The sequence below is a fragment of the Camellia sinensis genome, chromosome 11, assembly GCF_055761805.1.
Source record: "Camellia sinensis isolate YWXY chromosome 11, ASM5576180v1, whole genome shotgun sequence".
Lineage (NCBI taxonomy): Eukaryota > Viridiplantae > Streptophyta > Magnoliopsida > Ericales > Theaceae > Camellia > Camellia sinensis.
In genome coordinates, this window is record NC_138971.1 from 155,959,977 (window position 1) to 156,032,065 (window position 72,089).

A 72,089-nucleotide genomic window follows, 5' to 3' on the forward strand; every position below is an offset into this window, starting at 1 on the left:
AGTTAAAATATTAAAAAAATCAATAAAAACAAAAAAATACAAAAAATGAAAAAAAAAAGAATTTTCTGAAAAGCGAATTATGAAAACTGGAAACAAAGTGATTAATTTTATAGAATGTCACATCAACAACAAAGATAGATAAAAATGATCATAATGATTAAATACATTTTGCCTAACTAGCCACATATAACTAGTGAATGTGAGTTGAACTAAAATGTCTAATCACATGCCTAGTGCATTGGAGTTGAAAAAAGTGAGTCATATTATGCATTTTGACTAACAAGTATTGTATGTTTAGTGGATTGGAGATACTCTTAATATGATAGAGAAAGGAGCAGTGCAATGGTGTGTAAACTCATTGTATTTTTTTTATACATGTACATTAATATATACTCGAGAAAGACTATCGTGCAAACGCTTCAAAAGGTGTGTACTATATATACTTTATAATTAAAAAATTAAATGACATAATTTCATACTTTTTAAGTTATAACTAAAAAAATTGTCATAACTAAACACAATATGAGACATAATTACAGAACTCATGAGTTATAACTAAAATAATATCATGCCTAAAGAAGAAAATGGTATAATAAGAGATATATATGGTATCATGACTAAAGAATAAAATGGTATAACTAGAGATACATATGGTACACCATTTTCAATAGTGTGTATATTAGAATTCTTCTATACACTTATCTCTTTTGAAATTAAAAAAAATAAAAAATACAGCTAGTCTTACTTTTTAACATGATCACTTTTTACCTATTAGGAAATCAACTATTATTAACCAGAATCGGTGAGACAACCATCATATAATCACCACTCTATTACTGTCGTTGTCACATTATCATCAAACCACCACCATTACCATTACTAGAATCACTACCCTACTATCACTACTCCTACCACCACTACCACTGCTTCTGTCTGCACAACCATTACTTTATCATCACTTCCACCAACTTCACAGAAATCACACTATCACTATCACGAAAACCACTACTCTGCTACCACCCAACCACCACAAGCATCATAAGACTACCTAACTACTAGGAGTGTGCGTAGTGTTTGCCGATGCAGTTTAGGGGTAAAATAAAAACCGCATGGCAGGTGACAGATTGACAAATTTGTCATCAGAAATTGCCATTTTTCTATACAAAATTGACGGTTTGGTTTGCAAATAATGGCGATTTCGATTTGATAGCTTAGACAGATGGCGATTTATAAATAAAAAAAAAAACATAATTCAAATTTAAAATTTTGTTCACATATTGCATATCCAGAAGTCATAATAGCCAAAAAAAGAGAAATAGTTCTATAATCTAAAATGACTTCAAAGAATCTCAAATTAACTCATATAATCTAATCAATTGAATCACATATAATCCGATCAAATGTCAGCCAAAATCCTTGTAAAATATGAATAATTGTATAGTTGTTCGCCTACAATCATAAATAATAACATAAAAAAAAAACTGTAGGCATATGCTAATCCACTAGATAACAGATTGAACTGCTAAAGCATCGCAATTGGTTACATGAATAGGAAAATCAGGAATGAGATGAGAATAGGGAAATAAACATAATAAAACATGAAACTCAACAGAGAGGGAGAGGGAGAGGGAAAGAGAGAACGAATAAGCAGCGGAGAGAGAACACCAATGAGCGGTGGCAGAGGGAGTCCAGGCGAGTAGCGATCGATGCAAGGGAAGGAAAGGCGCGACGATCAACGAGAATGAAGAGAGGAGAGGAGAAATGCAGTAGGTGGAAGTGAGATGACAGAGGCTCTGCGGTGTTTGGTTGTGAATATGATGAATGAATTAGGTTTAGTTGAGGAATTAATGGGTATGGATGAGTGTAGGCAGGTCGGGTCGATTAGGACAACGAATTGACCATTTAGAACTGCCAACTGCCACAATAAAAACCATCACCCACCTAACTTACCTGCCAGAACTAAAAAAAAATGTGATTCAGTTCGGTTCGGTATGGTTCGAACGGTTTTGACGATTTTGGAGTTATTTTGCATAACCTTACTTACCACTACCACAATGACCTACCACCCCACCATCCTACTTCTACTTCTTTTATCACCACTGATGCCATCACCATCATTGCCACTACCACTACCATTACTTACACCATCACGATATACATCAATTTTTAACTTGTTTGTTACTACCTTATTAAAAAGATAAATAGAAAATAAATTTTATTTTATTCCATTAATTTAATAGACATAATTAAACATAAGAATAAGAATTATCATTTTATTTCTATGTTAATTTCTATTGGCAATCAAACAATAAAATAATAATGAATATTCTATTATATTCAATCTTGCTTCATTTCAGTTATTCATATAACATTTTCTTTTGCGCTGTGTTTGATTCAAGAATTTGGGAAGAGATTTGAAAAGGAAAAAAAAAAAGGGCAGGTGAAATATAAAGAAAATATACTTATATTTTATTTAATTTTACACATCTTTTTCATTTCTATTTCCAAATAAGGCTGCTGTTAGCACATACCTAATTTTTTGGAACCCCCAATTCTCACTTTTTTTAAAATTTTTTTTTGTTTATTACGATATACGTTGAAATAAAATTACATTAAAAGATAACCTTTAATGGAACATCCACCCACCAAATGAAGACAATTAGAATGTCACTTTATAATATTGTATACCCATCTCTACCATCACCTAAACGTATTATTCAACCTAAACCCTAAATGTATTATTATTCATCACCATCCTAAATCCTAAACTTATTCCTCTTCATCACCATTTTTTTGTAACAAAGCAATAATCACCATTTTTATGTCCAAATCAATTAATGTTTTAAATAACCCTTTTACACACTCTGAGTTTCTCTAATCAACTTTTCATCTACATCTGTGGTTGTTTTCACCATTCGTTGATACTTATAGAGTAATGGAGGATGATGACAACAACTCTGATGAGATTGATATTGCATTGGTAAGTTTATCTATCTTACATTGACGATTTTTGGTCATTTTCGATGGTTATTATTTTGTTTGAGTTTGTTCGATATTGGTGTACCAACTGTTAATGTGAAGCCCCAAAAATCGGGAACATCAGAGAATATATTAACAATTAAATACAGGATTTTTCTAAGGTTACAAGAGTAGGAAACGCCACTAATAAATCCTTTGGCTAATAACCAAGCAAGATCCCAAGAAGATCAGAGGAGTCAATATAGCCTCCCTTCAGAGTCCAACCACCTTAGATAACAAAGCTACCTTTTTGACAAATCTTAATAAAATATTAACACAAGGTCTACATGAGTTGAAGAGACAATAAGGAATAGGTAATGTACGAGAAAGGAGTAAATCTTCTCGTATAATCCTGTTGATCAAGTCTGTGCTCCTCCAAACGTACTCGCTTTACTCTCTGAAAACACAAACGTGAGCTAGCCGGCGGGTGTGTGCCAGAAACCTCTCCGATGCCTAAGTCAGCAAAATAGACAAGTAGACAAAAGCTCTGTATATTCAGGAATCAAAGTTGTGTTACCTCTTCATAGGTGATATTTGTGAGCTTTTATAGGTTCCGTGTGGCATAGTCCTAATAGGACTTCTACTCCTCCATGCAAAGTCCTCCTAGGATTCATACTCCTGAAAGATAATGCTTATCCTTCAACACCCTCCTCACTGCTTAAACCAAGTGAGATGATTTTACCATGGTCAAACTTCTATGAGACCGAAATACCATTGCCTTACTAGATATGCAGGTATGACAGATCTAACTTTCAGTCCGGCTCTTCTTTTCCTTGCTTCTATCTCGGCTTCGCATGCCCAGACCGAGCTATCCATAGAAATGTCGAACCGAACTAACACAGAAGTATCTTGAAGAAGGCTTATCATACTTCGGTTTAGAAGACACGACCAGGCTAACCGTAATATGCTGCGACCGGACTAACTCTGAGGGTGGTGACGCAGCGACCGAACTGCCGCGCTCTCCCGGACCGAGATAACAATGCACTTCTGGGACCAGTCTTAACTTTAAGTCCTGCTTGGACTGGACTGGATTTGAGGCTTTTTTACTCAGCCCCTCGTACTGTGGCCCATAACGGCCCATTGTCCAGCTCGGCCCAATATTCATATAAATTACCCTCTCAATTGCCCCTTAATTCCATCTGCGCAGCATGATAGGGATTACTTGTTTTACCAGCCGAGCGAAGGTTTTTAAGCCATTCAACCGAACTAAAAAACCCTTTAGCTTTTCCAGCCGAACTAAAACCTTTTAGCCTACCCAACCGAGCTAATTCCACACTGGGCTCTCCTTGTCCGGTCAAAACGTTTCTTTAATCACAGCAACTGAATCGCTTCTCATTTCCATGACACGTGGCATACGCTGATTGGCCCAAGGCAGCTGTCACGCCGTCTTCATACTTCGTGAATTTTGAACAGTTCCCGCCTCTGATTTTTGCAACAAAACAAAACAAACCTATTCATTTTGAATCTCACCACACTATTCATCTTATCTCCTCTTGTTCTCTCTCTTGCTTGCGTCTCCATTGTTTTGCATTTTGTGAAGCTTGCGTTTGTGGCTGTTTTCTACTTCCCTTTCCTTCCTCTTATTTTGGTGAGTAACACAAATTTGTTCTATTTTTCTGGCTTTCGTACTTTTTTAGCCCATAACATTTATTTTATGTGTTTTTGCAAAACATTTTTTACTTCCATTATCTGCCTTGTCTTGCATCTTCTGAAAAAATTTAGTAATAGAGCCCCTCTAATTCAAGAAATAACATGAAAAACACTAGTTTTGATCCAAAATCACAATATAACCGAACTAGGAAGTTGTTTGTAGTGGATGTCAGTCTAGCCGGACCAACCAACCGAGCTAACTCTTTATTGCTATATTTGTAGTTCTAACAAGTCAAGCCTTGAAAACCTTAACTATGCCCGAGCTGAATCTAGGGGCTAAACTAGCCTTCCAAGTTCAGACCGAACTAAGAAAGCTGCCCCTTGAGATTCAACTGGGCTATCAAATGCCTTCTGAAACCGAGCTAACAGACCCCTTGCTGAAACCGAGCTAACACCCGTAGTTCTTCACATAACCGAGATAGGACTTCATTTACTTTACCTTGATTTCTTTTTAGCACGGTCCATCGATCTGTGCATAACCCCTTTCTTTTTTCATTTTGCAGACTTAGGTTGCCAGGCACTCCTTCGCACACTCAACCGAGCTACTCAGCGTCATTTTTTAACCGAGTTATCACAGTTAAATTATACATAACTTAAGAGAAAATGGGTAAATATAGGTTTTTAGTAGAAACACCTGGTGGCTTGGCCGAATTCCGAAGGGAGTATAACATCCCTGATGACGTCCATCTCACCTTAGCCGAACAAGATATCATACCTTGGGGGAACCCTGGTTTTGTTCCCTTCACCCTTCTTTCCATTGTAGAGACTGGCCTAAGATTCCCTGTATAACCCTTGCTCTGTGAATTCCTTAGGCAAACTAGGATATGCCCAACTCAGCTTTCCACAAACTCATACCGCATAATAAATGGTATAGCCGAGCTAAACCATCGTGCTGGTATTAACCTCGGTTTAGCCGAACTATTTCACCAATATTTTATAGGCTCAAAAGAAAACGGGTGGGTTTATTATTTAAGAATACACCGCCGGCGTGAGAAAACAATAAAGAACACACCGGACAAAGACTTAAACGATGACGATTTTTACTGGGTATCTGGCAATTTCGAAGACCACCAAGCTAAGATCCCAGGCCGTAGTGTAAACTGGAATAAAGGAACACCCGGTATAATTACTTTGGTTCCTTTACATACTCCTATTTTATTTCGGTTTCCTATTCCTGAATCGAACTAACAGTTGTCTTCTTTATGCAGATTCAGCACATCTTCAATCACTATACAGTTATCCCAATCTGAACACTCTCCGCGCCGCATTACGATATCCAGAAAGAAGTTGGGCCAAGCTGCTGAATTTTTAGCTGACATACAGATACAGCAACCGACGTAAAGCCAGAATAACAGACTTCTTACTGGAAGCCTCTCCCGAACCGGACCCCAACTTGCCACAAATTAACCTGGTTCGTACTACCGAAGAAGAAGAAATGGCGAAGAGGAACAGAGTAAGGGCCCTCTTAACTGAAACCCATCGAGCCGAAGTACCGCCACAAGTCCAGACTCAGGAAACAGTGGTGGCCCTTCCATCTCAACAACCCTCTTCATTACGCCCAAGCAAGTGTCCCCGGACTACCTAAATCTTGCAACGCCTTGCTGATGAAGATGAAACCATCCTTCCACCGAGCCCTCTACCTAGCCCTCAGCCGGAGCGTTCTGACCAGGCTAGTTCCTCCAAGTGGGCTCCAAAAATGACTTTTCAAAACCGCGCTATCCGTGATACTGACTCAGTGGTGGCTGACAAAGACCATATCCTAGCCTTCAATCTGGCTAAGAGTGTATGTCTTCCCCCTGATATGGAGTATCACAACCAGTTGACCGAGCTCAAGGCTATCCGGTCAGCAACGAAATCAATGATCCTGGTAAGTAGCCCCTCTGGTCTCCCTAATTTTTCCAACTTTTTTGCTCGGTCTGGTCAATAGTTTTTTTTCATTCTTTTTCAGGCCATGCAAAAGAGTCAAATTGCACACAAGTGTGTGTTGGAGCTTCATAAAATAGCAAGGCAAGCCATGGCTGAAGTTGAAGCAAAAACCACCGAGCTAAAAGACTCCCAACAGAGGACAGCCGAGCTAGAGGCCGAGGTAACCCGTCTAATCGGACTAGTTACCTCGGCTAATGTTGACAAACAAAAGGCCCTGACCGTGATGAAGGACAAGTACCTGCGTGAGCTGGCCAAGCTCGAAGGAAAGAAAAATACAGAGATCACCGAGCTAAAAAAGAAGGCGGATGATGCGAATGCTGCAGGTTTCAAGGAGGGAGAGGCCCTTTACATGCAATAATGTGAGGCAACTAAGGATTTGTTCTTCAAATGCGGTTGGAGGGAGGCCGTGGTGAAGCTCAGTCATGGACCTGAAGCCGAGGTATTCAATCCTCCTTCATACTTTATACCGAGCTCACTAGCGGAGTACGCTGCTACCCTTCAGCAACAATTCCTTGAGGGTTCAGATGATGATGAAACCGAGCCTAACGACACCCCGATCGTCAATGATCTTGCCGATCAGGTAGCTCGGGCAAAGCCCACAGTGGAAGACCTGACTACTGAGCAACCAACTGATACCGTGCTTCCAACAGAGACCATACTTCCGATCGAAGCTGAGCTCCCGTCTGAAACCGGTCTTCGGGTTGATGTTGATGCTGATCTTGACGCCGAAATAGATGATCTTTTTAACTGATTTTGTATTTTCTTTTCTTTTCTGCTTTTGGACAATTGTAACCCGGCTGAAGTAACATTCTTCTGAACTGGTTTTGAATGAACTCTTTTCTCTGTACTTTTGAATTTTGAATGAAGAGCCTTTCAACTTTCAGTTCGGTCTGCTGCCATGCTTGCATTTATTTTGTATTCAGACTAATATTTTCTTGCCGAGATACTTTATATTGGTCTTTAACATTTGTAAACATTTGCAACTACACCTGCCAATCACTCTTTAGCCGATGTCCTTACTTCGGCTAAAGAGTACCAAGAGTTGGTTTAGTCCAGCCAACCACTCTTTAGCCGATGTCCTTACTTCGGCTGAAGAGTATCAAGAGTTGGTTTAGTCTAGCCAACCACTCTTTAGCTGATGTCCTTACTTCGGCTAAAGAGTACTAAGAGTTGGTTTAGTCTAGCCAACCACTCTTTAACCGATGTCATTACTTCGGCTGAAGAGTATCAAGAGTTGGTTTAGTCCAGCCAACCGCTCTTTAGCCGATGTCCTTACTTCAGCTGAAGAGTATCAAACGTTGGTTTAGTCCAGCCAACCACTCTTTAGCCGATGTCCTTACTTCGGCTGAAGAGTATCAAGAGTTGGTTTAGTCCAGCCAACCACTCTTTAGCCGATGTCCTTATTTCGGCTAAAGAGTACAAGAGTTGGTTTAGTCCAGCAAACCATTCTTTAGCCGATGTCCTTACTTCGGCTAAAGAGTACTAAGATTTGGTTTAATCTAGCCAACCTCTAAATTGGTTATTCCTGCCAAGTTAGAATAAAATGTTTGGTTATTCCGACCAAACGTCCTGCAGCCTGGATCCTTATCCTGGGCTTAGGAGGGGTGTTGGTTTTTCCAGCCAACCTCTAGATTGGTTTTTCCAGCCAACCTAGAGTAAAGTGTTTGGTTATTCTGACCAAACGTCCTGCAGCCTGGATCCTTATCCTGGCCTTAGGAGGGGTGTTGGTTTTTTCAGCCAACCTCTAGATTGGTTTTTCCTGCCAATCCTAGAGTAAAGTGTTTGGTTATTCCGACCAAACGTCCTGCAGCCTGGATCCTTATCCTGAGCTTAGGAGGGGTGTTGGTTATTCCGGCCAACCTTGCTTTTGATGTCCCTAACTCACTAATACAATTTCTTACAAAAAATAACTATGCTGAAAAGAATCGACTTTGTTTTATTGAGAAAAAGGAAAATTACACATACTCGTAAAAAAAAAGCTAAAAATAAAATAGTTTGAGATTGGCAGTATTCCATGGCCTAGGAATGGCGTTGCCGTCCTCATCTTCCAGGTAGTATGCCCCTTTGCCAGCTAATCCGACCACTTTATAAGGTCCTTCCCAATTAGGCCCTAACTTGCCATCTCCTGGTACCAAGGTGTTTCCCATCACTTTGCGCAGTACCCAATCTCCGATCTTGAATTGCCTTGGATGCACTGTTTTGTTGTATTTCCTGGATAACTCTTGTTGGTATGAGGCAATGTGAACCAGTGCGCTTTCTCTTCTTTCTTTGGCGAGGTCGAGCTCCAATGCTATGGCTTCTCCATTCAAGTCCGGATCAAAATTTTCGCTTCTAATTGTGGGGAGGCTAACTTCCAGTGAGATTACTGCTTCCATGCCGTAGGCTAAGGAGAATGGTGTTTCTCCTGTTGATCGTCGAGGTGTGGTGCGGTAAGCCCATAAAACATGAGGAACTTCCTCCGCCCACTTGCCTTTTGCCTTCTCTAACCTTTTCTTCAGTCCATCCAAGACAACCTTGTTTGATGCTTCTGCTTGGTCATTTGCTTGAGGATATGCTGGTGTAGAATTGTAGAACTCTATCTTGTATTCTTCACAAAAGCCTCTAAAGATTCTACCGTCGAACTGAGTGCCATTGTCTGATATTAGGGCTTTAGGTATGCCGAACCGAGTGACGATATTCTGCCAGACGAACTTCTTCACATCTTTTTCCTTGATTGATGCTAATGCTTCTGCTTCCACCTACTTTGTGAAGTAGTCTGTTGCTGCGACAAAGAACTTCTTGTTACCGGGTGCCATTGGAAGTGGTCCTACTATGTCCATGCCCCACACTGCGAAAGGCCATGGGCTAGTCAATGGTAGGAGTTCTCTGGTCGGCTGATGTATTTGGTGTGCGAACTTCTGGCATTTCTTGCACTTCTTCACATATTTCTCTGAGTCTGCTTGCATGTATGGCCACCAGTATCCTTGTGAAATGGCTCTGTAGGCTAATGATCTTCCACCTTGGTGGCTTCCGCACACTCCTTCGTGTATTTTGAACAAGAAGGCTTCCACTTTGCTGGGGTAGACACACTTTAAATAAGATCCAAAGAATGACTTTTTGTACAATGCCATAGATGGAGAGAGCCAAAATCGCTACGACTTTGCTCTAATTTTGTTGGCTTCTTTCTTTTCTTCTGGTAAGACGCATTCTTTTAAAAATAGTATGATGGGATCCATCCACGATGGGCCTAATTCGGCGCAACACACCTCTTCTACTTCGGGGTTCTCAATGCTTGGTCTTGGTAGGTAGTCAATTAGTAGTAGATGAGGGATGTATGTATTTGCCATTAACGCAAAGCCTGCTAGTTCGTCTGCTCTGCTATTTTCCTCCCTACCAATCTGTTCTATCCTTACTACTTTAAATTTTTTGATCTCTGTTCTGACCAATTCTTAGCACTTGGCCATCCTGTCATCCTTTGCTTCATAGTCGCCAGAAATTTGGTTTACCACCAGCTGTGAGTCGCTGTAGACTATTAATTCGGTGGTCTTCATGTAGAATGCTGATTTGAGTCCTGCAAGAAGTGCTTCATAATCCGCTTCGTTGTTTGATGCTGGGAAGCTAGGGTTGTTTGCTTGCTTTACAACTAGGCCGTCTGGTGAGATGAAGACTATGCCAAGTCCTGCACCATGTCGGTTGGACGCTCCGTCCATGAAGAGCTTCCACATCTCTCCAACGAACAACTTCCAGCAAGTGGAGGGGTCAGATGATGTCGTGGGGTCAAGAATGTTGCTGGTGTTTTCTTCAAGGTCCACGCTTGCTGTCTGCCCTTCGCTATCTGACTGTACCAAGTCTTTATTTGTTGGTGAGTTTTGGCTGGTTGTAGCATGGTTCGCTTTTTCCTTGCTGTCTTTACTCTGGTCTGCCATCTGGTCTGACTGAGTATCCTGCCCCAGGGGTTGCGCTATTCCGGCGTCAACTTCTGTCCCTAGTTCGGTCGTGTTAGTCAGGTCGACTGGGCAGATATGATGACTTTCTGGGGTAAATTCTGCGACAAAGTCTGCCAAAGCTTGGGCCTTTATCGCGGTTCTAGGTTGGAACTTGATGTCAAATTGTCCTAACTCTACTGCCCACTTCAAGATTCTCCCAGAAAAGTTTATTCTTTCAAACAGAGCTTTTAATGGGAAAGCTGTAAGGACAACTATGGTGTGGGCGTGAAAGTAGTGCGACAACTTCCTTGATGCCATCATTAAGGCTAAGGCCAGCTTTTCTAGTGACAAATACCTTGTTTCGGCACCCAGCAATGTCTTGTTGACATAATAGATGGGCAGATGTTGGATTCCTTCCGCACGGACCAACACTGCGCTAATTGCGTGCTGAGAGACTGCCAGGTACAGGAAGAGTTTTTCTCCAGGTATTGGGGTGACCAGCAGTGGTGGAGAAGACATGTATTCTTTCAAGCTTTCCAGAGCGCGGTCGCATCCTTCGTCCCACTCGAACTTGGCTTTTAATGCTTAAAAAAATGGTCGTGGTCTGTTTGACGACCGGCTAATGAATCTATTGAGTGCAGCTGCCATGCTGGTGAGATGTTGTACTTCTTTTACTGAGTTAGGTCTCTCCAGATCCTGAATAGCTTTGATCTGGGAGGGGTCTGCCTCAATACCCCGGTTAGTCACTAGGAAGTTTAGGAATTTGCCAGATCCTACATCGAACGCACACTTGGATGCATTAAGGCGTATCTTGTGCTTCTTCAGAATCTGGAACATCTCACCTAGGTCCCTTAGATGGTCATTCTCATCCTTACTCTTGACCACCATGTCATCGATGTAAGCCTCCATTGTTCTGCCTAACAACGGCTCAAACATCTTGGTGACCATTCTCTGGAATGTTGCCCCTGCGTTCTTTAGGCCAAAGGGCATGACCTTGTAGCAATACAGTCCTCTTGGAGTTATAAAGGACGTGACCTCCTAGTCTGGTTCGTACATGGCGATCTGATGGTAACCTCTGTACGTATCAAGAAAGCTAAGTCGGTTGTGCCTTGCCGTTAGGTCTACCAATTGATCCATCTGTGGTAGGGGGAAGCTGTCTTTTGGGCATGCTTTGTTGACTGTCTTGTAGTCAGCGCAGACACGCCATTTGCCATTCTTTTTTGGTACCACGGCTGTGTTGGAAATCCATCTGGGGTAATGTACCTCTCTGATTGCTCTTTCCTCCAGCAGGTTTCCCACTTCTTCTACCACTATTTCGGCGTGGTGGAGTGTCGATCTGCGAGTGCGCTAAATGATTGGTCTGGCGGATGGGTGGACATTGAGTTGGTGATAGATGAAGTTTGGATCAATGTCTGGCATGTCGTAGGGTGTCCAAGCGAACACTTCGATGTTAGAGGTCAAGAATTCCAAGACCTCTAATCTCTTAGTGCTGGACAACGACGAACCGAGCAAAAAGAACTTATCCGAGTTCTTTTCATCTATTCTTATCTCTACCAAGTCTTTCACTATTTTTTGATCAGCTGCTTTGCCGACATCTGCGAATAGTTCATTGCTCTCAGGTTCTTCCACCGAATGTACATATCCCTTGGCAGCGCGGCTGCCATTAACCATGACAAAGCATTGCTTGGACATAATCTGGTCTCCAAAGACCTCTTCAATTACCCCGGCATCGTTAGGGAACCGCATTACTTGATGGTAGGATGATGCTACTGATTTCATGGCATGGAGCCATGTTCTTCCCAAGATTATGTTGTAAGTGGAAGGGACCTTCAACACCCAAAATTCCACTTGTTTTGTCACGCTCCCTGCCCTGACTGGCAGGATAATTTTGCCGATTGGCCATTCTGGCATTGAGTTGAATCCGATCAGGGGGGATACAGTTGGTGCCAGGTCTTTGTCCTCCAATTTCAGTTGTTTGAAGGTGTCGTAGTACATTATCTCACACGAGCTACCTTGGTCTATCAGAATTCGTTTGACGTCGTAGTCCTTGATGCGGAGGGTGACGACCAGTGCATCGTTGTGAGGGCAATATATTCTTTCCAAGTCTTTGTCTGAAAAAGACATGACGTTCTTGGCCTCTGTTTTCCCCTATTTGATGGTAGGTTGGGCACTTAGTACCTCCCTTAAGTGCTCAGCCTTATTGATCGACCCTCTGAGCTCGCATACACGCTCAGGCTCGAATACTCCATGTATCACATTGATTACTCCTTGAGGTGGGGCGTCAATTGACATTCCATTCGGGTTATTGTGGTCCTGGAGGGCTGGTTGCTTCCCTCCATCAATGTATTTATCCAGGTGACCAGCTGCCACCAACTCTTCCAGGTGCTGTCTCAATGGCATACAATTTTCAGTACGATGCCCCTTTTCTTTGTGGAAGGTGCGTCGTGATCTTTCGTCGTAGTCTTTCTGTGCTTCTCCTAGCTTAGCTGGCCATCTGACGAAAGGTTCATCGTGTATTTCGCTCAGAATTCGGTAGATTGATTTCTTGAATACAGTGGTTATGGCAGTGCGGACTCTCAGCCATCTTTTATCCTGGTCCTCACCGTTGTCTCGCCTGCCTCGTCCGTTTTTGTTCGGACGTTCTATTGTGTTGATCTTTGCTGCGGTCTTTTTATCTGGTACTGCGGTCGTCACAGATTTTGTTTTGGCACGGGCGCCATCCTCTTCCACCCTGATGTGTTGATGCACTCTTTCCATCAAGGCCTCCATGGTGAGGGGCGGTGCCATGGTGATTGAGTCCCTTAGTCTGTTTCCAACTGGAAGGCCTCTTTTGTATTGTGCAATGGCGAGATTGGTGGGGCAGTCCCCAATCTGGTTGAATGTCTCCCAGTAGCAACTATTGTAGGATCTTAGTGTCTCCTTTTCGCCCATGTCGATGGAGAGTAACTGGTCTATTTCCACCGGGGTTTTGGTGTTCGTTCTGAACATTGTGACGAACGCCTCCGCCAATTGTGCCCAATAGGCTATGCTACCTTCTGGAAGTTTTTCTAACGAAGTCAAGCCTAGGTCACCAAGGCTTGATGGGAAGAGGATGCACATCAAAGCCTCGTTTCGCCGATATACCGCCATAACCTGGCGGAGATGGCTTAGGTGTATGTAGGGGTCCGTCTTCTCCTTGTATGTGGTGAATTTGGGCTGAAGGAAGCCTGAAGGTAGGGGCGCGTTTTCAATTGCCCGAACGAACGGCGAGGTTTGCAGCCTTGCTAACGCTTTGTTCGTTGGTTCGTAGGCAGGGCGTGGTAACGGCATTCCGACCTCGACGCTTCCATGCGTCCGAGGAGCCAACCCCTGAAGGGAAGATACCCTGTGAGGATTGCGCGCTCTAGTATTCTCCTTCCATCGTGCCTTTTCTTCCAGCATGATCCGCAAATCGGATGATCTTGGCAACTCCGTCTGCTTGGATGATGTTTGGTGCGAGTGCGAGGGTCGATAGGTACTTCCCTCAGTGTAAGACCTCAATGATCTCGTTCTCTCAGACCTGGAGCAACGAGTTCTGGAGGTTCTGGACTGAGTATCGCCTGTCCTGAGGCTTCTACTCTCTGCTTGTGATAGTGTGGAATGCCTTCCACGGTCTTCTGAGCGGCGATGGGGCGTCTTGTTTTTGCGCCCCTCTCCTATCGCCACTCTTTTTCCCTTCATCTGGTGTTTCATAATCTCCATGTCCGCCGCCATCCGTCGTATTAATTCGTCCTGCTCCTTTACACGGTCCTCCAAAACTTGAGGATCAATCCTTCGCCTTTGTCTGTCAGGACTTTGTGAATGAGAGTGACGGGGGCTGTTAGTCCGTCTCCTCCCCCTTACATCCCTCCCGGGATTTTGTCGTTGTGGCTCCAAGTTCGCCATGGGAGGGATAGAAGGTAGGCCTTCACGCCTTGCACCCCCCTCTGGTGTTTGTCCGTCGATGGCGGACTACGGCAAATCTTCGTTGTGCGCCATTACTTTTAAAGAGGAAAAGCTTGATCAAGAGGTTTTGTTCTAGTCTGTAATTCCCACAGACGGCGCCAATTGTATGGGAAAGAAATAAATCTTCTCGTATAATCCTGTTGATCAAGTTTGTGCTCCTCCAAACGTCGTCGCTTTACTCCCTGAAAACACAAACGTTAGCTAGCCGGCAGGTGTGTGCCGGAAACCTCTCCGATGCCTAAGTCAGCAAAATAGACAAGTAGACAAAAGCTCTGTGTATTCAGGAATCAAAGTTGTGTTACCTCTCCATAGGTGATATTTGTGAGCTTTTATAGGTTCCGTGTGGCATAGTCCTAATAAGACTTCTACTCCTCCATGTAGAGTCCTCCTAGGATTCATACTCCTGAAAGATAATGCTTATCCTTCAACACCCTTCTTACTGCTTAAACCAAGTGAGATGGTTTTACCATGGTCAAACTTCTATGAGACCGAAATACCATTGCCTTACTAGATATGCAGGTATGACAGATCTAACTTTCAGTCCGGCTCTTCTTTTCTTTGCTTCTATCTCGGCTTCGCATGCCCAGACCGAGCTATCCATAGAAGTGTCGAACCAAACTAACACAGAAGTATCTTAAAGAAGGCTTATCATACTTGGTTTAGAAGACACGACCAGGCTAACCGTAATATGCTGCGACCGGACTAACTCTGAGGGTGGTGACCCAGCGACCGAACTGCCGCGCTCTCTCGGACCGAGATAACAATGCACTTCTGGGACCAGTCCTAACTTTAAGTCTTGCTTGGACTGGACTGGATTTGAGGCCTTTTTACTCATCGCCTCGTACTGTGGCCCATAACGGCCCATTGTCCAGCTCGGCCAATATTCATATAAATTACCCTCTCAGGTAATATAAAAGATATGCATAGATATATAATAATTTCAAAATCATGTCTTAAATATAACATGGGATCTATCACTTACAATCTCAAAACACGTTTACAAACTAGTTTCTAATCCTCCTAGGGTAGCTGTTCATCCTCAAATGCTTCAGCTTTGCCTTCGATCGGTCTAATAGTCTTCAATACCTGGCATGAAACGCCATGAGTTTTGAATGCCCAGTAAACGCACACACACCCCGTCCTTTTTTCCTAATCTAATATACCATCACATTTATAACAAGTAAGTAATGAAGCATGATATTCAAGTCAATAACAAGGATGACAAGGTTAGATGTTAGTATTTTAGAAATCCCCCAAAGAGATTTCGGCCTTGTTTGGTTTGTTTTTCAGAAAAAAATTTGGGAAAAATTCTCTATAAACAAATTTTTAAGAGTAATCAAACCAAACAAATTTTTTCAAAAAAAATCTTAAAATTTTGTTTGGTTACCTACTTTTCAAAATCACTCTTTCTCTCATACACATCAAATCAATCACTTTTTTTAAAACTCTCTCTCCCAAAATAATTTTTCAAAATCATTTCTTGAAAAAGGTAAACCAAACAAGTTTTCGTACTTTTTATCTTAAAAACTACGCTACAAACACAAACCAAACACACCCTTCATCTTCCCAACCACAATAATGGGATACCAGACTATTCTGAACTCTCATTTTTGCTGCTTTGTTGCAGAACTTACCTCAGATGCCTACCAACAATTATATACCGCATAGTGCCAACCGCAAGGCCTTAAAAGGGACAATGAAAAGAAACCCTGAATCAAACCTTATCCTTAAAAAAAAAAGTTTCATCCTCCTGAATGTCCCATCTGGACCCAACCTTATCTCACCAATCAAACCATCACAAAGAGCCCGAATACGTCCGTTTCATTCTAGGGTTTACACGACAACCGCTTGCGCAAGACTTAATCTTCAATTAGGGAGCATATCCCATCAATCCATACATAACACATTATCATCCTTCATTAATCATGTGATCGAAACCTCATTAGTCGCCCAATTAAGTTTTTCGTTTGGATTAATGTTTTGAGTCAAGTTAGAACAAACTTAACAAGATAGTAATATCCACATAAGCATGAGCATCATTAAAATGAAAAAGATAAGGAACATAACCATAACATATGCAATATCATACCAAGACATGATCATAAACTAATAAGCATATTCATGAATACAAGAGCATAAAACACCCATGCAAAACTAAATTTCCAGATTCAGTACCATTTAAAGATTAAAATGAAAAGGGCTATTTCAGATTTTTACCGAACTTGGCCTTCTTATGCTTCGCAGAGAACTTAATCTAGTTTTCAGATAATGTTTTAGAAATGTGATAGATTTTGTAGATTTTTAGTTATTTAAGAAATACTCCAGCGCTGTCCAGATTTGTCGACCGTTACGAAAATTGTATTTTCGTACAAACTGCTCACTGTTTTTCAATGAAACAAAATTTCCTTGAATGATAACTCTTTAAGGAATATTTTTATGTAAAACTAAGGTTTAGAAGATTTTTCTACATTTTTCTATAATTTTTAAAGTTTGCTGTAAAACAAATTTTTCTGGCACAATTCTTGAAATAAGAAAGTTGGTGAGAAAAGAGGCCAACTAAGGGAATTTTCTACTTCTTTTGTGGTGAAAACATACTAAATAATGTTTCAATAACTCAGATTTTTATAGTGGTGGTATGCCTTTAAAAAAAAAGTGAGATATGAGAAGAAAAAAGTAGTTTTGCATCTATTAAGAGGAAATATGAATAGAAGAAGGATTAAAGCCTAATTCATCCACTTTGAACACATGAACACCATTACAACACATCTGAAAATATGATTTTAAACCTCTAATAACATGTATTTGAAAAAGGAAAGTAAAAGAGAGGGTTGTGTTGTGGCTTATTTGATTGACTAGTGAAGTGTTTGCACAATTTCCTTCTCTTTTCCTCTCTTCCACTACCAAAGTCCACTTTCTTCCTCTTATTTCTCTCTCAACTGAATGTGTAGGTGTGTGAGTGTATGAGATGTGTAACATGTGAAGGGTGGTGGTGTTTTTATAATAAAATTGGTGTAAAAGGTCAAAAATGCCCACTGGTTGGAATGAAATGGAATTGAGATGTATTTAGTTGAAATGTAATGGAATAAGGGATCATTAGGGAGCCTAATCATGTATTAAGGCATGATCTAGTTGGGGTTAGGCTTAAATAGAACCAAGATAGTTACAAGTACAAGACAACTTTTCTTGATTTGGGGGTACCAATGATACTTTTTCCATGATTTAAGAAATTTGTCTCTAGAGTACTTATGATTGTAACCGAGAGAGGGTGATGGCTGGCCATGTGCTAGATTTGGGGAGATTTTTGTTGGTTATATATATATATATATATGAAGATATTTGTGTACAAAATTATTTATTTAAGAAAGGTATAAGTATATATATGTATATATGTGTGTAATGGTACTAGTTTGGGGTCAAAATGTGATTTAAGAAAAATATGAGGACATTGGGTTTAATTTATGAAGTGGAACATTTATTTTAGTGTCAAATTAAATTAAATTGGGGTTAGAGAGTCTAATTCGGTTTGGATTTAAAAACGCGATCAATCGACGAACGTGATAACGACTGGAAAAACATAGGGTTTTCAAGTGGTAATTTCATATTTAGGGAGTCAATTAATCAGTATTAGGATATTAGAAATTATTTCTAAGTTTCCGAAATCGATTAGGGTTTGCAGGTTTTGTTGGTGCATGTATTTTGATCCTAGGGTTGCAATTAATTAAGAAACTAAGGGACTTTAAGGAAATAATTTAAAAGTAAAGAACTTTTAAGAAAGAAAAATTTTCAGGGGCCTCACAGTTAAGGTTTTGTACAGTAATATAATGCTGAATAGAAACACTTAGTTTGGTAGATAGATTCTGAATAGTAATATTTTGTTCGTCACTAGTACGCCGAATGGTTCCATTTTATAGGATTTTTTTTCCTAGTTGTGTTTTTTGTGAGGATTTTTTTTCCTTTAACCCCCCTATATCGAGCGTTTTACCTCGAAGTAAACCAAAAAAATAAAATATGATGGAGAGTTGGAGGTTACTTGAGAGAATGAAAAAGAGATCATTGAAGAGATTTCTGACTTATCGAAGAAGGACAAAGAAAAGGACCGTCGTTCACTAACATTGTATTTTGTCGAGAGATTTGATGAGAGATTTGGAAAATGAAAAGGAAAAAATGTGTGAAACTAAGTGAAATATAGGTATATTTTATTCACATTTTACCTATATTTTTTCTTTCTCTTTCCTAATCCCTTCCCCTCCAACCAAACAAAGCATAAGAGAAGGAGAAAGAGGTTGTCGATTCGTCATTTTTAATATAAGTGGGTGCGCAAAATTATGTAGGTGTGCACTTGGGTGTGATGATATTATGAATAGAAATAAAATTGATAATAAGTGAGATATTAACTTTTTTTTATTAATTTAAAATTTAAAGTAGGAATTCAAAAAAATAGGGGATAAAAAAAATAAATAGGTGCCCTCTTTCTAAATCTCTTCCCAATTCATGAATCAAAGGGTTCGTTTTGGATGTTGGTTGATTTTTTAACTCTTTAAGTTTTTGACAATTTTAGCCTGAGGCTAAAAAACCTCAATTGAGATGATTTTTTTTTTTAACTTTTATAAAAGAAAAAATAAAATAATTACGCTTTAAATGTAACATTTTATTTTATTAATTTTATTAATTTATTTTATCCTTTTATGTTTATTTTAACCCCAACCATAATGGCACACCAACAATGCTACAGACCCCCAAAAAACACAACCTCCACTTACCTGTGATTGGTCTAGGAAGAAAAGAAAAAAAAAAAAAAAAATTTGGTTTACATCATTTTAGGGTCATGGGGTCCCTAACTTTGGGGGTCTCAGGCATTTTTGTATGGCAAGGGAGTGTAAATTTGGCTCGGCCAGGCCCATATCAGGTCTTGTAGTCTCTCGCCAAAATTTGAGTCGGCCCGGGCCGGCCTACGGGCCAGAAAATTAGGCCTGGGCCTAGGCCTAAGGGGTATTTGGGCATTGGGCGGGCCAGTGGGCCTATGATTGGCTCGAGCTTGGGCGGGCCTGAACATTATTTTTAAATTTTTTTACCAAAATTTTATTATTTTCTACTAAAAAAGACACTAAGTTTCGTACAAGTCGGACCTCAGACCGAACCTTGAGCGGGTCTTAAGCGAGTCAATGGGTCAACCTTCAAAATGATAGACCAGGCCTAAACTCATCTCAAATTGGATCCAAATTGACCTAGGTTAAGCCCACCCCAAATCACGAGCAAACTTCAATTATCTACGATTCATTTTTATTCTTCTTAACGAGGGAAATTATTTAATATTTCTAGAATATTACGTATTTATATTTTTTAATCAATTATTATTTCATATATACCTTATATTTCTCAATCATCAACATATAGTATCCTGCCGATTCATATAGTACCCACTAATCATAATATAGGTGGTGTTTGGGAAGGGCTTTTGGGGCTAAATTAGCAATGTAAGGACAAAAAAGTTGATTTTAGCCACATGGGGACAAAAACGGAAGCAATCACTTGGCACCAACAATTGTGAAGGTAAATTTACAAAATTACCCCCACATGAGAGAGGGGCATCACCTTAGCGTTTCCCAGACAAAAGCTTCACATCACTTCCCAAAAAACACCTATTCCCAGAAAAATACACAGGACGTTGAAAAAAAAAAAAAATTAAAAACATTTTTTTGGTTTTTGTTAAAATATTTTATAAAAATAAATTCAAACTCTATTTATAAAAATATTTTTAAATATTTTAATTTTTTTGTTATGTATTTGATTATGATTTGAGTGTAGAATTGTGAAAGTAGTATGAGTTTCGAGTTATGTGTTTGGTTATGAGTTTTAAAAATAATTTACTAATTGAGTTTTATTTTATATGTTTGGTTACAATTTGAGTGTAGAGTTATTTTTAAATTTAAAATATTAACATTTTAAATTATTTAAAATTTTTAAATATTTAAATTATTTAAATTTTTTTGTTAAAATAATTTTTTGAATATTTAAATTATTTAAATTTTTACGATTTAAATTTTTTGAATATTTATTTTAATTTTTTGCTTATTAAATTTTTTAGATTATTTACATTATTTAAATATTTAAAATAAAATTAAAATTAAATATAAATTAAATAGGCAGGACAATAAAATAAAACCTCACTTTTTATCATTTCACAGAAAATGAAAAAAAAATTAAAATAACAATAAAATAAAAAACACATGAAAAAACCATTTGCAAAAAAAAAAAAAACTTAAAATACATAAATTATTTAAAAAAAATACGCCTCATTCAAAAATATTTAAAAAATTATAAAAATGTAAATTCAAAAAAAAAAAAAGAACGACAAAAATAAGCCTCATCCAAAAAGAAAAAAAAAATAGAAATTACCATTTGCCATGTAATTTATAAATAAATAAAACACAAGAAAACCTATTTTTGAAATAAAACACATCAAAAATATATAAAAAAAAAACATAAAAACATAAAGAATAATGCTTGGGACCCCCTTTTGGGGGTCACCCTCTCACCCCCCTTTGCCACGTGGCGGGTGGTGATTGGAGGAGCAGGAAAAAAAAGAAAAAGAAAAAGAAAATGTAACCAATGAGAGAGAGAGGGGGTCAAAGGGGGTGGGGGGAAAAGGGGGGATGAATCATTGTTGAAACATAAATTACCATTCGCCACGTAATTTACAAATAAATGAAACACATAAATAAAAAAAATGTTATTGTATACCAATAAAAATAAATAAGGCAAAAAACATAAATTAAAAAACAAGAACTAATTAATGTATAAAAAAATAAAAATGACTAAAACATAAATTTAAAAAAAAATAAAAAAATAAAGCAAAATACGGCAAATTCAAACCCAAAATAAAAAAATAAATATTTTATCAAAATACGCCAAAATAAAATCCAAAATAAAAAAATTTAAGCAAAATATGTCAAATCCAAACCAAAAATCAAAAAAAAAAAAAAAAATAACAACAACAACAAGGGTACTTTGGTAAATGAACAGGAGACACCTCACCAAAAAATTAAAAAATTAAAAAAGTCAAAAAAATCATTTTGAAACTATACTTTTTAATTTCAGATTAAAATAATATACTTTTTAATCTCAGACTAAAATAATTAAAAAAAACTAAATAATTAAAAAACTAACCCACACCCAAAACGGAGGCACAAGGAGATATCACTTTTTTATATTCCGAGATCAGTGTATGATTACCCCTAAACGAGTGCAAAAACTGATAAGGATGCGCCAATGAATAAAACAAACAATCTCGGTTCCGTTACCGACTGAAATAAAAAAAATGAGTGAGTGTATTAGTTAGTGTTGTTATTAATGATGTGGTAGTGGGTCTTATCAAGATTGATTTGATATTTTTATTTTGATGTTATATATTTTTTTTTGGAAAATGATTTAGAGCCCTAAAATCCCTCCCCCTAATCCCCCTAATTTCCTTTTCTGGAAACTGTTTTCTTTTTCTTTTCTTTTTTTCTTTTTTTTTTTTTTTTTTTTTACTTAAAATGGATTTTCGGGGGATTCGGGGGTCCCCTTTCGGGGATGAATCACTTCCCTTTTTTTTATTAAGTGTCATGTCATTAGTGATTAGTAATGCTAGAGACCCCAAATATTCTACCAAAAGTTTTACCAAATGTCTCACATGGATGTGGGACCCACACAATGTGGGTCCCATGTGAATCCCACATCATGTGAGACATTTGATAAAACTTTTAGTAGAATTTTTTGGTGGTTCTAGCATTTTTGAATTCTAAAATTAGTAGCGTGTATCATTGTTGCTGAAACAAGGTCCAAAGTCACGTTTGATTTTCTCTACTCAATGCATGACGACATCACCAATCAATCACCAACAGCGGTGTGGGAATTTCAAAGAAAAGCGAGTTTCTCATCCAATCATGTGACAGAATCTCCAGAACCTTGCACACGTTCTCTCCAGATCCTTCATCCAAATTTAGAGATTTATCTTCGATTTTGGTGTACATTTCACTATCTCGAGCTCTTGGCTTTGTTTGATTGTATTGATTGTCTATTGAGGGTTCTTGAGTTTTGATTTTTCAAACCGAGCTTGCTGGATTAGGGTTTGGTTAATGTGAATGTGAAGATGTCTCCGGGTTTCGATGCAATGAGTGGGACTCCACCTGGAATTTCGCTTCTACGAAGCGTTAGAGGCAAGGATTGGAGTCTAAATACCTATAGATATATGGTTTTGTTGATTACTTTTATAGCTTATACTTGTTACCATGCTTCTAGGAAACCCAATAGCATAGTCAAAAGTGTTTTGGATCCAGACCCTAAGAAGATCAATGTAATTCACCCCTGGCCAATTGGTGAATTCTTTGTTAAGAGGGATTTTGTGGTGGGTACTGAGATGAATAGATTAAGAGATCAGGGTTGGGCTCCATTTAATGGAACAGATGGGACTTTGAAATTGGGAGAGATTGATGTTGCATTTCTAGCTTGTTATTCTCTAGGAATGTATGTTGCTGGGCATTTAGGGGATACTTTGGACCTGAGATTGTTTTTGACTACTGGGATGATTGGGAGTGGGATTTTTGTCGGGCTTTTTGGGATGGGTTACTTTTGGAATATACATGTGTTCTGGTTTTATTTGGTGATGCAAATGGTAGCCGGGTTGTTTCAGGCAACGGGTTGGCCTTCGGTTGTTGCTGTTATAGGTAATTGGTTTGGGAAGAGGAAGAGGGGATTGATAATGGGTATTTGGAATGCTCATACATCTGTGGGGAATATCAGCGGTTCGCTTCTTGCTGCTAGTGTATTGGAGTATGGATGGGGCTGGTCTTTTATACTTCCTGGTGCTTTTATCATTCTAGGAGGGATAATAGTGTACCTGTTCTTGGCTGCTTATCCTGAGGATGTTGGGTTTCCTTGCCCACATGGTTTTGCTTGCAATCTCAAGACAGTGACTAATGATGAAGAAGCTCAGATAAGAAAAGGAGACTTGGTGGAAGCTGAAAAGAGCAATATCCTGCAGTGTCGATCGGTGAATAGGAAAAGTATCGGGCTTTTTGAAGCTTGCCTAATACCTGGTGTCATACCATTTGCATTGTGCCTCTTCTTCTCAAAGCTTGTGGCATACACATTTTTGTATTGGTTACCATTTTATCTTAGTCAGACAGGTAAATTCTGGCTTTCTGTCTCCTTTTCACTATTAGATTTATTGATGAATAGAGAATATAATAAATAAAAGATTAGCTTACTAATTTTTGCATAATCTTTGTGGCCTGTTTCTCACATAACTTTCGATTTTAATTGATGGGATGTGCCATCCTGATTTTGGTCTACAAGAAATTGCAATTGGTTGTTAGTGTTACAATGTGTACAATTAAGAATATGATGGCGTGAAAATTGGATAGGTCTTGGTCTTGCATTATGCATGTAGTTCATTTGTCTGGTTTTTGAAGCCCAAGGTAAATCGCTTGGGTGAAGTTGAATTGGTTACCTTCATTTGATAAGTAAAGATGTGCAATTTTTATTCTAATCATATGTTAATGGTTGTGCAGTTGATCAATGCTTTTGAAGCAATGATTTTCTTGATTTTATTGCTTGTCCAGTTTCTTCTTCTTCTTTAAATCAATGCCTCAAAAGTACAAATGCAGTCTTTTATGAATCAGTCCCCAAATCTGACTAATGGTAGTTGTGAAGTAAAAGACCATCAGAGGGCATGGGTGATGCGTAGGTGATCAATAATAATATGTGCAATATATAACATTGTTTGATGCTTTGTTTGGTAGGAGAGGAAAGGAAAAGTTTTTAGAATCCTTTTTTATCCCCCTTGTTTGTTGGCTTGTAATGTGAGAAAAGAAAGAGAACAAGTAGGCAAGGGTAGTCGGTTGTTTGGAATGTTAATCTCTGACGTGATGTGCAGGATTGGGCGATGGACCAATTGGTGAATCTTCTGGGATTTCTATGCGGTGTGAAGCATGGGGGGGATGGGTTGGATTCTTTGGTGTGGGACTGTCTGAGATCTAAAGTGGTTTTTTCGGTGTCTCATTTTATGGTGTGCTGGCAGAGGGGTAATGATGTTGTGTTTCCTTGGAAGAATATTTGGGTGACAGGGTTACCATCTAAGGTAGCTTTTTCCATTTGTACAGCTGCCTTGGGCCGTAGTTTGACTATTGATAACTTAATTCAGTGGAAGCATGTGTTGGTCAATATGTGTTGTGGGGATGTGGAGACGATGGATCACTTGTTTATTCATTATCCGGTTGTGTCTCAGCTATGGAGTTTGATTGTTGCTTTGTTTGGTTTGGTTTGGTTTGGTTTGGGTGCAGTCAGGGTTTGTGTTGGGTTTGTTACAAAGCTGGGGTGGGGCTGGGGTGGGAAAGAGAAGGCTTGGTTACTTGCTTCCCATTGTTTGCTTGGGTTTGGTTGGTTTGGTTGGAGCGTAATAGGCAAGTTTTTAGAATGTGTGTCATTCACTGTTATGGTTAGAGAGTAGGCTTCTCATGGTGTTGCACAGTTGGGTTACGGGGTTCGGTTGATCTTGACTTTTTGGCTTTTGTAGATTTTGCAGAAGATTTGATTAATTAGTTTTGTTTTGGGCCCGATGTGGGCTGTTTATTTTCTTTGTATTCTTTGCATTGCCTTGATGTTTTTCTAATAAAGTTTGATTATTTATCCCCCCCCCCAAAAAAAAGAAAAAGAAAAAGAAAAAGAAAAAGAAAGTGAAAAAGAACAAGTAGGAAACTATTTGAATATTACTAAAAAACTTCACTCCCAAGTGTGGGGAGGTTTGGAGGGAAAAATAATTTCTGTGATAACTTGAGTATACCAAGCAAATCACAATTTATAATCACTTAAAGTCGACAAAGATGTTTATCTTTGCTACTTTTCTCTCCACTTCCTCTTCCAAGTTTTAATGAAACAAGGTAAAATAATTCATCTTTCTTCTCTTGTTCTCCCTTGTTTTACCTGCTTTCATTTTCCCTTCCCTTCCCTTCCCTTGTCTCTTTGCTACCAAACATAGCCAAAAGCCTAAGCATAGTTTCATGAAGCGGGGATGGGGCATGGGGGCAGGAGCACGGCCTCTATAGAAGAGTTTAAGGTTGGGAGCAGGACCAGGAGCGGTGGCGGGAGCGTGTTTCTTGCTATAAGGCCTAAAGTCTAAGAGGATTTTCTATTCTTTTTGGGTCTCTAACTATATTTACCTTGATTTTGTGATGGGTGAGCTAGATCTCTGACTAACCGCTCCATATTTTTGTGTGGTCAACATAAATTTTTGTGGAGAGTTTAGCAATGCTTAACCCACCTTTTACTGAAAATAAGAAAGTTTCTGATTGAGCCATCCATACTTTTGTGCAATTCAGATTTTTTTTGTTGTTCAAAATTAAGATATTTGTATTTGGCGTGGTGTTCTCGGGTAGACTTGGCAGTTAAAGCTATGGAGGAATTATGTGGATGATGAAGTGATTTGGGAAGCCATTTTGTTGATGTGTAGAAAAAAATAAGATGATCATTTTCATATATGTCTGCCGTAACAATAATTTCAGTCTCATTCCTCAAATTTTCCACCCAAGGGCTTGCGAGAATTGTTTGGTGTGAACTGTGAAGCTCATGTTTATACAAGTCCAAGAGGTTGATTTGTCATGGGCTTTAATGTGAGGGATTTGTAGGATCACTGTCAACACCCAAGAGTGAAAAGGAATAGAATAGACTTCATTTGCACCCTAGGGTGTATTTTTAAAGCAAGTTTATGGCTCATTCTGTAGATGTCCAACTATTTTGGTGGGTTTTAAGGATTTAAATTTTTTTCATTTCTCTTTATTGGGTCGAAATTTTAATGAATCTCCTGAGTAAGCATGGCAGTCTAATTGATCACAATAATACTGAAGCAATTCTATGAAGACATTCACAGAATTGGTATTACAGTCTGGAATTTAGATTAAAAAAATATGAGGATAATTATTTTCATGCTATAGAATCTGGTAACATGAGCATGAGCGGATGCCCAAAAAGTATGTGTTTGTTTGTATAACTCATACACTTACCATAGGATTACTTTGAAAAATTGAGTTTTTGTTACTAATACCAAGGTCATGTTTTGCAGCTGCCGTACATCTTTACAAGCTTGGATGGTGTCTCACAGCTCTAATGTTTTTAAATGTAGTGAGTCGGTTTCATATTTCTTATCTTCTTCACTTTTATGATTTTGCAGCTATTGGCGGAGAGTATATATCGGTAAAATCTGCAGGAAATCTTTCTACTCTGTTTGATGTTGGGGGTATTGTTGGTGGGATTTTGGCTGGCTACATATCTGATAAACTTAATGCTCGTGCTACTACTGCAGCCAGCTTCATGTATGCTGCAATCCCTGCTTTGATTCTCTATCGCACATATGGGAGTATTTCAATGACCTTTAATATTGTACTTATGATGATTGCTGGTTTGTTCGTAAATGGACCCTATGCTCTTATCACTACTGCAGTCTCTGCAGATCTTGGTACACACAGTTCTCTCAGAGGGGATGCTCGGGCACTGGCAACAGTCACTGCCATTATTGATGGTACTGGATCGGTTGGGGCAGCTTTGGGCCCTCTTCTTACTGGTTTCCTTTCTACCAAGGGATGGGATGCAGTTTTTGTGATGCTAATGATTGGTGCTCTTGTTGCTGGTCTTCTTTTGTCCCATTTGGTCATAACTGAACTTACTGAGATAAATTGCAAATGGAAATCTATACCCAGTGGGCCGCACACTCCTGGAGGTAATGTGGTGGTTATATTGTTTTTTTTCCTTAAATATGTTGTATGCATTAATTTCTTTTCTTTTTAAGTAATATAAACATTCAATACAAACATAAAAACATTCATCCTTATTTTTTTTGGCGTACACACACATATATATGCATATCTGGGTATCTCATGAAAACAGATCCAGTTTGTTTTGTTCTCCATAGCATTGAAATGAAAATATGTTCCCTATGAGTGATGCATCTCAGAAAATCCATATTGTACAATGCCACAATAGTTTTTTTACTGCATATGAATGCATATTATGAGTTATAACCACTTTAAAAATGAAGCTGAAAAAAAATTGTTTATATTGAAGTAATAGGTGAGTTGCATCTCAAGGTAGCTCTATTTAAAATTAAAAGAATAAAGATGAAAATCCAAAATGCTAAATTCAATGTTAGCACAATGAAGAAATAGACATGCATAGGTGGATTCTCATACTGGAGTATTCAGAAACTAGCTATCAGAAAACCCAAAAAAAATAAAAATAAATAAATAAATAGAAGAAAGAAAGAAAGAGTTTACTAGTTCATTCGGAAACTAACAATTTAGAAGGCAACTGGCCCCATAGGATGTCTACTAAGGCTAAGTTTGGGAAGTCCCAAATAAGCCAAAAAGTCAAAAAGTTACTCAAAAAGTTACTCAAAAAGTTAACACTATTCACCAAAAGTCAACAATTACGGTTGCACAACTCCCAATTCAAATTTTCCTCTACAAACCAATTTTTACAATTTTTTATTACACATTTTTCCATAAAAAGTCAAAAAGTTAACCCAAACATCCATATTTTCAATCTCAATTTTTTAGTCCAAAAAGACAAAAAGTGCACTTATTTAGTCTTCCCAAACTTGGCCTAAGCAATTCTGAGAGTTTGAACTTCATTAGCATCCAAGAAAGAAGAAATTAATGATTAGTCTAATAGGGCTGTGGTAGGAATTGTTGATTGATTATATAAAAGATACATTACTTTATATGAACAATGAAGGGACAATTCCACTCCTAAGGATTGCAAATGAGCATTCCAAACCAAGCCAAACCATAAGTCCCAATCAAATGGGGTTGGCTACATGAATCTTTCTTCTCCACGCGGCCTTATCAAAGGTCATTTTGTTAGTCAAATTAAGTAGATCCATATTTCTATTTACAACGCTAGTCAACGTTAATTTAGGCCTACCCCGTCCCCTAACACTCTCATCTACCGTTATAGTATAGTATCGTATCTCTTCACTACAGCCTCTATTAGTCCCCGTTGAATGTGACCAAACCATCTCAATTGATTCTCTCTCAACTTATCTTCTATCGGTGCTACTCCTACCCATTCTCGAATACGCTCATTCTTAATTTTGTTTTGTCTTGTCTAGTCTTGCCATACATCCACTTGAGCATTCTCATCTCAGTCACACTCATCTTATCTACATGTTGTTTCTTGGTTGCCCAACACTCCGTCCCATACAACATTACTGGTCTAATAGCCATTCTATAGAACTTATCTTTTAGTCTAGGGGGTATTAGTTTATTGCACTGTACCCCAGACGCACTTCTCTACTTATACCATCCCACCTTAATCCTATGGGCCACATCCGCATCAATTTCCCCCGCTGTTGTGATAATTGACCCTAAATAACGAAAATGTTCACTCTTATGTAGTTTTTGGTTCTCAATCTTCACTTCTCCTCTGCTTTCATTGTTACTGTTACTAAATTTACACCCTATGTACTCTGTTTTAGTCCTGCTTATCCGGAATCCTTTAGATTCAAAAGTTTTTCTCCAAATTTCCAACTTTGTATTAACTCCTTCTCTAGTCTCATCCACTAGCACAATATCATCTGCAAAAAGTATACACCATGGCACGTCATCTTGAATGTTTCTCGTCAACTCATCCATAACTAAAGCAAAAAGATAAAGACTTAAGGTAGATCTTTGGTGTAACCCTACAGTAATAGGAAATTCATTTGTCTCTCTAGCAAGCGTCTAATAGTGGTCACCACCTCTTCATACATGTCCCTAATCACATCAATGTAACCTTTTGTCAGCCATTTCTTCTCTAACACCCACCACATTTTATTCTGGGACACTCTATCATATGCTTTCTCAAGGTCAATAAACATCATATGAATATCTTTTTTCTTTTCTCTATACTTTTCCATTACTCTCCTTAAAAGATAAATTACTTCCATTGTTGACCTGTCAGGCATAAACCCAAATTGATTATCTGACACCTCTGTTATATCTCGTAATCGGCGTTCCATCACCCTCTCCTACACTTTTATTTTATGACACATTAGTTTGATTCTTCTATAGTTGTTGCAATTCTGGATATCTCCTTTATTCTTATAAATTGGTACTAAAATATTCTTCCTCCACTCATCTGGCATGTTCGTAGTTAGCAAAATTTTGCTAAACAACCTAGTCAACCAAGCAACCCCTTTTTTACCCAAGCACTTCCAAGCTTCAATAGGGATATATCATGGGTTAAAATGAGATTCCACGTAAGCTTTGCGATGTGATTTTGGTTCCTTGCCTATTTTTGCTAGTTTTACTGCATTCTTGTGGAGTTTTTATCTCCTGGATGGGGACATCATTTTTAGGTAGAGGAATTTTCCAAAACCTGCGTTGACCATTATTTGTCAAATTGCATGTTTGTTAAATTTCATTTTGGATGTCTCTTAGTGTCTCACTGGACTGGATCATAACATGCTGACTTGTTTTTTGGTACTTTTTTTTTAAAAATTTTATGTGCTTGTATGTATGTGCATGTGTAATAGAATCCTTACCCACAATTTTTTGGCCACTTCTGCCAATATGTATATGTTGTAATTTTAATTTTCATCTATATGAAATTGAAAATTGAATTTTTTTCATTAATGGCACAGATCCTTACCATTTGTTTATCACCTATTTGTCTTGGGCTTACCATAAAAGTTTATTGATTTGCAGCTACTGCGTCTCAACCCCTTCTAAGTGATCAAAGGTGATATCAGGAATGGCCTCGTGAAGTATCAAGGTGTTCAGAAAATCAAGAACGAATTGGTAAGCAGTCTTCAAAATAATTGTCTGATAAAGCAAATACAATAATTTGCATTTGTGAATTTTGATAACCTCATCCACTGCTTATAGTGAAAACAAATTGTTCTTCTGTACTGTAATATGTAAGCTGATAATGTGTAAATTATTTTGGTTCCCTGGAGTTTTGATAGTTATTTTACCGTAACACAATAAAATAAGAAATTGTACCTTCTCTTGACAACCAATATGAGTTGTGCTGATAAAAACTGTTTGCTTTTATTCTGTAATACACAAAAGATCAACAGTATACACACAGGAAAATCTCTTATGGGGCATCTTTTTCTTGGATGTTGGGGTGGTCCTTTTTTTATCCCAAGTATCAAATAGTTGGTTTGCTAGAACTTATTCCCAAGTAGTTGGTAGCTTAAAAAAACCATTCTAAACTCTTGTAAACTACTAGTTTTTTGAGCTTATTTTGAATTAAAAAAAAAAGCTGAGAATCTAGAAAAATTTACCAACCTAAAATATTCCCTAGTACAGCAGCCCACAACAAGTATGTTCTACTCCAAATAAGAAGAAAATGACAACCAAAAAAAAAAAAAGAAAAAAAGAAAAGAAGTAATTATTTATTTGTCTGTTTTGTATCCTTTTTATCATTGTTACACAGGACTTGAGAAGATCACTGAAGAATCTTTACCACAATCCGTCCATCAATTCAAGATCCAATTTTAACCTCTCCTTCTTTCTTTTTCTTTTTTTTTTTTTTTTTTTAAATGTTTTGTTCCCCCTCCTTTTTAAAAAAAATGTTTTGTTCCCCCTTTTTACTAAGGAGTAGAGGCACTGGAAACCCATAAGAAAGAAACACAATAATGTAGGAGTTGATATAGGAGGATTGAATAGATTTGATCAACCATCTTTGGTATTTCAATGAAGAAAATTTACTAGCTTAGCTAATTAGGTACTTTTAGCAAGGTGAAAAATGGGTCTAATTGTCTAATATTTATAATGATTGTTTGAACTCAGAACATTGTCCTTATTGTGATTTTTCTATGCCTATTTGCAAATCCGTGAACCATCATGTGTGAGTCACATCCTATTAGCTGCTGCTAGGTAGATTAGAAATAAACTGAGTTAAAAATTTTAAAAAAAGAATGGCATGTGAACAAGATGTTAGCTTCCAAAACATGGATCACATCATTAGTGAAAAAACTAATCAAACATGTATGTCCCTTGCGAAAGCTCCAAAGTCGACATTTCATCAAATCTCCATTATTAGGTCTTCGTCTGTAGTGTATCCCTCTTTTTCAACTCATAATTGACTTCTCTAATCATTTCTACAGGTATATTAGTACAGAAACAATATGAACCTTTAGCACCAGTTGTAAAATTGTCTAGGTAGAAAACTAACTCTGTTTCCAAACGAATTTTTCACTCCCACGTTTGAATATGATGTTTGGATAGATATATGGAATTAATCTTTCACAACTTTGCAGAAAACTCTGTTTGAGAGCTCGATATTCATTTTTTTTGTTTTGAAATTTGGCGCAACCAGTTGTCCTACCGGACGTCTCACTTGTTGACCGGCCGGTTGACTGGAACGGTGCAAATTTTTTTATTTATTTTTTTGCAATTGATATGTTAATTTTTATATATTCGAAAAAAATATTTTCCGAAATTTTTAAATTTTTTTTATGTGTTTTAATGAATTTTGAATTGTGTGCTTGGTTTTGAATTGTATGCTTGGTTATGAATTATAAGTTTTTGTATCAAATATCAAATGTTACATCAAAAATTTCCTACTCAATTCAAAACTCTTTCATCAAACAAAATTTTCACACTTAAATCATAATTTCAAAACTCACAAATTCAAAATACAAATCATAGTTAATCATAGTTAGAAGGGCAAATTACACTAACAGTCCCTATAGTTTGGGCCTTGTGTCACTTTAATCTATGACTTTTCAATTGTGACATATTTGACTCTGAATTTTGAATCTTGTTCCAAATAAGGACAATTAAACATACCATTGCTTAATTTCAAGGGCAAAATCATCAATTTGATAAAATATAAACTAATATGACAAAAATAAATGTTAAAAAAATATTTTTAAATTTTTAAAAATTATTTCTACCAACCAAAAATAAAATTATGTAAAATTGATAAAAATTACATGATTAATTTTTAAAAATTAATTTTATATGATCATCATCTAAATACATAATAAAAATTAATTTGGTAAAAAAAAATAAATGTTTAAAAGATTTATCAATTTTATATAATTTTACCTTTGGTAAGTAGAAATAATTTTGAAAAATTCAAAAATAATTTTTTAACATTTATTTTTGTCAAATTAATTTATATTTGATCAAATTGACGATTTTGTCTTTGAAAAATCCAATAGTATGTTCAATTGTCCTTATTGGAAACAAGATTCAAAATTTAAGCTCAAATGTATTACAATTAAAAAGTTAGGAACTAAAATGATACAAGTCCTAAATGATAAAGACCGTTAGTATAATTCACCCTAATTAAAAAATTCTACCAAACATAATCTAAAGCCTTTTATTGATTTATGGTTAAGAAAAAAAAATATCTGTAGTGTGTTCGGCTGGGACTAGGTATTGCTATGGTACGCTCACCACACTGCCCAATCCAACTTAATAGGTTGCTCGATTCCGGTTTGAAAATCACCAGTCACTACTAAAAAGTTGTGTGTTTTGCGTTGACAAGTTGTCATTGCAAAAAAATTGTTTCTTGTCGCAAAAATCATATATAATTTGTAATATATAAGACCCATGAAATAGATAGATCGATGAATACTATAAATTTGATAGTGTTAGGGTTAAGGCATTATTACCGTGCTTTCATTTTCTTATACCTGTCACTGCCCCACCCCCAAAAGGAGCTAAGGTTGCCACAAACAAGGATGTCCTAGGTGGACTCTTGCGAATAAATTATTTTAATAATTTTTAAATTTTTTATAAAAATATATGCAGAAAAGTTAAATAAATAATGTGACAACTTATATTGTTTTTTTAATTTTTTAATTAAAATATATAGTTTGACCTAAAAATTATTATTGAATATTCATGTTTGAAGATTTTTTTTTTTTTATAATACCATTAATAACCTTAAGTCAAATCATATCATATCATATATATTATTAAAAGTAATGTTTTTTTTATACTTAAGTGACATATTATAAATTAAGGTTTTTTTTTTTATTTTTTATTTTTTTTTATTTAAGAGAACCATGCCAGCACATATTTTCTTAATTACATATAGAGTTTTACATAAATTCAAACATAATTTAAATTATACTCACTTTACTTATTTTATGGGTTCTATTTGACAAATATTTATTTTCTATATATTTTTCATGGTAAATTGATATAATTCACAAACCCGATACAAATTTTGCGTATTATGTTTTTCTTCTTAATTTTTTCAAGAGTATTAAGATTTTTTTTTAATGTTAAATTATTTTTTTTCCTTCTTATTTTTTTGTGCATTATTCTATACCCAATACCAATTATATATTATTTTATATTATGGATTTATCGTTTAAATTTTATACTGATTCTATATATGAAATTATATTTCATTTCTTACATTATTTTATATAATCACAATTTACAAGAGGAAAAACCTGCACAATATTGATACTCTCTAGGAACCTCAAAAGATTGGATTTACTGTTTGAATTACTTTTTCAATTGCTGAATAGTAAGTTCTTTTATGTTTTGACATCATATTACATATGATTAATCACTTCACACATTGAGATGTATTTTATTATTTTTACTTTTTGGATTTAGATGTTGTTATGTGATTATTTCTTGGTTAATCGTTGTTGATTTTTTTGTTTTTTTTATATAGTTGATATTTTAATTTAATTAAGAGTGTTTATTTTACAATCTTATAATTTAATGTAAATATATCATATAAAATCATTATATGATAATCTAATTACAACATATATATATTTAATTTTTTTAATAAATTTTATATAATTTCTGTTTCTATATGTTTTTATTTTCCAAATGAATATAAAATAAAATTAAATAGTTAGAATTATTTTGAATTTTATTTTACTAATTATTCTTTTAATTTTTTATATTATTTTAATATCAAAATGAGTATTTATTTTATTATTTTATAATTTAATATATATCATACAAAATTATTATATTTTAATTATACTTTTATAATATGATAGAACTAAAATTATCAAAATACACAAGTAATTTAACTAAAATTAATATATATATATATATATAAGTATTCAAGTAACAACTTTATAAAATGATTGTGCTAATATTATCAAAATAAATAATTAAAATTATATTTTAATTTTGATTTTAAATTAAAATTAAAATTATTTTTTTATAACACACGTTGTGTCATTAAATATATATTTTTAAATAATAATAATACGTGCCACTAATTATCAATAAAAACAAAACCCTAATTTTCTTTGTAGCTACTCAGTCACTGTTTGAAGTCTTTTTCCCTCTTAGCCACAGCCACCTCCAGCATCCGCTCTAGCCACCCTTGGCCTTTTCACCTTTTTCAATCCCTCCTCAACTCCCCTCCAGCCCCTAGCCACTCCTTGCCTCTGGCCTCTCTAGTCTCTACTTTCTGCTCTTGACTCTCTTTCTCTCCTCATATCTCTCTCTTTCTCCCTATTGATGGTAAGGGGAGGTGTGGTTAGGGTTTAGTGTTTGAGAGGGAAGGGTCTTGGCGCGGGTGTCCCAGTTCAAAATTTAAACAATTAAATATTAAATTAAAATTAAATTTTAATCAATATTTCATCATTCAAATTTTAAAGGTGAAACAAAAATCTAGATGTTCTCGTTTTCAAAAAGTTTACGTAAATTTTAATATTTAAAAAAAATATAAGGGACAAAAAAAATTAGACGGGATAAGATTAGAATTAATTGAGGTGTTCAACGAAACCGAACAATATTGAAATTTGAGAACTCGTTGTCTTAAGACCTGTTTTGGGAAGATCGTAAAAAGTGACTTTTTGGTTTTTAACCAAGTTTTGATTTTTTTAGACAAATGATTTGGAAAGTTGGTAAAAAGCTATTTTTGACTTTTTTGATTAATATTTGTTTATAATGTCAAATCACAATAAAATAACTAAACTACCCTCATTAATTTTAAATATTTATAACTTCACACATGTAACACATTTTGGGTTGGTTTGGGATGTCCTAAAAAAGTGCACTTTTTGACTTATTGGTGGGTTGGGTTTGATGTGATGTGTTAGAGAGGTGATGTGATTTAAATAAGATGATGTGACTTAAATAAGATAGTGACTTTTTGACTTTTTGGCTTATTTAGTACATGCCAAACTAGCCCTTTGCTCCATAAGAGATATAATTGTAATTTCATCAGTAGCTAAAAATCAACTTCCCAAATGAAAAAAAATGTAAAAAAGCCAACTTTTGACTTTTGCTACAAAAAAAAAAAAAAAAAAAAAAGACTAAAAGTCAACTTTCCAAAGTAGCCCTAAGAGACGAGGCGTCTAACAATTTTTTTTTTGGGTGCAATTAAACTTTCCAGAGCTGGCAACCTCAAGCACTATAATAGCCCCCAAGATCAAGTGAATTAATGAACACCCGATGATCTCGGGGAAACTGGAACAAAGACTTGACTAAGGAAAATGAAAAATGGGATGCCAAAGTCTTTTGCTTCTTCTAGAGTCTTCCAGGTGCAGGGTAGCCTTTTGTACCTGCTTTTACTAGCATGCGCCTGTTGGCACTTGGCACACCTTAACACAATAGGAAGAGAATGATTATAAGATTTTTGTTAGCCAGGTGGGGCTTTGGCACAAAATATATAATGTTAGGTTCTTATGGCCACCATGTTGGTATATTCCTTGGGTGGTGTTTGGAAATTGGATATGTCTCAAGATTTAAATTAATTAAATCTGTCTGGTATAATTTTTTGTAAATTAAAAATTGATATTAAAAAATAAAAGTTAAAAGTAATTCTTCCGAGCTTCTTAATAATCAATTTTTTTTATACTTTATTTAAATTATTATTATTTCATAAGCTGTAAATAAAATTTATATCAAACACTTACAAATTCTTAAAAAAAAATAATTTAAAAATTACACCAAACATGACCATTATTCAAAAATCATTATTCTTTTGTGGTTGGAAGGGGAAGTAGGGTTCGAAAGGCAACAATTTGTTGTACAATGGGGTTGGCCACCAACAATCAATATGCTGGGGGTGAACATGTAAAAACTAGCTAGCCCCAAATCTTGTTTCCATTGTAGACAAAAGTTTCCCTTAATAAAAGTAGAGACAAAATATGATTTTCATAAATATCTGAAAATCATCAAAACTAAATAAAAAAAGAAAAGAAAATTTGAAATAGCCCTCTTCAAATTTGATTATGACCTAATGTAATTATGATTAACGACTCATTCAACTTTTAAATTCAATGGTTGAGTAATGTAATGAGGTGGATGGACATTGAACCATGGCCTTCAATTCTACAAAATTTTGATCTCTCTCTCTAAACTCAGGGCATCTCTCTCTAATTCTACAAAAAGACACAACCATAATATTATTGGAAGCTTATTCTTCCAACCCTTTTCGGCACTGTCGCCATCACACCGTCACCAGATCTGCCACTTTCCCTCTTCTATGGATCCACCTCACTAGATCTATCTCATCTCCTTTAGATTTGCATATGGCCACTGATGTTGGCGTTGCCTCTCCCTTTTTCTGATCTTTCGAATATAATGTTTGGCTTGCATCCAAACTTTTACCCTCGTGCCCAGAACTTTAAAATTTAGTTTTCGATTTTTGACAATCCAAAGACCGATACTGTTTAACGCATTTATTTCACGTTAGGTGACCACCTCAATCTCAATGTTCCATCTTGATCAGCAAAGGTGAGGTCTTCAAATTTTAAGTTGAAGGTTGTAGTGTGGTGGAGTTTTAGATGAGTTTGGCAACTTGGGTTTGGTTGCTTTTGGTTTGTTTTTATTTTTATTTTTTATTATTTGTTGTAATAATCCTCCATGCGTGAAGGTTATGTCCCTCATTTGTGAGGATTCTTTCTCCTCCCCTGTGGAGGTTAGGATTCTTCCTCCTATGGAAGTTTTTTTTTTTTTATTTAATCTTTTTATGAGATCTTTTGCTACTATTGTACGAGATTGATTCAATTTTTTATCAGTTATGCAATGAAAATTTTCTTCTCAATCTAAAAAAAAATAATTCAATGGTTGAAATCAGGTACATACAATTGAATTTTTCCAACATTAACACAATAAATCTAGAATATGGTTTATGAAAATGTTGACATGACATAAAAAACTTATCACACACTAAAAACTAGTGCAAAGCACAATTTAAAGGTTGAATCAAACTAATACTTGAATATTAACTAGTGAGTCATTCCATTGTCATTGGTGCATGACCTCAAACCATTTTGATGAATAGCTGAATGCTTATGATAATGTTTTTAATCTATGGATAGAGAGAGAATGTAATAGTAATAGTATATAGGGTAACATGAAAGCCAGTCCAATGGTTTGTTTAGTATAAAATTCTAAAAGAGTTAACATTTACATAAATTTATTTGCAAATAGAATCAACTTTGATTTTGAATTAAACTAAAGGTGTTTAAAGGATTAATGTTAATGAGCGACGAGCATCATTCAGATTGACTCGGTTGAGTCATACACCAAAACCAATTCCTCACTTGCCGTTCCATCCACTACAAGAATCTGCACTTTTCGCGACCACTTTTCGCGACCAATGTAAAAGTTGGTAGCTAAAAGTTATCTTTTGGCGACCAAATATTAATTAGTCGCAAATGATCATTATTTTTGGCGACCAAATATTATTGGTCGCAGAAGGTTATATTTTGGCGACCAAAAAATGACTTGGTTGCAGAAAGTGATATGTTTTTGTCGACCAACTACAAATTTGGTCGCGGAAGGTCACATATTTTTTGGCGACCAAAAATTTGGTCGCGAAAAACTTATTTTTAGCAACCAAAAAAAATTAGTCGCCAAATTAATACTTTTAGCGACTAATATTTTAGTCGCCATTGATTGAGATTTGGCGACTAAAATATTTTGGTCGGTGAAGGTACCTTTTCTGCGACTAATATGGTCTTTTGGTCGCCAAAAGTTTGGGAGAGAAATTTGATTTTTAATGGGGCGGGAATTGAAATTTTTTTGCGACAAATAAATTTGGTCACCAATTTTAAAACGACGTCGTTTTGTACCATGAAAGCATAGAAAAAAAAAAAAAAACCTAATCACCATCGTCTCTATCTTGCTATGTCTCGGTCCGCCTCTCCCTCTCTGTGTTCTTTCTCTCAATCGGTGCCCACTCTCTCTAGCTCACCGAAGTCCCTCACCACCATTGCTCACATCCGTCGCACATCGCCACCGCCGCAAATCGCCATCGCCCTCTGTCTTTCTCTCACACAGAGGGAGCAATTGCTGGGTATTCGCTGCTGTGGTTGTTCACTACAACAAAAAGTGTCTTTGGAGACGAAAACTAATGACGAAAATAAATTTTGTCACGAAAGACGTACCTTTTAATGAAGAAAATAATTTTTCGTCTCTAAATGTACTAATTTTAGAGACAAAAATAAAATTTCGTCACCAATCTGCATATATAATAAAAAAATTAGGTGACGAAATTATTTTTCGTCATTATTTATATTTTTTTTGTCACTAAATATTTTTCTGCTAATTTTTCGGATGGTGCCAAAATTTTCAGACTTTTGGTGAGGAAAAAATTGATCACCAATAATAAAATTATTAATAACGAATATATTTTCGTCACCAATAATTTTTTACAATTTAATATTATTTAATGAAAAAATTATTTTCGTGGTTAATAATTTTATTTTTAATGAGAAAATAATTTTGTCATTAAATAAATGATTTAATTGCTAAAATTTTTTAGGGGGAAATGAATATATTGGCGCCTTTAGATATATCTGTTCCTCTCACACACAGATTCCAAACCTCACCCTACATGACCTCACCTCCCCCTTTCTCTTTTCTCACGCCTCTGTGTCTTTTCTCTCTCACGCCTCACGCCTCACGTTGCCCTCCTCTCTGTTACTAGAGCATCACCGCAAGGGTTAGATGAGCACAACGCAAGGGTTAGGTGAGCACACCGTAAGGGTTAGCACCACCGTCGCTTTGTCTCGGGTAGGTATGTCCTCTATTTCGCCCTCTCTCTCTCTCTCTGTGTGTGTGTGTGTCTCTCTGTCTTCCTCTCTTTGTCTCCTTCGATTTGGGGCTAATTATTTTCTTCATTTTGCTCACTATTTGACATTAAACAGGGGAATTTGGGGCTTTATCGGCATCAAACTGGAAAGGGTATGACCCTCTCCTAATTTCTTTTTCTCATGTTTTTTCTATTACTTAAGGGGATCGAAAAGGCATTGGTAGCATTATGTAATGGGTTTTTATTGGACTAGGATATGATTTTGAATATTGGTATATTAATTTGGGATTTGATTCCACAGTTTCTTTCTCTTTTGTTCTTTTGGTGCTACATCAAGTTTTTTTTTGACCTTTGATAATGATCCTTTTGATATGTTTCCTCATTCTCACATATATTGGGTTATCCACTGGTTCATTGGTCAAAATTTTGGTCAAATACTGTGGCAATTTGTTGAATTGATTAAGTTAATTTTTCTTTTTAGTTAATGAAATCTTAGTTTCAAATTCACACCAATTCAGGGTATTCGAATTCAAGTCTTGAGGGTTTTGATTAAGAATTGGATTGAAGGCTCGAACCAGGTTCTAAAATTAGAGCTAAAGCTCATTTACTGTGTCAACTTTTCCCCTTCCTCTTGTACCTTACCAAGAAGGGAAAAAAATCTAGAAAGAAGAGAGAATTGTTTTGTACTATGCCTTGTTACTCATGCCTTGTGTTTGTCTTTGTTTATATGTTTAGAAGAGAGAATTATTTCAAGATTTGGATCCACTGTTGTCGAACACTTTTGGTACTATCACTGCCCTCTTGCAGGTATGCTTTATATTGTTCATAATAATATTTTGTAATCAGTTTTTGGCCACACAATTGATGTTTGCTGCAGTGTTCTACATTAATCACTGGCTAATCTGCCTCTCAAAGAACCTACCTTAATTTTCTTTTCCATTCATAATTTATTTTACTAGAAAATGCTGTTCGTCTTAGCTTTTCTTTTGTCTATCAGACATAGATTATGTTCCTTTATACAGCACAGCAAACAAACAAGGGGTATATGTTCCAGTCTGTCTTGTGGCAGCAAATCGATGGTTCGTGCTATCGCATCATTGGTTATACTGGTGACCTGTGCATTTATTGTTTATATATCTACTGCTGTGCACACGTTTTTGCATTGATCGTGCAAATTCTGAGTTCTACTTGTGTGTTACTTGATTATATAATATGACTAAGAGATTGAAGTAGTATGTGAACTTGGTGGTGTTGATTTGGTGAAAATTGACGGCCTGATTCCTATAAAAAAATTATTTTTTGGGGCTAATTATGATGATTTGGTAAGTATTTACTGTTGCAAATTATGCTTATTTGGATATGCTTAATTTACAATTGGATGAATTTGCTTATTGAGCTAACATAATTAAGTTGAAACATTTCTAACTTGGATGCACTATATGCACATTGTTATGTATTTTTTTTAGTTGTGGAAATTATTAAATCATATTTTGTTTATAATCAATCATTGAATTTTTAAAGGAAAACAAAATCCTACAGAACAGGATGTTGTTTTGTTAGAGAATGCACTGAAGTAATGGAAAAGAAACATTGACTTGACTTCAAACTGCTTTTTTCATAGATGACAACACACCACACAATGATAGGAGAATCCATGCCGATGCCCCCACAATATCTTGGTCCTCTTGGTTTCTCTTTGTAGCAAATAGGCAAGTTGACACTCTATTTTGTTGAAAAAAATTTGCTCGGAAAAAGTTACTTTTAACTATGAAGATAATTTATTTTAGCAATCCCCTCAAACCTAATTAAAGAAACATACTAATTTTTTTCTTCAAGGTGCAAGGAAATTTACTTGTATATATGAATGAAGTAGTGTTGTTAATTATGGCTTCATTTTTTGTAGGCTTCTTCAGAGATTATGGAGTAGATGGTTCTTGGACGGTTGAAAACTTATGGAGTTGGGTTGGTTTTGTTGCGTGTTAGGGTGATATTTCTTTGATAACCAGCATCTCTAATTTGTGCTTTTCGACTTTGCTTGGATTGCTTTTCAATAGAATGCTATTTATATACATATTGACTGTCTTAATCTTGTTTTGCTGATGGGAGGAAAGAAAAAGTGAGCTTTGTTGATATCATCCCTTGCTTCATATTGCATTTTAGACTCCATTGACAACTTGATTTTGTGTAAAATATTTTTTGCGCCTAAAGAAGCTGTTAAGCTTTCCCGTCTCTCAAGAAGCTTTTGATTTTATCTTTGCAGCCTTATTCTAGTTTAATCGTGTTTATGATTAGTTGCATGTTACTTTATTAAAACTGAAGTTCTTTTATTTCTATATATATTTATGAATAGAATAGGATTTTTTATTTTTATTTTTATGATGCTATCTTTAGAAACACCTAACCCTTGTGGGGGCATATAATCTGTTAGTACACTTCTCCATATCTAATTTTCTTGCAGCTCACATCTCACTTATCCCTTTTACAATCTTGTTGACATCAAATAAGAACATATCTATTTAGCTATACAGAGAAAAGATAGAAACACAGGATCACATAAACATGATGTGCACAACATCAAACTAGTTAGATCTTTTCTTCAAGAAATGTGTCTGTTTTTATAGAATGAATGTTTTTGGAGAGATTTGAAAGGGCAGGTACAATCTCACAGTTTTTTCATAGACACACATATCTCACCTCATCTGTCTTGTTGTCCCGAAATATTCATAGCAATTAGATCATGGGTTCAGGTCATCAAATGATCAAACGGTTGGGATTGTTTTGAGGTAGAACGACAAAGGGGTTCTTCGTCCATCAAAGGAGGGATATGATATGTGTGAAAAGGACTACAATTCAAGCAATGATGTATTTGTCTATCAATATGTAGGAAACAATAGAAAGAACCACAGGAAGAAGATACATCAACTTGTGGTTATGCACTAGGTCAAACTTGTTGGATCCTTCTTCAACAATGGTCTCCAATTTAGGAACATTGGATGAAGGTTTTTGGGGAGAGAAGAGAGGAGATGGAAACTCAGGAATGACTGTGTATTTAATAATGGGCAGCCTTCTTGTGTTGAGTTGGGTGAAGTAGTGAAGGTTAGGGTGGCTGTGTGATCTCATTAAAGTGAGAATGGCTAATTGGTATCCTTGTGTGTGATACAGATCAGCCACAGCTGCGAGCCATAGCCAAGGCCACAGCAGTCAAGGCAGTGAAAACTAGATAGCTGCAGCCAAGGCCACAGTGATAAGGCAGAGCAGTTAAGGCCACAGTCTAGCAACCAAGGCCACACCTTAGCAGCTAGCAGCCATAGCGAAGGCTGCAGCTCAGAACAGACAGAGCTGCTAATGCTACAGTAGCTGCAGCCTCAGCTGCAGCCCTCTCTCATCAGCTGAAGTCTCTCTCTCATTTCAAGAACGTGTGAATTGCAAAGCAAGTGGCAAATTAGCTGTTAGTTTGTTAAAGGTTAACTATATGGTTTAGTTAGACAGTTATAGTCAAGTTAGGTAGTTATGGTTATGGTTCATTGTTTTTCCCTCAACAATTTTAGCTTCTTTTTTCTATTGATAAATTCGCAGCTGGGGTTCTTCTCTCTCTTTGCCCTATAAATTGCAATTTATGTGCCCTAATTGATTTTTCCTTGCCAAATGCATTTTTGTTCTTTCCAGATTTCTATTTTAGTGTTAATTCCTCTATTAGTTTCATCCACTAGATCTGTCAATTCAGTTCTGGATTGAAAATCTGGAAAATATTTCAAAAATGAAATGACATTTTAAAAACTGCATTTTTTCACTTAAATTAATGAAACTAATAGAAGCCACTTTAGTTATGATTTTGTTAGCTTTCTGCAACAAATTAAGCAATCAATGATCATATTGAGAATTCTTAGCAATAAGAATTAGTCCCTTGAGGTAATGGACATTGCTTGTACCTGTCATCGTATTCTTGTTCCAAAAACCTTTACTGGTTTTTCTTTTGTGTCTCAAAAGGAAGAAGGAAAGAGAAAACTTTCACTACTCTTATCTATTTTTTGATGTTGAGCTTCTTTAGTTCTGAATCCTTGTATTTGTTTTGTTGCTACTAGTTTCATTGATGTCTTTTAATCTTGTACCTCTGTTGTGGTGTTGATGGAAGCAACAGACCTGGAGATGGTGAATTTTGTTAGAATTTTTGTGTTCTTGACTGACCTTTTTGCCCTTGTATTGCCAGCTAGTTTTTGTAGACTTAGTTTCAGCACTTCTAATAAAACATAAATTCTTCTTGATATGGATTGACTGAATTAAGGCCCTAAAATTTCATTTCATCGTGTAATATTTTTTAGCCGATCTTTCAAAGGTATCCACGGCCTGAGAAGGAGTACCAGTCCTCTCTTATATAGAATGACAGGTCACTAGATTTGGTAAGCATCTCATTTGACATATCCATTTCCTTATTAATTTTCAGTTGCTGCAATGATCTTCCTAAAATACCAATTCTGTTCTACTATTTTAGAGTAGTTTCCAAATAGATATATATTTTACTCTATTTGTAATTTGGTAAATGACTTTCATTCCAGATTTGTAAAGATAAAGATGAAGCTGAGCAATGGTTTATTTGTTTAAAAGCATTAATTTCGCGTGGTCATCAACGGAAGTGGAGAATAGAATCAAGGAGTGATGGTATTCCATCTGAAGCTAATAGTCCCCGAACATACACTCGAAGAAGTTCTCCTTTGAACTCTTCATTTGGTAGCGGTGATAGCTTGTAGAAGGTATAATTTCTAGTTTTGCACACATGCAGAAAGTTCACCTTGAGACACACGTAGGCACCTTTATGTAAAAACAAATGCACATGGACATAGTTCTCCTTAAGAATGCTTAAACTGGTCTGCATTTTCCTATAAGTTTTACTTACTATTTTCCTTTTTGGTTTCATTGGTTAAAGCCATATGTTATTAAAGCTTGTGATTTCATTCAATTCAATTGAAAGATTGCTGGCTGTTGCTTTACACTTGGTCCTCATGTTAAAATTAAAGAAAATCAGAGAAGAACTTGAATGTATTTGCAATCTGATGTAATTGCTCTGTTGGACTGAGCTGTGGCTGCAACTGCTGCAACTGTTCTGTTGTTCTGAGCTGTGGCCATGGCTGCAGCTCTACCTTGACTTGTAATGCTTTAGCCAATTGCCCATGCTGTGGATATGTCTGCAGCCATGTAGCCCTTGTGTCCTTCAATTGTCTTGCTGATCTGACCTCCTAAACCTGCTGGTAGTTACATAAATATGGTTGACATTCAGATTTGGAATACCTTATCCTACCCTTAGGACCCATTTTTATTTAGCATTCAAGTTTGTATTTTGTCAGAATTCAAGTAATAACAATTTTATCATAATTAGTAAAAATTACCAAGAAAAAGGGTTAATCACATCCATTGATTTCTTGATGAATAAAAACTATGGAAAAACAATAACTTCACAAAGAGGGTAAAAAAAAGAGAGATTGAAATGGAAAAAGATAAGTAGATGTTGAGCTTAAAAATCAAACACAACACCTTTTTCATTATTTGACGAGATTACATGCTCCTCATAATTATAATTTCAAGGATGATATGAAAGTGTTTTCCCCACTTGTGGAAGTCCAACCTATTACACCATCGCTTGATAAACTTTGGGATCAGCATGAGGGTGCAAAAAAAGATCATCTTCGAGTTCATAAGAAACCTTCTTTGCTCTTTCCTTCATCGAATAGGAGATTTCCTCTTTCAGAGGAAGGAGGTGGCAGTGATCATCCAATTTTTGACTGGAAACCTAGTTCAACTTCCAAACAGGTTTACTTTTTGCCCCTCTCTAATTCCCTTTCAATTTTATTGAATCACTTGTTTGCTGCCTGACATTTACTAATTTAGATTGAGAGCATTAATTACTCATCATTTAAATAATTCTGTATATCTTTCCAATTTATCAAAAAAAAAAAAAAAAATTCTGTATACCTTTCCACTTGAGGATCAAAATTGACCTTTCAGTCCATGATGCCCCTAACATCATATTGAGATGGGAAGTGAACTGTTTGGCTATAATTATTTCATTTTCTTTTTGTATTGTTTTGGTTTTCCCTCTGTCCCTCTGGCTATAAGTATTTCATTTTCTGCAACTAGCCAGACAAGTATGAGTTACCTAACAAGTTCAAACCTGATCTCGGCAAATTTACGCAACAGAGACAACTCCTCCAATCAAGAGTCTTCACTGGGATTTCCAGAGCATATCCCCTTCAGTTCTATGTCCCTTTCTCTAGGAACAAAAAGTACTACTTTAGGGCAGTCTAACCTTTATTCTCTGGGGTCAGCATTAAACCACCCTCGAAAATTTACCACTTATGCTGAAAGGATGAGTACTAATCTGGCCTTTAGTGATGGAACATCCCTCTCGGTGGGTTCACCAAAAACAAAGAAAACAGGAGCTGAAACGAGAGAAGAACTGTTGAATAGCTTGTTATCAAGGACGAACACATTATCTGCTACAGAACAAAGGACTCTTCCATATGTGAATGTAAGATCACCATCATGGATTTATCTAATTTCTTGTTTGTACAATTTTCCTGTGCCTCCATCTATTAAATTTAGGTGTGAACTTGACTTACATTTTGTGAGCTTAAATTTAGGTTTATTCCTGGAACTGTGAGGTAGACTTACACTTTGTGATAATTCAACATCTTAACCTTTCACCCAGATTTCTTAAAGCTAGCGCCATTTTTTGTTAAAATAGAATGGTCATTGACCTGTAGTATTGTAATAGGGAGGAGTTTCACAACCCCCGAGAATCCCATCTCAACCTCACACACAGCAGGGGTCCTCTTTTACACTTCAGCTGTTTCAACGCACTCTTGAAGAAACTCTTGGTGCCTTCCAGAAATCCATTCATGAAGATATGAGGAACCTCCATATTGAAATTTTAAGGCAGTTTCATATGCAGGAGGTATATATATATATATATAATATTCAAGTTCATTCCTTTGCTTTTGTTGTTCTTTATCTAGCTTCCACTCACTGTATCACTCTACAGATGGAAATGTCTGGTGTGATGAGCTCAATCCTGGAAAATCAAGCTGAGATTATGAAAGAAGTTCAGTCATTTCGTAAAGAAACTCAGTAGCTTCGGCAATTACTTTAACCATTGGCAGAGACTTCACTTTTCAATTCAAATATGTCTCTGATACATGTGTGAGTTCCTTTGAACCAGCAATTTATTCATGAGTCTCTGGTATGCACTTGAATGACAGAACAACAGGTTATGCATTTATGCAGTTTGCTTACCCGTATGGCAAGTATAAGCAACAAGCTTTCATGGTGACAAAGAGAACAACATTTGTTACGAGAATAATATTTTAAATATGCGTTTGAATGAATTCATATATAATGACAAGTCCCACTCAATTTTGCCTTTTAACTGTTGACAGAATGGGTGTTCTCTTCTTTTTTTAATTTTATAATATGATGAGGAATGTTGGACTGAATTTCTGGGCAGCCCCGTTTCTCTCAATCTGAGCCCTAATTTCAATGTCATCTTGTGAATTAATTTGAGCAGGGTTTTTAATAACAATGAACTCAGTGGCAAGATTCCTTCAACGCTAGGACTACTGCAGACTTTGGAGATATTGTGAGTATCTCTATCACATACCCAATTAAAATCATAATAAGATGCTAGCTGTGAATACCCATTAAATTTTTTGAATTGAGTATACAGTGTTGGCAATGGATTTTCCTGGATATGGACTCATTGGTGGCCCTATCCTAATTTCAATCTCATTGTTTTTCGTTCTTGTAGTGACATGACTGTTAACAAAACACATACTTTTATGTACCATTGAGTGTAGTTAATCCTAATATGATCTATGTTTGTGCATTTATATCATTGATCTATAGACCTTATTCTAGTACCCAATAAAATAAGAAAGTCTAAATACATAGAGAATCAAACACATAATAAACACAAAAATATCTCACAAATTTACAAATGTCTCACAAAAGCAGAAAGTCTATGTTTAGTTTTCTACATTTCTAACATTGCTCTAATTAAATTACTGCGCTGGACTTTGGCAAAACAGTTGACATCACATGAAGAATGTGTTCCTATAATTCTTTTTCTCTTACATGAGCATTCACTTAGAATATTTTTCTTCTAGTGACTTTTTTTCAGTTTAAAGTTTCTTATAATTCATGTTCCTATAATTCTTATAATCTTTTCCTATAATTCTTTTTCTCTTACATGAGCATTCATTTTTCAGTTTGAAGTTTCTTTTCCCATTGTGCTAGCAAGTTCAGTCATGTTTACTCTTAAGGGAAAGGATAATGGTCTAAGTAATACCGTGGATCCCCTATTTATTTTCATACAATGGGATGTTGGAGAGATTTATATATATTATGAAATTACAGTACTATGTTTAGTAAGAGATGGGATGGAGGAAAGTTAATCCGACGAGGACTCATGCGAAATTAATTATGCCAAGGCACTGAGAAATTTAACCCATGGTTTTGAGGGAGTATTAATCTGTCCGCACAACTAATCCCCTTATTGGTGAATCAAATGTGAGACATTACAAAATTAGGAGACAAATCCTAAACATATGGGGTCTTATGTTTTTTAGTTTAATACCCTAATCCTGACACAATCATGTCGAAAAGGGTAGAATATATATATGTTTATCTTTCATCTTCAATGTTGATATGTACAAGATGTTTTGAAGCTTTAAGTTTTCAGCCCTTGAACTACTTATCAAGTTTTTATATTGTTCATCCTATATGTATCAAAATATGTAAAAAGTGCTTAGTATTCTAACTATTTTGGTATTACCTCCCCTTAAAGACAGACCATAAGTTGTCATTAGCATGATCCGTTGAAAAATAATAGTGGATCTTATTATTTTATAGATATGATAGGTCCTATATTTATACATATGGTTCGTACGTAGGAGGTAAAAAGAAAGGGGGGTAAATATTCATGTATCATTTTCTTAGTCATCAAACCAAGACATACTCTCTGAGGATGAACTGTCTAGTACAAAATCTGACTCCATTTTCATTTGGCAGACTTAACTCGAACAGCATTACACTCTGGTAGGGGCCTCCCCGTCAACCATAACTCAGTTGTACCAAATTTGCAGTCATGTGTGAAGAAATTGTTTCTCTAGTCGATGATAAACGTACCTAATTGCCTTAAAATAGCAAGAACATCAAGTACCCAAGACAAAATAGAAACTTGGTTGCAAGGCGGTAGGGGCCGCCCCATCGATCACTCTTGGTGAAGAAAGACTATTGACTAGTTATATACCAAAACACAGAAAAAAAATCTAGACTACACATTAATTTTTTTTCTGCCTCATTATCTAATTGCATTGAAATCTATTAATTGGGCAGTTTTTGCAGTCTTGGCTTCTTTTACCTTTGGGTAATTTTGCATACTAGGTATTTTACAGTGTTCCACATGCATGCTTAAGCTTCTCACACGTGGTTATGTAATGCATTCTATTTTTAAAATGTTGACTTACATATGATCGAAACTCATTAAAATTTTCTGCAAAATAAATTAATGGAAGTCCATCAGCCTTTATTTGTTTATCTTGATCTTGGTTTAAAGATGTTTTAGTTTGCTTTCAGTTCAATAACTTCAGCCTCCGTCACTTCAACATCATTTCAAAGTCTGGATATCTCTTATTTTCCCTTTTGTAGGTGCTCTTTCATACCACTTCTTATGAACATTCTGCCTCTGTGAGAACATTCACGGACACATTGTAACTAAATCTATCACGGGGGGATGGATAAGTAGAAAGTGCTTGAAAATATCGATTTTATACAAGTTCTTTCCTGAGAAGTTGAAAATTTCTATATTTACCTTTGATGTTTTGGACATGTTAGATGAAAACTATCAGTTTCATCAATAAGGATGCAAAGTGCTTAGTCACATAACATAACAGTTGTTAGCAATGATATTGGCTAAGAGGAAACTGGTTATGGTTCCCAACACTGACAAGTCTGACAATACTTGTTACACCGATTTCTCTGGGGCTCTTTACATATTGAGCATTATTTATCTCTCGAGATTTTTCATCCAGCTGGGGGTTGGATAATGTGAGATTTCTTTGGGTAGATCTACAGTGTTCAAATATAGAGGTTATGTTATAGACTTAGCAAAAAAATATAGAGGTTGTAGAAGTTTTATAGTTCCTCCAATACTTCTTATGCTGTGAGCCTTGAACTTATTCCTGCTGCTGATACTTGCTGCACAACCCACCTACCCCTGCAGGATGCCAGTGTGCGAGGCAGGGGCATGTGGGAAGTCATTGGTTGATTTGTCCTCTCATTTTTTGTAGGCTCACTTGAAAGGGATTAATTACACCTTAATTATTTATGTTTCTTGTTCTGCAGACAAGGCAAGCCTTTACACCAGAGCAAATAAATGAAGCATGTTATGTTGACATTAATTCCAACAAGGCTGTCTTTGACAGTTTGAGGAATAACCCAAAAGTGAACTATGATGGGAGGTGCTTCGCTTACAAGGTAAATCCTAATCTTTTCACCTGGAACCCTGGCAGACAATTGAACTTCTCTGTCTTCCCCAAGAGTTCATAGATTGTTACAGGTGCCTGCCCAAAAAGCTTCGAAAAAAAGTTGTCTTTGTGCTGAGAATTTACTTGGTCTTTATTTGATTACAGTCCAAACATGCTCTGGAGGACAAGAATCAACTACTCATCCTAATACGTAAATTTCCAGAGGGCATTGCTGTTATTGATCTCAAGGATGCATACCCAACTGTCATGGAGGATCTACAGGTTTGTGTTACCGCCTAAAATAATAGCCAAATACTTGCATGGACTTTGCATTATAACCTTTAATTTTTGTTTTTCTTGGAGTTTTAGAGCAAAATTTGTATTTTCTTCATAGGCTTTGAAAGCTGCTGGTCAAATCTGGCTGTTGTCGAACTTCGACTCGCAAGAGGACATAGCCTATCCAAATGACCCTCGAGTGCCAATCAAGGTTGATGACGACCTGAAACTGCTATTCCGGGGAATTGAACTACCACGTGATATGATTGACATTGAGAAGAATCTTCAAAAGAACGGGATGAAGCCCGCCACAAACACTGCAAAAATCTAGACTACACATTAATTTGTCATTAGCATGATCCGTTGAAAAATAATGGTGGATCTTATTATTTTATAGATATGATAGGTCCTATATTTATACATATGGTTCGTACGTAGGAGGTAAAAAGAAAGGGGGGTAAATATTCATGTATCATTTTCTTAGTCATCAAGCCAAGACATACTCTCTGAGGATGAACTGTCTAGTACAAAATTTGACTCCATTTTCATTTGGCAGACTTAGCTCGAACAGCATTACACTCTGGTAGGGGCCTCCCCATCAACCATAACTCAGTTGTATCCAATTTGTAGTCATGTGTGAAGAAATTGTTTCTCTAGTCAATGATAAACGTATAATTTTATGCTAAATGAAATATGTAGTTTCGAATTATTTGCGGATTTAAACTTATAATAGTTGTTGACTTTAATTAAACAGGTTCAGAAATGGTTGATATATGTATTTTGTTGAATGTTGATGATTCAATTTATTTGTTGGTTTGAATGATTTCTTCTTTTTACAGATTATATTGAATAAATTGGATGAATTATTATAAATTACAGGTTTATTTTGTTGGGTATTGGCGACCAAAATTTGATTTGGTTTTTATAGTTTTGGCGATCAATTGATTAGTCGCGAAATGTCACAATTGGCGACCAAAAAAATTTTGGTCGCGGAATGTCACAATTGGCGACCATAATTTTTGGTCGCGAAATGTCCCAATTGACGACCAAAACAAATTTTGGTCGCAGAATGTCACAATTGGCGACCAAATTTTTTGGTCGCGAAATGTCACAATTGGCGACCAAACAAATTTTGGTTGTAGAATGTCACAATTGGCGACCAAATTTTTTGGTCGCGGAATGTCACAATTGGCGACCAAACTTTTTGGTCGTTGAATGTGATAATTGGCGGCCAAATTTTTTGGTCGCGAAAATATCACTTTTCGCGACCAAAGTGTTTTGGCGACAAAATAAATTAGTCGCGGTAATTAAACATTTAGCGACTAAAAATTTAGTCGCGAAATCCAACTTTTGCCGACCAACCACAATTTTGGTCGCGAATTACTTTTGCCGACCCTCAATTGGCGACCAAAGTAGCGACCAAAAAAATTGGTCGCGGATAACTTTTGCCGACCAAAAATTGACTTTTAGCGACCAATTTTTTTGTTGCCAAAAGTGTTAATTCTTGTAGTGATCAAATTTAGAACTAAATTAATCCATGAAAATTTTGGAACCAATATGAACCAAACCTCTACACCACTGTTCGGTTCAATTTGGAATCACAAATTTTAAAAATATTATCATTATTCATAATAAGATCATAAAATATTATTCACAGCCTAATAATTATTTACATGATTGTTTAAAACTAGTTCTGTCACTATACAAAAATATACTTGTAACAATAGAGAGTTGTAATATATATACATATTTGATACTAATAAAATATTTTAGTATTTACATTCAATAACAAATTATATATATAATCTAAATGGTCCGGTTTGGTTCTAATTGAATTTATAGCTATAAAACTACGAACCGAATCGTGAAGTACGATTCGCCTATTTTAAAAATCAGAACTGAATCGTGTATTATAAAACCAAACCAAAATTATGTAGTTTGGTTTGGACCGGACTAATTCACGATTTTTTCGATTTTTATAGTCAGCCTTGATGTTAATTGCTAAAAAGATTTTGAGTATTATTTGTGATTGACTTTGTTGTATCTAATATTTATTATGGCCTTTTCAAAATACTTTCTTAATTGAGTATGTTGAGTAAGAATAAATCTATGAACATATAAAAAATAATTTTTACATATCAAATCAATTGAATTGAAGATATTATGTAATACGTGAAATAATTAATGATAATAATTAATGATAAATAATCGTAAATTAAAGGGATTATAAAACATTTAAAAAAAAAAAACTTAGGAGGCATGGTCCCTTATCTAACCATTACTTTGTTCAATTATGTGTATTTTGTATTTTTGTGTGTTTACTTTTTGTGTTCGACTGAAATTAAAGAATGATTTATCTCATCAACCAACCTTGACAAGATCAAAAAATAGAAGTGCTTAACCAGTAGACCACTATCTTGCCAACTCTCTTCTTACACGTGGAGAAAGTTGTGTTTGGTTTCATAAAAGTTCAGTGCACTCAATGGGAAAGGATAGATGTTCAATCCTCCAAAGCATCTTTTCCATTCCTTTCCTTTCCTCTATATATCAAACCTCAATCTCAAGCTCTCCTATTCCTCACAAAAACAACACATATCAGTCTCTCCAATACCACTCCTCTCTCTCTCTCTCTCTCTCTCTCTCTCTCTCTCATCCAAACCTATTGTGTACAACTCTCTCTCCACACTCTCACAAGAGTCATGGCTCTCAAACAAGCCATGCTCATGCTAACCATGTCTCTTGCTTTTGTGGTTTTGTCCATGGCTCAATCACCAGCCCCATCACCCACCACCATGGCAGCTCCACCACCTACCATGGTGACAACACCACCACCAATGGCTTCATCGCCAACACCAACAGCAACACCACCACCAATGGCTTCATCACCAACACCAACAACAACACCACCACCACCACCACCAATGGCTTCATCACCAACACCAACAACAACGATGGCTCCTACTCCAAGTGCCATATCATCCCCACCAATGATGTCTCCTCCGACGTCTTCTCCTCCAACCATGAGCCAGAGCCCTGGCCCCTCCACGAGCTTGAGCCCTGGACCCTCCATGAGCTCATCACCACCTGCACCGGCGGCTCCTGAATCACCACCCGCCTCACCGCCGTCCAATCCTTCGCCTAGTCCTTCTATTGCCCAAACACCGACCACCCCACCACCGGTCGCCTCCTCCGCTGGATCAGGAAGCCCCTCTTCAGGAGCTTTCATGCATGGATGTAGCATGGCCATGCTAGCCTTGTTTGGAGGGTTTGCACTCCTTGCTTAATCAACTTTTTCTTAATTTGGTGTAGATTAAGGTATTTATTTGTGTATTCTTTTTCTTTTCTGTTTTTTTTTTTCCTTTACCCTCTATGTTCAATTTTTTTTTTTATAAAAATTTTCTGTTTTTATTTTGTTTTTGTAATTTTGTGTTGATTTTTTAAGCTGCATTTGCCATTTGTGAGGAGGGATGAGGATGGTTGGAGATTTATAGGATGTTACAGTTCTTTTGTAGCTTTTTGGATTAGTTGAATAAGAAAGTCTTTGTGATTCTTGTTGTTTTTTTTTTTCTAGTGTTAATTTTCTGATTAAATTTAATTGCATTGCGACATAATTTAATGTATGAGCTTTTTGGCTGTTTCAACAAAACCAATTATTTGAATAAGTAGAAGGAAAAGAAAAGAAAAATTTGTTTAAGCAGGTTCAATTGTATTTTAAAAATAGAATTGGGAAATAAGTTATTGCTATTCTCAATTTTATAGTTCAATTATTTGTAGGCTGTATTTTGATCTTCGATTTGTGGATGGAAAAGAAAATAGAAGGAAAAAAAGGCTTATATTTCATTGAAAAATTCTCAATAAATGCTATTTTTTTTGATGAAATTTCTATTGAGTCCTTGTATGATTATGTTCAGAGGGTTGATCCTTGAGTTCATTGGACTCCATAAAAATTTGATGGGGTAAATAGAATCAATTAGAAAATTTCCCTATTTCCTTCATAAAATTCAAACACATCCTTATTGTCTTGTTGATTAGAAAAACCATGGGCTAAGCTTGTTTTCTATTGACTAAACTTACTCCAATTGCAGTTCAAAAAAAAAAAAAAAATTAATTGCAACTGTAACATGTTTTGTAAAGTAACCAGACCAGACTGATAAAAAGCCATTTTGAGAGCCCAACCAAAAAGACTCTCAAGAAAAAGTTAAGAAATACTTTCATGGGTAGTTGGCATTGGCATTGAGGTGTTAGATGGAAGAGTGTGATACATATGGATGGCCATTGTAGGGTTGGGTGGGAATATGAGAGAGAGAGATGAAAAAGTTAGGTGCTAGCTGGTGGAGGTGAAAGTATGTGGAAAAAAGGAAATGTGGGTATGCTAGCTTTTGATAAATGAGCTGTATTCTTGGACTTTTGTGTGGATGAGAGAGAAAGAGAGAGAGTAAAGGAGAAAGGGCTTTTAGTGGTGGAAGCATGAGGGGGAGGGAATGCATGGTTGGTGGTGGTATTGGTGGGGCTTAAGTTGAGACAAAGGAACATGAGCATGATGGTGATGTGCACATGGTGGTGTGTTTAGCCCCCACATGAATGAGAGAGAGAGAGAGAGAGATTGGTTAATTCCAAAAAGAATAAAGAGTTTTCAAAAATTATTTCATTATGTACTAAAGTATGATGACTAATATGCCATTACATCATAAGACACACAATGGTCTATATCGCATTTTCAAGAGCTCCTTAAAATTCATCCTTTTTGATTCGACAATTACAGTGTATATATAGAGAAAAATGTTTGAGGGTCACAATTTTTGTAGTCACAATGGCTTAAAACTGTCAAAACGACGTCGTTTTGACATGTTTTGTATCAAAAACGACATCGTTTTGGTAGTTTTGAGCCATTGTGGCCACAAAAATTGTGGTCCTCTAGCATTGTTGATATATAAAACATAATGACTGTTTGGTTTGTTTTTCTGGAAAATTTTTGGAAAAAATTTTATTCAAATAAATTTTCAAGATTAATCAAATCAAACAAATTTTTTCAAAAAAAATCTCAAAATTTTGTTTGGTTACCTACTTTTCAAAATCACACTCTCTCTCGTACACACTAAACAATCACTTTTTTAAAAACTCCTTCTCCCAAAAAATTTTTTCAAAACCATTTCTGAAAAAAGACAAACCAAACAAATTTTCGTACTTTTTATCTCAAAAACTACTCTACAAATACAAACCAAATATATCCATGTTTTAGATACTCTCCTTAAAAAAAAGAAGCTATATTCCCTCAAAATTTTTAGTTTCAAATTTTAAAATGATTGAAATATTTACTCTCTATCATGAATGAGTATACCTCCGTAGTGATGATTTTGTTGTATAGAATGATCAATATACACATCAATAATGGTTGATAGTTTAAATTTTTATAACTCAAATGGTTCGAATGTTTCAAAACGACGTCATTTTGATACATTTAAACTATTCAGACTATACAAATTCAAGCCACCAATCATTTTTTTTTTGGTTTGGGATGTCCTAAAAAAGTGCACTTTTTGACTTATTGGTGGGTTTAGGTTGGGTTTGGGTTAGGTTTGATGTGATGTGTTAGAGAGGTGATGTAATTTAAATAAGATGATATGACTTAAATAAGATAGTGACTTTTTAACCTTTTAACTTATTTAGTACATGCCAAACTAAATACAATATACAATTCACCTAACTTGCTATATATTTACCGTCCTTTCACTGCACATGAATGGCTAGAAAGTCTCCTTTTAATATTGTAGGTTGGCAAGCCATGGTGGAAATTGCTTGAATTTATGACTATGGATGTATTATTCTTGCAATAGACCTAGGTTTCTATCTAACAATGCTACATATTTTATAATAAAAAAAATTAAAAATTACTGAGAAGCATTGGATAATATGACGCTAATTTTAAGTTTACATTATATAATTCACTAATAAAATAAATTTTAAATATAAATTTTGAGGACAGAACATTTTTATTTCTAATCATACCAAAATATGAAGGGTGGTGTCTTTTTCATGAAAAGCATTGGATTCCATTTAAAAAAGACCTAATTAATGAGAATCTTCAATCCTTTTTTTATTTTTGCTTTTTTCTCATCCAATACCTAGCAAAAGTTGTCTCTCTAACTTCTTCAATGAAATTTACCATCTAGTAAAGAGTGGTGAGTCGGCAATTTTATTTTTTTTTGTTAGAACAAATTTTGGTGGCTGAAGGACATAATGTAATTGGAAAATGCTATATATAGATAGTAATTTTTTTCTATACATCGATGTATCATGTAATAATAAAATTTTAGTATTTAAAATGAAATTCACTAAAATAGCATAAAAATTAGTTATATGAGTTTATGGGTTTTATTTGTTTTGTTCCATTGTATGACACTTTTTTTTTTGGTAATAAATATGGAAATTAGATTAATAATAGTTAAGCAGTTACATTTCTAGGGTAAAAGTACCCCTAGCGTCTTCAAAAGTTGAAGAGAAATACAGTTAGGAATAGAAGAAAAAATAAGTAGATCCTCATGATTGAATCCTTCGCCGCCAAGCAAGTCTGCTCATTTGTTTCATATGCGGTAGGTATAGCTAATAGTCGAGGTTTCGAGCTGGTCCAAGAGGTACCCGCAGTCATGAATGAGATCACTAAGTTTATGACAATGGTTGGAGTTACCAAGAATGAGATTTTGCACGATGGTTGCATCTGTTTCCACTTCTATTCTTGTGAGATTAAGGTCAAGAGCAAGTTTTAGACCATCTCGCATGGCCCAAAGTTCAGCTTCAATACTGGACGAGTGACCAATATTGCGGCAGAAACCAGAAATCCATTTACTCGTCCAGTCCCTAATGATACCACCAGCAGCGGCAAGTCTAGGGTTGTTTTTTGAGGCACCATCGGTATTGAGTTTGAAAATGCCAGGTTTGGAGGGGGAGCTAAGAGATAACGGATGGTGGAGGGAGGTGTGGTTGCCTGGATAGAGAGAGAGATGTTGCCATTCGATGGCAGATGCAATGGCCAAGGAGGGGTTGAGCAAGTGAGGGTTGAGGGTGGAGAGACACCAAGAATTGTGATTTTTCCAAATGAACCAGCAAGAGATGGGAAAAAGGACTGACCAATCTGCAGATGAGTGGTGGGTTAGGTTGGAGGTACAGTTGGATTTAATCCAGACAACAAGAGGGTAGACGAAAGAGAGAGTGGCATCGGCTGGGATTTGGAGAGCATCCCAGAAGTGTTTGGCAAATTTGCAGTCCCTAAGGACGTGAGTGGTAGTTTTAGGATGGATAAGGTAGCGAGGGCAGATAGAGTCGCTGGTGATATGGCGAAGTAGGAGGGTGTCTTTGGTACTAAGGTGTTGGTGAAGAGTGAGCCAGAGGAAATGGTATATTCTAAGTGAAGTTCGACTCTTCCAGAGTCAAGTCCAGTTATCAAAGGGAGGGGATGAGGGAAAGGGTTTGGAGTGGAGATAAGCAGAGCTAGAGGTAAAGGACCCATTAGGGGAAAGATTCCATGTGAGGCAATCATCAGTGAGATTAAACCATTGGAGAGTGATGCAAGAGAGAAGGGTAGTGATACAAGTTGGGAGAGAGAATGAGAGGCTGTCTAGGTTCCAAGAGTTTTCTGCCCAATAATCTCTAACTAAAAGGTGTTGGTCAGAGAGGGTGAGGGGCCCTTCGATGAGGGATCTGAGTGGGCCAGGGCTTAACCAGTTGTCATACCAAAAGGAGGTATGGAGGCCATTTTGAACGAGGATTTTGGAGCCTAATTTGAAGAGTTCAGCCCATTTGTTAATTCCTTTCCAAGTGGGAGAGAGGATTGAGGACATAGATCGGGGCTTGGAGTTCAAAACTTTAGCCCAAATTTTATGTTTCTCAACTGTAGACGCCCCATTTTTGACCGACCTTGAGACTCAGACGTCACCAGTTGAGCACTTGGTGATATTGCATAATGTGCTCGTTCAGAAGTTTCAGAGTCTTGGCTGCGAGCCCCGCCTCCGGATTTCCGAACCCTCTTCTGTGCCTTGTCTCGGTTTGCGAACCAGACTCGGTTTTCTCTGTTTCTTTTCCTGAGGGAAGGGAGAGGTCCCGTAGACTATCTCTCAATGCCCGTGGGCTACATTTGGTGGTCGTAGGCCATTTTTCCCATTTCGGAGCCCGGTTTCCGGTTTTCGGGACCGTCAGGCCGTGTGCCTCGGTTCAGGACCGCTTAACGATCTCCTATTGCTCTGATTTTTGGCATACTTTCTATTTGCTCCCTGTTGAGGGACACTGGGGGCTGAGAAACCCACTTCGTGGCCGAACGCCACTTTCGGTGTTTAACAGCCCATTTTCGGGATCCCGAACTGCGTGTTTTGGCTCCCGAAGATTCGTTTTGCAACGGTTTTCGTTCATTTTTGGCAGGTACCTCTGTTTTATCACAGGGAAGGTCACTGAAGGGTGGGAGGCCAGCAATTGTTGCAGCAGCCAGTTATCTCTCCTCCGGAGCCTCCCGGCGCCCGTTTTTCCAACTTCCGGGCTAATGTTGAACACCCTAGGGTTAGTGTTGCCAACTTTCAACCACATATCTGTGATCTACACACCTGGGAGGCCCCTAAAAGTTGGTGGCCGGCCATTAAGGTCACCTGACCCTTTTGACCCCTTTCTTCCGGGCTAATGTTGAACCCCTTGGACCCCTTTTCTTGAACTTTGAACCACATATCTGTGATGTACACACCTGGGAGGCCACTAAAAGTTCATGGCCGGCCAGTAATTCAACTTGACCCTTTTGACCCCCTATTTCCGAGCCAATGTTGAACCCCTTGGACCCACTTTCTCGGATTTTTAACCACATGGTTGTGTTATACACACATAGGGGTACCTCTCCAGTAGCTGGCCGACCAGAAAATCGCATTGACCCTTTTGACCCCTAGCCGGCCGGCTAGGGGGTGTGGCCGGCCGGCCACCTCCAGCAAAAGTGAGAGGCCGGCCGTGTTCCTCGCACTGTGCACTTTACAGCTGTGGGGCAATATCCCCCAGATATTTTCTGTATCCGGGGGATATTTTGTGGGGGAGTTTTGCTCTCCTTTTCCCCCACCTTTACACCCTTTTTTGAACCCTTATAACCAGCTGGTGGCCTTCTTGGTTAGAGTTAGAAAAACTCTCCTTCAAGCTTCCATAGCCAACTCCATTTTCTTCCTTCTCAACTCTTGAAAAAACCCTAAGTCCCTAACCATTATTCCTTCTACACCACCAAGCTCTACCACCACCATCTCATTTCCAGCAACAAGGAAGGATTCTTGAAGGCTAAAGAAGCTGCAAATCCATCCAAGAAGCAACAAAAGTTTGAATCTTCAAGGGTAAGTAACACTTTTACCCTTTTGACCCTTTTTCTTGATCTATTTCTAAGTCCCACTTCTTTTTGGTTTCAAGCTCCGGCCCTAACTGAAAAGGGCCATCTTTTGAGCTCATCTTCACTTCTCATTAAGGGCTCAACCCTGTTTGAGCCCTCCATAATATACTTGCTTCAATGATCCTCTTGTATGTCATAGTTTTGCATGCCATTTTTGGCCCATGAGAAATATGTTTTTGAGCATGTTATAAACTGATATAAGGCTTATTTTGAGCCCCTCTTCAACATTGGAGAAGGGATCAACATTGTTTGGTGCTTCCATGTGTCACTTGTAGTTATATCCCCTATTTGGCCCCATTTTTGCATAAATTGATAGCCATCTTTGCTTCTGTTTTTGGCCCTTGGTCCGAACTAAAAGTGGCCTTATTTTGGCCTATACTTCATGTTTCATTCACACTTTTTTTCTGTTTGGTGATTATTTTATATACTTCATGTTATAGCACCTTTTGAGCCTTGTCTTGCATCACATTTTTGGCATATTTTTATACTGATTTGAGGTCTTCCATATACTGTAAATGTTCATATTTTTGGTCCATCTTCAGTGTTGTAGAAGGAAATTTTTCAGTTTGAGTTTTTCTTATACCACTTGCTTCATTACCCCTCTTTTGGCCCCTATCCTTGCATGCTATTTTTCCCCTACCTATACTTGCTGTTTGGCCATGTTTATAACTGTGAAAGTGCATCTTTTGGGACTTTCTAGCTTCTGTCTTTGCATTGCATGTCCATATTGTGCATGTTTGGCATAGCTATAGGCCATTTCGGGTGCCTAATGTTGCATTTCGGGACATTTCCTTGCATTTCATGTCATTTCGCTTCATTTCGGGACTGTTTTCCCCCATATTTTAGTGCTGAAATTCCATTAGTATGCTTGCATATCATTTTTGCCATATTTCATCACATTTTAGCACCGCCTCGGTTTGCGTGCCCGTGTGCACGCATTTCGAGGCACTTCATTTTCTGCCATCGGCATCTCATGTGAGTGCGGCTGAGGCTCTCTCATGTTAGTATAAGTCCATTTGTCATTTTCCATGTCATTTGCATTGCGTATTCACCGCCTCGGTTTGCGTGCCCGTGTGCACGCATTTCGAGGCACTTCATTTTCTGCCATCGACATCCTATGTGAGTGTGGCTGAGGCTCACTCATGTTGGTATAAGCCCATTTGTCATTTCTATGTCATTGCATCGCATTTTGTCATTGCCTCGGTTTGCGAGCCCGTGTGCACGCATTTCGAGGCACCCCATTTTTATCCGCCGGCATCCTATGTGAGTGTGGCTGAGGCTCACTCATCTTGGTATAAGCCCATTTGTCATTTCTATGTCATTGCATCGCATTCTGCCATTGCCTCGGTTTGCGTGCCCGTGTGCACGCATTTCGAGGCACCCCATTTTTATCCGCCGGCATCCTATGTGAGTGTGGCTGAGGCTCACTCATGTTGGTATAAGCCCATTTGTCATTTCTATGTCATTGCATCGCATTCTGCCATTGCCTCGGTTTGCGTACTCGTGTGCACGCATTTCGAGGCACCCATTTTTATCCGCCGGCATCCTATGTGAGTGTGGCTGAGGCTCACTCATGTTGGTATAAGCCCATTTGTCATTTCTATGTCATTGCATCGCATTCTCCATTGCCTCGGTTTGCATGCCCGTGTGCACGCATTTCGAGGCACTTCATTTTTCATTCACCGGCATCCTATGTGAGTGTGGCTGAGGCTCACTCATGTTGGTATAAGCCCATATCATGTTTCCATATCATTACATCGCATTCCGTCATCGCCTCGGTTTGCGTGCCTATGTGCACGCATTTCGAGGCACCTCATTTTCATAGCATTCTGCCATTTCTTCGGTCTGCGTGCCCGTGTGCACGCATTTCGAGGCATCTCATTTTCATTACATAACACATATCATCGCCTCGGTTTGCGTGCCCGGGTGCACGTATTTCGAGACACATATCATCGCCTCGGTTTGCGTGCCCGCGTGCATGTATTTCGAGACACATATCATCGCCTCAGTTTGCGTGCCCGCGTGCACGTATTTCGAGACACATATCATCACCTCGGTTTGCGTGCCCGCGTGCACGTATTTCTAGACACATATCATCGCCTCGGTTTACGTGCCGCGTGCACGTATTTCGAGACACATATCATCACCTCGGTTTGCGTGCCCGCGTGCACGTATTTCTATACATATATCGTCGCCTCAGTTTGCGTGCCCGCGTACACGTATTTCGAGACACATATCATCATCTCAGTTTGCGTGCCCGCGTACACGTATTTCGAGACATGTCATTTTCTCGGTTTGCTTGCCCGCGTGCACGTATTTCGAGACATGTCATTTTCTCGATTTGCGTGCCCGCGTGCACGTATTTCGAGGCACCTCATTTTCATAGCATTCTGCCATTTTCTCGGTTTACGCGCCTGTGTGCACGTATTTCGAGGCATCTCATTTCCATAGCATTGTGTATGTTAGGATTGTATCTTAGTTGCATTTCATGCATGTCATGCATATTGCATCATGTCCGGAATAGGAGTTAGCCCGGGCACGGGAAACGAGGTACATTTCGTACTCCGAGTGACGGAATGTGTCTCAATTCCCCAGTCACCGACACTCCGGATTATCCATGATGGAGTTAGGTTTTAGCTGTAGTTTCATGTGCATTCATCCTATATTGAGTTGTGCATTTCGACTCCTCGGCCATCATGCCTCGGTATGCGTGATTGGTGGCACGAGGATCGAGACATGCATATATTTGTGCAAATACATTGCTATGCCCCTTTCCTGCTCTCTGTTGCAGCAAAACGAAGAATCAGCAACTTTTGGGGCTTGGCACGCATTTCAAGAACAGGTATAAACAGAGGCTAATTGGGGCATTCCGGTGGATTTCCGCGCAAGACAATCCGGACATGCATCATTCATCAGAAGCAAGGCAGTCCCTGGCTTGCATGCCAGTTTACTTGTTTTCTTAGTTAATTTGTTAATTAATTAGGATTTTGTAATATTTTGGACTGTAATATTCTTTTATTCGGGACTATAATATTTGGACTGTATATTTATTCGGACCCTCTCTGCGAGGGCACAACTGTAATAAGTGTGCGTGAGTGTGATGTATGTCTTCCAACCCCACGTCTTTCTCCCTTTTATTTATCCGCTTATGATGGTTAGATTAGGGCATATTTAAATTAGCATACAGCATGACAGCATGTTTGCATTCATTCATCTGTATTGCATGCACCGGGCTCGGCGCATCATACTAACTGCATTGTACTTTCAAATTCAAAGTTGAATACATGATAGTTGTAACATTTCATATACCATCTTAGAATAGCCGAGCCTGCTATAGTTGCATTTTGCATGTGTTGCATTAGGCATTTCTGTATAGTTAGGATCATGCATGATTTCTAATGAATTCCTATTTTGGCTTGGAGTACTCGGTAAGTTTTATGCTTTAGCATCCTTGCATGCGTGTGAGTGCTGCCATGAATAGCATGTTTACCATGAGGCTATGTGCTTATCTGATATAACTGCCTGAATGCCTGTGGGTGAAGGTTGGGTTACTTAAATTGGGACAATTCATCAAATGTTTGTTTTAAGCCCACTAGATAGTGGCAAAACCATCTTTTCCAAAAGCCCACCTGAGGGTGGCAAATCCGTGTCTTAGCCTACCTGCGGGTAGCACCATCAAACCATTTTCAAATAAACAAGCATGAAATGTTTTGTTCCAATTCGGACGACCCAGTCTATATTTATATGCTGCGAGCATCACATAGTAACCTAGGCTAATAACCGGAATAAGAACATACAATGTTTTCAAAAATTGATATCATGGTTAGTAGAGGCCGGTCTATGACCGGGCGAGCGGGGGTGCTCACGAAGTGACCTTCCCCAATTGTACCCAAGTTCCCGAGCCGAGGCAACTTTGGTGATGACGGACACGTGGCCTTTTGGCACCGAGTCAGGGTTTCCTAAATTTCCCAAAATAAAATATTTAGGTGGCGACTCTGTATCTGGAAAAGCAGTCCATGTTTGGCACTTCTTTCAAAAATCTGTTTTCTTAAAACGATTTGCCGGATTTGGACTCTTTGGTTCAGATTTAGAACCGTGACACAAAGTCGAGTCCGAGCTGTAGCGAGGTCCCCCGCGGGCTTGTTACAGGCCGCCAGAAAGCAGTCGCTAAAGACCTCTTGGCCAACATCTCATCTACTATAGACGCTCAACCAGTATCAACTCAGCCTCCAAAGCCAAAGCAAAAAAGGTTGAAGAAGGCTCAGCCAAAGGCAACGGTGACTCAGGTTGATACTGAGGACACTTTGCCAATTTTCAAATTGGCTTCGAGCGAGAAAACTCCTTCTGTTGCCGAGAAGAGGCCCGCCGAGGCCTAACCATCCAAATCCACCCGGTTAAAGAGGCCGAGGTCCGAATCTGTAACAGCTTCGGGCTCCATGAAGTCTGATACCCCCTGGGCTCCACCCATTACTTTGGAGGATAGGCCGGTCAAAGTTGATGATAGTGCGATGACGTTAACGTCGGCGTTGCCCTTAGCACAGCCTTACTCCTTCTTGGAGATTTGGACCGAAACGTCGAGATGAGCGAGTATGAAAACTTTGCTCTAATGCTCTAACGTTCTGTTCAAGTAAGGCTTTACACTTGGTATCTTTCTTTCTTTTTTATATTTAGAAAATTTTCTAATAACTTCTGTTCTGTCCATTTTTCTTCAGGCAATCCAGCACGCCCATTTCTTCTCAATGCAATCCTTTGAGACAAGGAAGGCATTGGCTGACAAGACTAGGGAGGTTACCAGTCTGCAGAAGACCAATAAAAACTTGCAATCGAAAATGAAGACTATGGTAGACCAGGCCGAGGCTGCTGTCAAAGCTAAAGATGATGCCGAAGAAAAAGCGGATGCCGCTGAGGCCATTAACAAAGTTCTCGAGACCCAGAAGAAAGAGGCCGAAGAAAAGACGGCTGAGGCCCAAAAAGAGCTGCAGGATGCCTTGGCCACAAAAGATGCTGAGCTCAAGGCCGCCGATGAGAAGGGATACAATGAGGAGGTGGCCGATGTCACGGCGGACTATGAGAAACAGGTGAAGCAGGCCTGCAACAAGGGTTTCACCCTTGGTTGGATGACTTTACTGAAAAATCTTGAAATCCCCGAGGACTCCCCCCCTCAGGAACACCGATGTCCTTGCCCTGCCATTCCCCCAAACTCCAAGCCAATCCGACGACGATTCTGAGTTTGAGGAGGAAGCTTTGGTGACGAAGTCAAAGGAAACTGCTGGGGCCAAGTCCCTAACTCGGTTTGCGTGCCCGCGTGCATGTATTTCGAGACACATATCATCACCTCAGTTTGCGTGCCCGCGTGCACGTATTTCGAGACACATATCATCACCTCGGTTTGCGTGCCCGCGTGCACGTATTTCTAGACACATATCATCGCCTCGGTTTACGTGCCGCGTGCACGTATTTCGAGACACATATCATCACCTCGGTTTGCGTGCCCGCGTGCACGTATTTCTATACATATATCATCGCCTCGGTTTGCGTGCCCGCGTACACGTATTTCGAGACACATATCATCATCTCAGTTTGCGTGCCCGCGTACACGTATTTCGAGACATGTCATTTTCTCGGTTTGCTTGCCCGCGTGCACGTATTTCGAGACATGTCATTTTCTCGATTTGCGTGCCCGCGTGCACGTATTTCGAGGCACCTCATTTTCATAGCATTCTGCCATTTTCTCGGTTTACGCGCCTGTGTGCACGTATTTCGAGGCATCTCATTTCCATAGCATTGTGTATGTTAGGATTGTATCTTAGTTGCATTTCATGCATGTCATGCATATTGCATCATGTCCGGAATAGGAGTTAGCCCGGGCACGGGAAACGAGGTACATTTCGTACTCCGAGTGACGGAATGTGTCTCAATTCCCCAGTCACCGACACTCCGGATTATCCATGATGGAGTTAGGTTTTAGCTGTAGTTTCATGTGCATTCATCCTATATTGAGTTGTGCATTTCGACTCCTCGGCCATCATGCCTCGGTATGCGTGATTGGTGGCACGAGGATCGAGACATGCATATATTTGTGCAAATACATTGCTATGCCCCTTTCCTGCTCTCTGTTGCAGCAAAACGAAGAATCAGCAACTTTTGGGGCTTGGCACGCATTTCAAGAACAGGTATAAACAGAGGCTAATTGGGGCATTCCGGTGGATTTCCGCGCAAGACAATCCGGACATGCATCATTCATCAGAAGCAAGGCAGTCCCTGGCTTGCATGCCAGTTTACTTGTTTTCTTAGTTAATTTGTTAATTAATTAGGATTTTGTAATATTTTGGACTGTAATATTCTTTTATTCGGGACTATAATATTTGGACTGTATATTTATTCGGACCCTCTCTGCGAGGGCACAACTGTAATAAGTGTGCGTGAGTGTGATGTATGTCTTCCAACCCCACGTCTTTCTCCCTTTTATTTATCCGCTTATGATGGTTAGATTAGGGCATATTTAAATTAGCATACAGCATGACAGCATGTTTGCATTCATTCATCTGTATTGCATGCACCGGGCTCGGCGCATCATACTAACTGCATTGTACTTTCAAATTCAAAGTTGAATACATGATAGTTGTAACATTTCATATACCATCTTAGAATAGCCGAGCCTGCTATAGTTGCATTTTGCATGTGTTGCATTAGGCATTTCTGTATAGTTAGGATCATGCATGATTTCTAATGAATTCCTATTTTGGCTTGGAGTACTCGGTAAGTTTTATGCTTTAGCATCCTTGCATGCGTGTGAGTGCTGCCATGAATAGCATGTTTACCATGAGGCTATGTGCTTATCTGATATAACTGCCTGAATGCCTGTGGGTGAAGGTTGGGTTACTTAAATTGGGACAATTCATCAAATGTTTGTTTTAAGCCCACTAGATAGTGGCAAAACCATCTTTTCCAAAAGCCCACCTGAGGGTGGCAAATCCGTGTCTTAGCCTACCTGCGGGTAGCACCATCAAACCATTTTCAAATAAACAAGCATGAAATGTTTTGTTCCAATTCGGACGACCCAGTCTATATTTATATGCTGCGAGCATCACATAGTAACCTAGGCTAATAACCGGAATAAGAACATACAATGTTTTCAAAAATTGATATCATGGTTAGTAGAGGCCGGTCTATGACCGGGCGAGCGGGGGTGCTCACGAAGTGACCTTCCCCAATTGTACCCAAGTTCCCGAGCCGAGGCAACTTTGGTGATGACGGACACGTGGCCTTTTGGCACCGAGTCAGGGTTTCCTAAATTTCCCAAAATAAAATATTTAGGTGGCGACTCTGTATCTGGAAAAGCAGTCCATGTTTGGCACTTCTTTCAAAAATCTGTTTTCTTAAAACGATTTGCCGGATTTGGACTCTTTGGTTCAGATTTAGAACCGTGACACAAAGTCGAGTCCGAGCTGTAGCGAGGTCCCCCGCGGGCTTGTTACAGGCCGCCAGAAAGCAGTCGCTAAAGACCTCTTGGCCAACATCTCATCTACTATAGACGCTCAACCAGTATCAACTCAGCCTCCAAAGCCAAAGCAAAAAAGGTTGAAGAAGGCTCAGCCAAAGGCAACGGTGACTCAGGTTGATACTGAGGACACTTTGCCAATTTTCAAATTGGCTTCGAGCGAGAAAACTCCTTCTGTTGCCGAGAAGAGGCCCGCCGAGGCCTAACCATCCAAATCCACCCGGTTAAAGAGGCCGAGGTCCGAATCTGTAACAGCTTCGGGCTCCATGAAGTCTGATACCCCCTGGGCTCCACCCATTACTTTGGAGGATAGGCCGGTCAAAGTTGATGATAGTGCGATGACGTTAACGTCGGCGTTGCCCTTAGCACAGCCTTACTCCTTCTTGGAGATTTGGACCGAAACGTCGAGATGAGCGAGTATGAAAACTTTGCTCTAATGCTCTAACGTTCTGTTCAAGTAAGGCTTTACACTTGGTATCTTTCTTTCTTTTTTATATTTAGAAAATTTTCTAATAACTTCTGTTCTGTCCATTTTTCTTCAGGCAATCCAGCACGCCCATTTCTTCTCAATGCAATCCTTTGAGACAAGGAAGGCATTGGCTGACAAGACTAGGGAGGTTACCAGTCTGCAGAAGACCAATAAAAACTTGCAATCGAAAATGAAGACTATGGTAGACCAGGCCGAGGCTGCTGTCAAAGCTAAAGATGATGCCGAAGAAAAAGCGGATGCCGCTGAGGCCATTAACAAAGTTCTCGAGACCCAGAAGAAAGAGGCCGAAGAAAAGACGGCTGAGGCCCAAAAAGAGCTGCAGGATGCCTTGGCCACAAAAGATGCTGAGCTCAAGGCCGCCGATGAGAAGGGATACAATGAGGAGGTGGCCGATGTCACGGCGGACTATGAGAAACAGGTGAAGCAGGCCTGCAACAAGGGTTTCACCCTTGGTTGGATGACTTTACTGAAAAATCTTGAAATCCCCGAGGACTCCCCCCCTCAGGAACACCGATGTCCTTGCCCTGCCATTCCCCCAAACTCCAAGCCAATCCGACGACGATTCTGAGTTTGAGGAGGAAGCTTTGGTGACGAAGTCAAAGGAAACTGCTGGGGCCAAGTCCCTAACTCGGTTTGCGTGCCCGCGTGCATGTATTTCGAGACACATATCATCACCTCAGTTTGCGTGCCCGCGTGCACGTATTTCGAGACACATATCATCACCTCGGTTTGCGTGCCCGCGTGCACGTATTTCTAGACACATATCATCGCCTCGGTTTACGTGCCGCGTGCACGTATTTCGAGACACATATCATCACCTCGGTTTGCGTGCCCGCGTGCACGTATTTCTATACATATATCATCGCCTCGGTTTGCGTGCCCGCGTACACGTATTTCGAGACACATATCATCATCTCAGTTTGCGTGCCCGCGTACACGTATTTCGAGACATGTCATTTTCTCGGTTTGCTTGCCCGCGTGCACGTATTTCGAGACATGTCATTTTCTCGATTTGCGTGCCCGCGTGCACGTATTTCGAGGCACCTCATTTTCATAGCATTCTGCCATTTTCTCGGTTTACGCGCCTGTGTGCACGTATTTCGAGGCATCTCATTTCCATAGCATTGTGTATGTTAGGATTGTATCTTAGTTGCATTTCATGCATGTCATGCATATTGCATCATGTCCGGAATAGGAGTTAGCCCGGGCACGGGAAACGAGGTACATTTCGTACTCCGAGTGACGGAATGTGTCTCAATTCCCCAGTCACCGACACTCCGGATTATCCATGATGGAGTTAGGTTTTAGCTGTAGTTTCATGTGCATTCATCCTATATTGAGTTGTGCATTTCGACTCCTCGGCCATCATGCCTCGGTATGCGTGATTGGTGGCACGAGGATCGAGACATGCATATATTTGTGCAAATACATTGCTATGCCCCTTTCCTGCTCTCTGTTGCAGCAAAACGAAGAATCAGCAACTTTTGGGGCTTGGCACGCATTTCAAGAACAGGTATAAACAGAGGCTAATTGGGGCATTCCGGTGGATTTCCGCGCAAGACAATCCGGACATGCATCATTCATCAGAAGCAAGGCAGTCCCTGGCTTGCATGCCAGTTTACTTGTTTTCTTAGTTAATTTGTTAATTAATTAGGATTTTGTAATATTTTGGACTGTAATATTCTTTTATTCGGGACTATAATATTTGGACTGTATATTTATTCGGACCCTCTCTGCGAGGGCACAACTGTAATAAGTGTGCGTGAGTGTGATGTATGTCTTCCAACCCCACGTCTTTCTCCCTTTTATTTATCCGCTTATGATGGTTAGATTAGGGCATATTTAAATTAGCATACAGCATGACAGCATGTTTGCATTCATTCATCTGTATTGCATGCACCGGGCTCGGCGCATCATACTAACTGCATTGTACTTTCAAATTCAAAGTTGAATACATGATAGTTGTAACATTTCATATACCATCTTAGAATAGCCGAGCCTGCTATAGTTGCATTTTGCATGTGTTGCATTAGGCATTTCTGTATAGTTAGGATCATGCATGATTTCTAATGAATTCCTATTTTGGCTTGGAGTACTCGGTAAGTTTTATGCTTTAGCATCCTTGCATGCGTGTGAGTGCTGCCATGAATAGCATGTTTACCATGAGGCTATGTGCTTATCTGATATAACTGCCTGAATGCCTGTGGGTGAAGGTTGGGTTACTTAAATTGGGACAATTCATCAAATGTTTGTTTTAAGCCCACTAGATAGTGGCAAAACCATCTTTTCCAAAAGCCCACCTGAGGGTGGCAAATCCGTGTCTTAGCCTACCTGCGGGTAGCACCATCAAACCATTTTCAAATAAACAAGCATGAAATGTTTTGTTCCAATTCGGACGACCCAGTCTATATTTATATGCTGCGAGCATCACATAGTAACCTAGGCTAATAACCGGAATAAGAACATACAATGTTTTCAAAAATTGATATCATGGTTAGTAGAGGCCGGTCTATGACCGGGCGAGCGGGGGTGCTCACGAAGTGACCTTCCCCAATTGTACCCAAGTTCCCGAGCCGAGGCAACTTTGGTGATGACGGACACGTGGCCTTTTGGCACCGAGTCAGGGTTTCCTAAATTTCCCAAAATAAAATATTTAGGTGGCGACTCTGTATCTGGAAAAGCAGTCCATGTTTGGCACTTCTTTCAAAAATCTGTTTTCTTAAAACGATTTGCCGGATTTGGACTCTTTGGTTCAGATTTAGAACCGTGACACAAAGTCGAGTCCGAGCTGTAGCGAGGTCCCCCGCGGGCTTGTTACAGGCCGCCAGAAAGCAGTCGCTAAAGACCTCTTGGCCAACATCTCATCTACTATAGACGCTCAACCAGTATCAACTCAGCCTCCAAAGCCAAAGCAAAAAAGGTTGAAGAAGGCTCAGCCAAAGGCAACGGTGACTCAGGTTGATACTGAGGACACTTTGCCAATTTTCAAATTGGCTTCGAGCGAGAAAACTCCTTCTGTTGCCGAGAAGAGGCCCGCCGAGGCCTAACCATCCAAATCCACCCGGTTAAAGAGGCCGAGGTCCGAATCTGTAACAGCTTCGGGCTCCATGAAGTCTGATACCCCCTGGGCTCCACCCATTACTTTGGAGGATAGGCCGGTCAAAGTTGATGATAGTGCGATGACGTTAACGTCGGCGTTGCCCTTAGCACAGCCTTACTCCTTCTTGGAGATTTGGACCGAAACGTCGAGATGAGCGAGTATGAAAACTTTGCTCTAATGCTCTAACGTTCTGTTCAAGTAAGGCTTTACACTTGGTATCTTTCTTTCTTTTTTATATTTAGAAAATTTTCTAATAACTTCTGTTCTGTCCATTTTTCTTCAGGCAATCCAGCACGCCCATTTCTTCTCAATGCAATCCTTTGAGACAAGGAAGGCATTGGCTGACAAGACTAGGGAGGTTACCAGTCTGCAGAAGACCAATAAAAACTTGCAATCGAAAATGAAGACTATGGTAAACCAGGCCGAGGCTGCTGTCAAAGCTAAAGATGATGCCGAAGAAAAAGCGGATGCCGCTGAGGCCATTAACAAAGTTCTCGAGACCCAGAAGAAAGAGGCCGAAGAAAAGACGGCTGAGGCCCAAAAAGAGCTGCAGGATGCCTTGGCCACAAAAGATGCTGAGCTCAAGGCCGCCGATGAGAAGGGATACAATGAGGAGGTGGCCGATGTCACGGCGGACTATGAGAAACAGGTGAAGCAGGCCTGCAACAAGGGTTTCACCCTTGGTTGGATGACTTTACTGAAAAATCTTGAAATCCCCGAGGACTCCCCCCCTCAGGAACACCGATGTCCTTGCCCTGCCATTCCCCCAAACTCCAAGCCAATCCGACGACGATTCTGAGTTTGAGGAGGAAGCTTTGGTGACGAAGTCAAAGGAAACTGCTGGGGCCAAGTCCCTAACTTCAAATGAGCAAGTCCTGGACTTGACTCAAGATGAGGAGGGTGAGGAGGTTCCCAAAGATACTACTCCTAAGAAGGCAATATCGGACGCGCCTATTGCCGATAAGAGCCTCGACCAAACCCTCCAGGAAATAGATGCCAAGCTTGCAGTTGAAAAGGCGGTCGACATGTCTTCTCAGTAGTCTTCTGAGCTCCAGACCCAACCTGCCAGTGGCGCTGAAGAATCTTAGTTTGATGTTCTTTTTCTTTTTTCTGTACCTTGTACTTTTTTCTTTCTCTGGAACAATGTAAGCAGTTCTTATGGCCGATATGCCTTCTTTTGAATATAAATACAACTTTCTCTTCTGAATGTTTGTATCTTTGTCCTCCTTTTATTCTTTTGTATGACTCTTATACTTAGAATATTTCTGCATATCTTTAATGTACACCTTAACTGTGTAATCTTCTCGGAGTGAAATACCTCGGTTATACCCACCAGCGGTT

At 38.1% G+C, this 72,089-nt stretch overlaps 2 protein-coding genes across 2 annotated transcripts; both read left to right on the top strand.

Annotated features, from left to right (window-relative positions):
• Positions 1–22,252: 22,252 nt before the first annotated feature.
• Positions 22,253–30,488, top strand: LOC114295061 (putative glycerol-3-phosphate transporter 4). The gene is made up of 3 exons (XM_028239246.2): positions 22,253–23,629; positions 26,668–27,213; positions 30,179–30,488. The coding sequence occupies exons 1-3, from the start codon at positions 22,594–22,596 to the stop codon at positions 30,214–30,216; spliced, it is 1,620 nt and encodes a 539-aa protein (XP_028095047.2). The 5' UTR covers positions 22,253–22,593; the 3' UTR covers positions 30,217–30,488.
• Positions 30,489–37,494: 7,006 nt separating this feature from the next.
• On the top strand, positions 37,495–51,032 carry LOC145802793 (uncharacterized). The gene is made up of 7 exons (XM_082895583.1): positions 37,495–37,508; positions 39,586–39,622; positions 39,989–40,048; positions 40,206–40,277; positions 49,863–49,994; positions 50,150–50,266; positions 50,379–51,032. Exons 1-7 carry the CDS (start codon positions 37,495–37,497, stop codon positions 50,589–50,591), a joined length of 645 nt encoding a protein of 214 aa, XP_082751709.1. The 3' UTR covers positions 50,592–51,032.
• The last annotated feature ends 21,057 nt before the right edge of the window (positions 51,033–72,089 follow it).

Excerpts from the sequence above, each read along its gene's own strand:
- LOC114295061 (XM_028239246.2), top strand. The coding sequence starts at position 22,594 with ATGTCTCCGGGTTTCGATGCAATGAGTGGGACTCCACCTGGAATTTCG. Across the intron at positions 23,630-26,667 it reads ATTTTATCTTAGTCAGACAG|CTATTGGCGGAGAGTATATA; the intron begins GTAAATTCTGGC and ends ATGATTTTGCAG. Across the intron at positions 27,214-30,178 it reads TGGGCCGCACACTCCTGGAG|CTACTGCGTCTCAACCCCTT; the intron begins GTAATGTGGTGG and ends ATTGATTTGCAG.
- LOC145802793 (XM_082895583.1), top strand. Across the intron at positions 39,623-39,988 it reads TCGGCATCAAACTGGAAAGG|GGTATTCGAATTCAAGTCTT; the intron begins GTATGACCCTCT and ends ACACCAATTCAG. Across the intron at positions 49,995-50,149 it reads GGAGGTGCTTCGCTTACAAG|TCCAAACATGCTCTGGAGGA; the intron begins GTAAATCCTAAT and ends ATTTGATTACAG.